General features: G+C 32.4%; 3 protein-coding genes across 3 annotated transcripts in view; 2 read left to right on the forward strand and 1 right to left on the reverse strand.

Moving 5' to 3' along the window:
• The window catches only part of LOC7487546 (nudix hydrolase 10), a 4,665-nt gene extending 3,911 nt beyond the window's left edge, over positions 1-754 (reverse strand). Inside the window, exons 1-2 of the mRNA XM_006369948.3 lie at positions 718-754; positions 345-544 (exon numbers count right to left, since the gene is read on the reverse strand). Of these exons, the coding sequence (XP_006370010.2) occupies positions 345-544; positions 718-739 (222 nt within the window). The 5' untranslated portion in view covers positions 740-754. The remainder of the gene's footprint in view (positions 1-344; positions 545-717) is intronic.
• Positions 755-30,642: 29,888 nt separating this feature from the next.
• LOC7485113 (NAD-dependent protein deacetylase SRT1) lies at positions 30,643-40,421 on the forward strand. Its single transcript, XM_024593972.2, has 14 exons — positions 30,643-30,906; positions 31,947-31,976; positions 32,211-32,303; positions 33,212-33,331; positions 33,896-33,996; positions 34,202-34,310; positions 35,117-35,196; positions 36,143-36,221; positions 37,802-37,855; positions 38,165-38,261; positions 38,699-38,781; positions 39,357-39,424; positions 39,638-39,740; positions 39,848-40,421. The coding sequence occupies exons 1-14, from the start codon at positions 30,808-30,810 to the stop codon at positions 40,124-40,126; spliced, it is 1,395 nt and encodes a 464-aa protein (XP_024449740.1). The 5' UTR covers positions 30,643-30,807; the 3' UTR covers positions 40,127-40,421.
• Positions 40,422-51,111: 10,690 nt separating this feature from the next.
• On the forward strand, positions 51,112-60,675 carry LOC7487547 (uncharacterized). Its single transcript, XM_002298835.4, has 9 exons — positions 51,112-51,528; positions 51,876-54,286; positions 54,952-56,272; positions 57,201-57,550; positions 57,637-57,816; positions 58,302-58,465; positions 58,742-58,833; positions 58,906-59,016; positions 60,133-60,675. The coding sequence occupies exons 1-8, from the start codon at positions 51,351-51,353 to the stop codon at positions 58,950-58,952; spliced, it is 4,743 nt and encodes a 1,580-aa protein (XP_002298871.4). The 5' UTR covers positions 51,112-51,350; the 3' UTR covers positions 58,953-59,016; positions 60,133-60,675.
• The last annotated feature ends 273 nt before the right edge of the window (positions 60,676-60,948 follow it).

The following is a 60,948-nucleotide window of genomic DNA, read 5'->3' on the forward strand; positions in this document are numbered from 1 at the left end:
TTAAAGTCTTGAAGAATTGCATATTACCGATCACCACTCTGTACAGACTTCAATTGTTTACTCGCAAGATTCATAATAGTAAGAGATAAATGAAAAAAAAAAAGATTTTTCAGCAACAGCTCATAGTAGTTAGTGGTTAGCAAGAACATATTCTGCTGCGTGCTTTACTCAGACCTTAGTTACTCAACGTGCATTCTTTCAACCAGATGTTAATTTCAGGAAATATACGAGCATTTCAATAGTGATTATGCACGATAGATATAATCAAATTGTGGAAAAACTTTTCCATCATTGAAATTAAAAGGCAAATCAAATTCTGAAGGAAGCTGTGTTAAAATAAACACCTGTTGCCCCCACAACGATAATGAAGCTCTGAGCTTGGCATGAAAAATATCCGGGTCCATAGGCTCCTTCATGTCCACAATGATACCACCATGATCATCATCAGATGCAGGAAGTAATTCAGCATGATGAACAGTGCCATTTGCATACAAATCAACCGGCGGTGTGGAATTCACTGAAACTGTCATGGATCCAACCATAGCTGAAATAAACAACAATAAAAAAAGCTTAATATGTACCCAACAACAGTTATTTCACATCCCAGTTCAACGAAATTACAAAAATCCTACGCAAACACAGCCAAGAAAAAAAGATGTTGAACACGACAATGATCACGAAAACCGCACCCAACCCAACATGGATTCATGTTTCCACCTTTGTGGGCGAGTACACACATAAACTAAACGGAAATTCATATAAATGAATGGTTATGGTTTCCTGTATGTTATATACATGCACACATCAGCTTTACTCACAAATCAAATGAAAATACTAATTACTTTCTTCTAATTACCAGCAAATTAAAAAACTATCTGCCTTCCTGTCTGACCAACACAACTAAAACATAAATTTAGCAGCGTAGAAGAAGGGGAATATATACAAAACAAGTTGGTTCATTTTCAACTACCCGGTATAAAACAAGAATACCTTAGACAAGAGGGCGGGGCTTGTTTGTCTTGGTGGTAGCGACAGAAACGAAAGGTCTTCAATAATAGAATGCCAGTGCTAGTGCTATATTTTTATAGTGTGAAATGATTTTTGGATTAGATGCGGGGAAAACTACTCTGCAAGACTATATGCTTGATGACGTATTTCCACTCCCTTCATTGACAAATGGGGTTCCTCTTCACGTCATGTGGTGCCCGCTTTTACTAGCCGCCCTCTTCCGTTGTTTTCGCGGTGCATTCATGATGAGGGCGGCCCGTGAGGACATCTCAAGTAAAAGAAGGGAGAGGACGACAGAGGCTTATGGCCACAGGTTTGGAATGGGAGTTGAATTTACAAAATAAAGATCATATCAACTAGTAAATTACGGAGGAGAAAATTGCTTATCACATCACATCTTTCTGGTGTCGGGTATTATTAGTTAGATCTTTTCACCATTTTTATTATATGTTTTTGTTAACCGTTAAAACCGTCCATGTTTAACAACTTCGACATTAATATGCTAACACAATACTTGTGTCACACGTCTCCAACATTAAAGAAAAAAAAAACCTAAATAAAACGAGTTTTCTTAAGTTTCGATATATTTAAGAAAGTAAGAAAAAAAACAAAACTAAGAAATAATAAGAATTTGAAAACCCGACATTAATTACCCACGTTGAAACAAACAGAAGCCACTAGTCTCCTGGTCCATCGTCACCCCTTGACAACGAATACTCTCTCCACCACTAATCCGCACATTACATAGTGACTACCACACATCTCAATGATTGTCCATTTCTACCTCATTCAACTCATCAATGACGCAAGCATAAGAACCATGATGATGAAGTTGTTAAAAAAACTCGAAAAAGAAATTGGTTTTCCTATCACTAACGTCCAGGGTTCTAGGCTTTATCGTGAGTCAACAAGTTTTTCCATGTTCAAATGGAGAATTCTCTGGTACTCAAGTCAACAAGTATATATAGAAAAGGAGTGTTCTATATTAAAATAAATAAATATGAAGATAAAGAGTCTATGGCTTTACATGGCCTAGAATGACATGAACTTGTATAGCTGACTTTAATGGCCTAGCTAGAATGAAATAGTCTTACAAGGCTGCCTTTGTACGACCTCAGATGGGATTGTGTGTGTTGTCAAGTTTTCAATGGCTAAGTCAAGCTACGTTTTTTGTGTGGCTATAGCTTGGAACCTTTGTATGGTTATCTTGTAGTCAAATATGGAATCTTGATTTTGCACGGTAATGAGGTATATTTATACACTCGAATCTTTGACTTTTTTTTATAAAGATACAGATGTATTATTGATAGAAAAGTTGATGTTATCATGGTTACATTGATTATTATATCATGTCAGGCATGTCATTTAGACTTGGCCCAAACAACCAAAAAGAAAAATTTTATAGGTATTATCATTTATCCTCCTCAAAATCTTTTAAACAATCATGTTTGGAAGAATTTAACTAATAAAAGTGAGGGAGAAAAATAATCATTGTATAAACATTACTTTTGTGGCTATATTTGTATGAAAACTGTTACATTTGTAGCTATGATCTTATGGATGTACCTTTATAAGAAACAAATGCTTGCCTTTTTATGGCTTTTGTTAACATGAGAGTTTTTACTACAAGGAAAATGAGATTTTATAAATTTTTGTAGATGACATTATTGTCTAAAAAATAAAAAATGTTTTGTGATCATAAAAAAAAAATTATGTAATGAGATGTTGTATGGAGATGTAGAAATTTGAATAGAGATCCCCGATGGAGATTTTTCATGAAGCCTGATGTAACCATATTATTCGATAGTTTCACCCACATCTACCTGATGTTTTGTCCATGTTTTATATATAAAATGTCTTGATATTCTTTGTTTTATGTTTTGAAGGTACTTTTGGATGAAAGATGTAAAAAGGAGTAAATTGGAGATAATTGGCAGATTTAACGTTCAGTCGATGTTTTGTGCAGAACGTGAGTTCTAGAGATCGAAATGAAGTGATTCCAGTGGCACTAAAAATTTAACATCCATACCTTTCTGGAAATGTAATGCAAGAAAAATAAAAAGAGAAAGATCATGGAAATCACATCCTCCAAAGTCAAATCTCGCATTCTGCCAGTGTTGACCTTTGGCCATTAAAAATTTAATATCTGGAGCTACAGAAGTCCAATTGATGCAAACTAAATTTTCTTGGATTCCTAATTCAAATACCTATCCACGCTCCAAATTTCAGCTAAAAACGATGTCCTATGAGGGAGATATGATTTTACAAAGATGACAACTGAATTCTGCCAGCAAACAGGTTTCGTGAAGAAACGAGTCCAAATTACATTCCGAAGCATCTTAACCGACATCCAAGTTTTTATATCAGCAATTTAGCTCCTCTAAGTCAGAGCTTGAAGATTTCATGCAAGGATATTTCTTCGTTTTAGGGAAAATAATTATTGAAGTACTTGAATGTAAACTGCCAACTTAAGGAAGGACTATTTTATAAAATAGAGACTAGGGTTTCTTAGCATATAAAAAGAAAGAGAGAAGAGGCAGCAACCAGCAGAAAAGAGGGAGAGCAGAAGGAGGCAGCAGCCAGCAGAGAATAAACACAAATTCTCTCCTCTACAAACCCAAAAATCATGCTCTTTTCATTCTTTAGAAGTAGTTGTTCAATAGTTATGCAAGGCTAAGCTCTTTTCTTGGTTGCAAGGACACAACAAACCTTCGGATTTCAAGAACCGTGAGATTTATTCTTCCTTTTATTTTCAGTTTATGTTATGAATGAGTATGATTGTTTTCCTATGCATATTTCCTATGATTGTTGTTGATGATTGCTAGAGCGGACTCTAAGTTATTGTTGTGAACAATCTATTGCTAAGTTTAATATCAAAACCGGAGTTGTGATATATGAACTTCTGAAGCAACTAAGCTTGATAATTGTGGCGGAACTACGTTATTGAACTTAGAGAGAACATTTGAACAAAGTGACACAAGCTGCGGACAGCTTATATGTTAATCTTGATGAAATTATCTAGTTCTTAAAGCTACCATTAAATTGAATCATTAGTGCGGACACTTTGATTGTTTGTTGGTTAGGATTAGTTATACGGCGGATCCGTTAATTAATCAACGTTAAGAAAAGATAAAATTTCAGAACATAAACTGCAATTTTCGTTTCAAGGATCGGTTCTAATTTCCGTTGGTGGATGTGTGCTTGCGACCAAGGTTTGTTTTCTTGATAAGTTTCGGTTTTAATTGATTTTGTTTGCTAGTTTAATTGCTGCCATAGTTTAGATAATCACAAACCAAATCCCCCTAATTACATAACGTACAACATAAAAATCTGACTTGAAACTTCCTCGTGGGATCAACCCCTTGCTTGCTCTATACTATCTTGTGTGTTTTAAGTTAGGGTAATTAATTTGTGCGACCGCGACATCGCAACAAATTTTGGTGCCGTTGCCGGGGAAGTAATTTTAGTTGATTCTTGTGCTTGTACTGTTATTTTTATTTGCTTTGATTCAAAAAAAAGAAGAGAGAAACAGAATTTTTGCTTGCGACGGTACTGTTCACTTGCGGCAGCGGTACTGTTCAAAAAAGAGTTTTTGGTGGAATTAGGTATCGGTCTTTTGTTTTCTGAAGGGAAACGACGTTCTAAACAGGACTAGTGATATCACTAGCCCCACCCTATTGAGGCCAAATTCCGCTGTTTGCTAGTGTTTTTAGGCAGTTTTAGTTTTCTACCGTAGGATTTTCGTACAATTTGCATTGTTTTCGATCTCTTGTGTGGTTACTTTCTTTTGAGTTTTCTTAGAAATTTATGCCTGCGACCCGTTCTACTAATCAAATTCAAGTGTAGGTTGATCTTGAAATAGAAAGCACTTTACGCAGGTTAAGAAAGGAAGCTCGCCTCAACACCATGGCTATTGCACGATAACAAACACTCAAGGAGCTTGCTGCTCCTAACGTGGAAAATCAACCATTGTGCATAAACATTGACAATAATGTAAACTTTGAGCTCAAATCTGGTTTTATACATTTGTTACCAACATTTAATGGTCTTGTAGGAGAAGATCCCATACTCATCTCAAGGAGTTCCATATGGTTTGTGTTGGCATGAAACCGAATGGAGTTGATGAAGAACAAGTTAAGTTGAAAGCTTTCCCTTTCTCTTTAAAGGGGGTAGCAAAGGCATGGCTTTTCTCTATTCTCCCAGGATCTATTGGAACTTGGAATGCTATGAAGAAGATTTTCCTTGAGAAGTATTTCCCAGCATCTCGAGTTGCCAACATAAGGAAAGAAATATGTGGGATTCGGCAATCTCATGGAGAGACACTCTCCTGAATATTGGGAAAGATTTGAGCAACTCTGCATTCAATGTCCTCATCATCAAATACCCGATCAGCTGCTCATTCAATATTTCTATGAAGGATTGATGCCTACTGACCGTAGTATCATTGATGCTGCAAGTGGAGGCGCATTGGTAGATAAGACACCCGAAGCTGCACGCCAATTGATCTCAAACATGGCAGCCAACTCAAAACAATTTGGCACTCGTGGAGACTTCTCCAACAAACGAGTAAATGAGGTAAGTATTTCTAACCTTGAAAATAAAGTTAATGATCTTACTTCTCTTGTGCGTTCTTTGGCTTGTGGAAATGTGCAGCAGGTGAAAGTTTGTAGCATATGCTCCTTACAAGGACATGCTTCGGATATGTGCCCAACAATGCAAGAAGATTACATTGAACAGGTTCATGCAGTTGATGGAGGATTCAACGGACAGCCCCAGCGTAAATATGATCCCTTTTCCAACACGTACAATCCCGGATGGAGAGATCATCCCAACTTACGCTACGGCAACCCATCCCAACACCCCCCATCCCAACAAGGCAATCAAACCCGACAGTTCCATCCCCATGGATTTCAATCCCAACAGAATTATCAAGCAAGACAACCTCCTCCATTCACAAACTCCAATGTTATGGGGTATCATCCAATGATGATCTTCGTGAGATGATGAAAACTTTGGCTTCTAATACTGTTACCTTGCAACAAAATGTCATGTCTTTTCAACAGGAAACAAGGTCAAGTATTCACAACTTGGAAAAGCAAATGGGGCAAGTAGCTTCAAGTGTAGGGAAATTGGAAGCACAAATGAATGGAAAGTTACCCTCCCAAGCATTAAATCCAAAAGAGAATGTTAGTGCAATCATGCTGCGAAGTGGGAAAGAACTTGAAGAGAAAAGGTTGAAACAAATTGAGATGGAGGAAGAAGAAGAGATAGAAACTGAATTGAGTACAAAGAAGGAACATCCTTCCTCCTCCACAAACTGAAATAAAGACCAACACTCCAAAGGTAACTCCTCACTCAATTAATTCCAGTTTTAAAACAATTCCACCCTTTCCTGTGAGTTCTTCTAGGTCAAAGAAAGAAGACAAAGAAAAAGAGATTTTAGAGGTTTTCAAGAAAGTAGAACTCAACATTCCTTTGCTTGATGCTATCAAGCAAATTCCCAAGTATGCCTAAATTATTGAAGGAGTTGTGTACTACCAAGAGAGCTTTCAAACTAAAAGGTCATGAAATGGTAAGTATGGGTGAAGTTGTATCTGCCGTTGTTCAAAAGAATCTGCCTTTGAAATAAAAAGACCCAGGTGCGTTTACTATCCCATGTGTTATTGGTAATGCTAGTTTTAAAAGAGCTTTACGCGATTTAGGTGCATCCATTAGTGTTATGCCCAAACATGTTTATGATTCTCTTAGTCTTGAGCCTTTGAATAAAACTAGCATTGTAATACAACTTGCGGATTGTAGTTTTGTTTACCCACTTGGTGTGATAGAAGATGTCCTAGTCAAGATTGATAGTTTGGTTATTCCATGTGATTTTTATATTCTTGATATGGAACATGATTCTTGTGATTCATCAACCAGCACTCCTATATTGTTTGGGAGACCATTCTTGAAAACCGCCAGCGCAAAGATTGATTGTTGTAAAGATACCTTGTCTATGGAGGTAGGAGATGAAAAAATTGAATTCAATTTTCATGATGCAATGAAATATCCTTATAGCAATGTTTATTCTATCACATGTTATGACCAAATTGATAAATGTGTGCAGCAAGTTTGTGATTTTGATTGCGAAGACTGGATTAAGCATAGCTTTGAGCTATGGCTATGATTTCACCAAGATAGAAGAGATGAAGAGGCACGTGTGTGTTCCCCAAAACATGCACGAATCAGTATTGGCCTTACAAGCTTTGCAAACTGTTCCCTATGGTAATGTCTTTGTTGATTTAGTACTCTCACATAAAAAGCTTTTGCCATCTATTTTACAGGCCCCCGAGTTAGAATTAAAACATTTGCCCGATAATTTGAAGTATATATTCATTGGCGACAACAATACACTTCCCGTTATCATAGCAAAAGGTTTGACAAGTATGCAAGAGGAAAAACTTGTGAAGTTGTTGTGTGATCACAAGACAGCCATTGGATGGACTTTAGCCGACATCAAGGGCATTAGTCCCTCATTGTGTATGCATCATATACTATTGGAGGACAACGCAAAACCAACAAGGGAAATGCAAAGGAGGTTGAACCCGCCTATGATAGAGGTAGTGAAAGCTGAAATTTTAAAACTGTTAGATGTAGGAGTCATTTACCCCATCACTGACAGTAAATGGGTCGCGCCAATCCATGTGGTGCCCAAAAAGACCGGAATCACATTGGTGAAAAACAAAAATGATGAACTCATTCCTACTCGCATCTCGAGTGGATGGAGAATGTGTGTTGATTACAGAAAGCTCAATCTTTCTACACGCAAAGATCATTTCCCATTACCATTCATGGATCAAATGCTTGAACGCCTAGCAGGTAAGTTTTTTTATTGCTTTCTTGATGGATATAGTGGATACAATCAGATTGTTATTAATCCCGAGGATCAAGAAAAGACTACATTTACATGTCCATTTGGTACATATGCATATAGGAGAATGCCTTTTGGTCTCTGTAATGCTCCTGCAACTTTTCAAAGATGCATGATGAGTATTTTTTCTGACTATGTTGAAAGAATAATCGAGGTTTTTATGGATGATTTCACGGTGTATAGTGATTCTTTTGATAAATGTCTAGAAAATTTATCTTTAATCTTGAAAAGGTGCATTGAAACTAACCTTGTCTTGAACTATGAAAAGTGTTATTTTATGGTAGAACAAGGAATAGTTCTTGGGCATGTTGTGTCTTCACGTGGATTAGAGGTTGATAAAGCTAAGATAAATGTTATTTCATCATTGTCTTACCCCTCATGCGTGAGGGAAGTTCGTTCTTTTCTAGGCCATGCAATGTTTCTATCGACGCTTTATCAAAGATTTCTCGAAGATTACAGCACCCTTGTGCAAACTATTAGCCAAAGAAGTGGATTTTATGTTTGATCAAGCATGTAAAGATGCCCATGATGAGCTTAAGAGACGTGTCACATCTGCCCCTATCATCCAACCACCAAATTGGGATGAACCTTTTGAGATAATGTGTGATGCGAGTGACTATGCGGTAGGAGCTGTGCTTGGGCAAAGAATTGGGAAGAATTTGCATGTTATCGCCTATGCTTCTCGCATGTTGGATGGAGCACAATGCAATTACCATACAACTAAAAAGGAACTTTTTGCAGTGGTGTTTGCTCTTGAAAAATTTAGGTCATATCTACTTGGTACAAAAGTCATTGTTTTTACTGACCATGCAGCTTTCAGGTATCTTTTGAAGAAGAAGGAGTCCAAACCAAGACTGATTAGGTGGATCTTGCTTTTACAAGAATTCGATCTTGAGATCAAAGACAAAAAAGGTGTTAAAAACCATATGGCTGATCACTTGAGCCGACTGAGGACCGAGGATATACAGATCGAAACAATAAGAGAGACATTCCCTGATGAGCAGTTGTATATGTTGCATTCCTCTACAAGACCATGGTATGCTGATTTGGTAAACTATTTAGTCACCAAAGAATTCCCTCCAGGTTTGTCTAAACCCCAAAAAGATAAGTTACGAGCTGATGCTAAATATTATTTTTGGGATGATCCTTACCTTTGGAAATTTTGTGCGGATCAAGTAGTTAGGAGGTGTGTACCACAAGATGAATTTCATTCCATTCTCACCTTTTGTCATTCTCATTCTTGTGGTGGGCATTTTGGAGCAAAAAGAACAGCCCACAAGGTACTTGAAAGTGGTTTCTATTGGCCTTCTATTTTTAAAGATGCATATCACTTCTGCAAATCATGTGAAAAATGCCAAAGAACAGGTAATATCACTCATAAGAATCAAATGCCTTTAACGAATATTCTTGTAAGTGAAATTTTTGATGTTTGGGGTATTGACTTTATGGGTCCATTTCCTTCTTCATTTGGCAATCTTTATATTCTTCTTGCTGTTGATTATGTGTCCAAATGGATTGAGGCGAAAGCCATACGAACTAACGATGCTAAGGTTGTTTTAGATTTTGTCAGGACTCACATATTTGACAAGTTTGGAATCCCTAAAGCTATCATTAGTGATCGTGGCACTCATTTCTGTAATCGTTCCATGGAAGCATTGCTACGCAAATATCATGTGACTCATCGAACTTCCACAGCATATCATCCTCAAACGAATGGCCAAGCTGAAATTTTAAATCGAGAAATCAAGTCCATTTTGGAGAAAACAGTGCAACCTAACCGGCGAGATTGGAGTCTACGTCTTGGAGATGCACTTTGGGCTTATCAGACTGCTTATAAATCACCTATAGGAATGTCACCTTATAGAATGATTTATGGGAAAGCATGTCATCTACCGGTGGAGCTTGAACACAAAGCTTTTTGGGCCATTAAACAATGTAACATGGATTATGATGTTGTTGGGATTGCAAGAAAACTACAACTGCTAGAGTTGGAAGAAATTCGAAATGATGCTTACGAGAATGCAAGGATTTACAAAGAAAAGACTAAGAATCTTCATGACCAAATACTTACAAGAAAGGAGTTTCATGTTGGAGACAAAGTCCTTCTTTATCATTCGCGTTTGAAACTTTTTCCTGGAAAATTGCGCTCTCGTTGGATTGGACCCTTTGTTGTTTCTAATGTTTTTTCTTATGGTGCAGTTGAAATTACAAGTTTAGAAACCAACAAAGTACTCAAGGTCAATAGGCATCGTTTAAAACCTTTCTATGAAGGTTGGACGGCAGAACTCACCGCTTCTGTAGAGTTAGCTTAACCAATCTATGAAGAATGAGCATGCCACATGTCAAGCCAATAACATAAAACAAAAGCGCTTACTGGGAGGCAACCCAGCACACAAAAAAAATCAGATTTGCTTTCTTTTTCCTTATCTTTTATTTTTTCACATTTTAATTTATTTTCTGTCATTCTCTTCTGTTCCTTTGCTTTTATTTCAACATTGAGGACAATGTTGTGTTTTAATTGTGGGGGTATTGGGAGAATGTTGGTTTTCTAATTTTGGTTTTCTTTGTTATTTTTCAAAAAAAAAATTATGTTTGATCTTTTGAACTCCCATTGGTTTTTGAGAATATGAGTATTATGTATGAGAATTAGTTGAGATAGATGAAGATATAAATCAAATGAAGGAGTATGCATGCAAATTTTAAGGTTTAATTGGTTTAGGGATTGACTTTGAGAATATGCCATGTTGACTTTATAGTGTTATACCAATGCAAGCTTTTGAGCCTTCAACATTATATTCTTTGATTGTGCATTCTTTCAATGATATGTATCTCTAGAACTTGCTTCATATCTTGTTGAGATTACATTCGCATTACATATATACATGAAGATGATAAAGGCATTAGGAATTTTAACCACTTGAGCCAAAAAGCCAACCTAAAGCATATTATCCTTAGTGAGCCCCTTTTGAGCTTGTTTATCTTTTCTTTGCTTTATCCATGTATAAGCCTTAACTTTTTATATGTTTTCCTTTTCCCTTGGCCAAGGATTAGTAGAGCATATACTTATGATATCTCATGGAATTATAGTTGGAAATTATATGAAAAGAAAGAAGAAGTGATGCTTGATGAAAAGATGGGCAAAGTTGCCAAAGGTAAAAAAAAAAAGAAAAAAAAAGAAAAAAAAAAGAACAAAGAAAAAGAAAAAAAAAAGTGTTCCTTTATGTTCTTAAGATTTTATGTTGAAAAAGCTTGAAATCAAAAGAAGCTAAGCATTGGTGATTAAAGATGGAAAATTTATGTGCTTTGATGAAATATCTTGTTTGAAATATCATTTTTCAGAATGCTCTACTTTCTTTGGTTTGAACCTTTTCTTTTACTCTCTTTTACCGCACCTTAACCTTAGCCCCATTACAACCGGAAAATAAGACCTTTTGATTCATGCATTGCTTGTAAATATGTTAGTAATGGAGATGAGATTGAAGAGTAAGCTTATGGTAGAACATATTCATTGATTGAATTTGAGAGATTTAAACACATAAGCCCTAAACACATGAGTGTTGGAGTGTATATCAATGAGAGGACCTATCACTTTGGCATGGCATAGATTTCATTTAAATCCCGACGATTAATTGAGTTTTGAAGTTTGCATGTAAATAAATTCATGAAAATTTATACCCTTTATCCTTCTTGATTGTATTCCTGTTTATAATGCATATATTCTTGGACATTGATGGGAGATTAAGAGATTGATCATAGTTATTTTCAATTTTATTTTATTTATCCTTTCTCGAGGACGAGCAAGAGCTAAGTGTGGGGGTATTTGATGTAACCATATTATTCGATAGTTTCACCCACATCTACCTAATGTTTTGTCCATGTTTTATATATAAAATGTCTTGATATTTTTTGTTTTATGTTTTGAAGGTACTTTTGGATGAAAGATGCAAAAAGGAGTAAATTGGAGGTAATTGGCAGATTTGACGTTCAGTCAATGTTTTGTGCAGAGCGTGAGTTCTAGAGATCGAAATGAAGTGATTCTAGTGGCACTAAAAATCTAACATCCATACCTTTCTGGAAATGTAATGCAAGAAAAATAAAAAGAGAAAGATCATGGAAATCACATCCTGCAAAGTCAAATCTCGCATTCTGCCAGTGTTGACCTTTGGCCATTCAAAATTTAATATCTGGAGCTGCAGAAGTCCAATTGATGCAAAATAAATTTTCTTGGATTCCTAATTCAAATACCTATCCACGCTCCAAATTTCAGCTACAAACCGATGTCCTATGAAGGAGATATGATTTTACAAAGATGACAACTGAATTCTGCCAGCAAACAGGTTTCGTGAAGAAACTGAGTCCAAATTACATTCCGAAGCATCTTAACCGACATCCAAGTTTTTATATCAGCAATTTAGCTCCTCTAAGTCAGAGCTTGAAGATTTCATGCAAGGCTATTTCTTCGTTTTAGGGAAAATAATTATTGAAGTACTTGAATGTAAACTGCCAACTTAAGGAAGGACTATTTTATAAAATAGAGACTAGGGTTTCTTAGCATATAAAAAGAAAGAGAGAAGAGGCAGCAGCCAGCAGAAAAGAGGGAGAGCAGAAGGAGGCAGCAGCCAGCAGAGAATAAACACAAATTCTCTCCTCTACAAACCCAAAAATCATGCTCTTTTCATTCTTTAGAAGTAGTTGTTCAATAGTTATGCAAGGCTAAGCTCTTTTCTTGGTTGCAAGAACACAACAAACCTTCGGATTTCAAGAACCGTGAGATTTATTCTTCCTTTTATTTTCAGTTTATGTTATGAATGAGTATGATTGTTTTCCTATGCATATTTCCTATGATTGTTGTTGATGATTGCTAGAGCGGACTCTAAGTTATTGTTGTGAACAATCTATTGCTAAGTTTAATATCAAAACCGGAGTTGTGATATATGAACTTGTGAAGCAACTAAGCTTGATAATTGTGGCGGAACTACGTTATTGAACTTAGGGAGAACATTTGAACAAAGTGACACAAGCTGCGGACAGCTTGTATGTTAATCTTGATGAAATTATCTAGTTCTTAAAGCTACCATTAAATTGAATCATTAGTGCGGACACTTTGATTGTTTGTTGGTTAGGATTAGTTATACGGCGGATACGTTAATTAATCAACGTTAAGAAAAGATAAAATTTCAGAACATAAACTGCAATTTTCGTTTCAAGGATCGGTTCTAATTTTCGTTGGTGGATGTGTGCTTGCGACCAAGGTTTGTTTTCTTGATAAGTTTCGGTTTTAATTGATTTTGTTTGCTAGTTTAATTGCTGCCATAGTTTAGATAATCACAAACCAAATCCCCCCAATTACATAACGTACAACATAAAAATCTGACTTGAAACTTCCTCGTGGGATCGACCCCTTACTTGCTCTATACTATCTTGTGTATTTTAAGTTAAGGTAATTAATTTGTGTGACCGTGACATCGCAACAAAGCCATTGATATTTCAATTGAGACATGAAGATCTTATCGTGGAGGTTTTTCATAAAGATATAGAGATTTCAATGGAGACAAGGAGATCTTGTCATGAAGATTTTTCATGGGGATACATTTAGAGATATGGAGAATGTAAAGGATATATAAAGATCTCTCCATAATGATTTTCATGGAGACTGTCGTAGCGTGCACGACATTGAATGACTGGCTTTCCTCCTGGATCGAGGGGGTTTTGGATGTGTATGATTTGAAAGGTTCAGAAGTCACCACCTAGAATTATGGTCACTAGAAAAGCTAATGGTCTGCAAGAGTCTGGGTAAAGGGACTAGTTGTGCATGAGGAAGACACATCACCCCTAGTGCATCATGTATATGGTAAACTGCATTGTTGATTGATTGTTTTTCTCCAAGTCATGTTTTTATTCGTTGGTCCATCTAATGTAAGAAAGGTCATCTTCAGTAAGGATGTCTCTATTTTATCAAGCTATAACCTAACCACTCTAAAGTCCACATTTTAATGGTGAATTTATTTCTACTTTGTATCTTTAATACCCACGAATATACTTTACAGTGTAAAATTATACCCCCAAATGTTAAAGTCTACAATTAATTCCTAACATTTTATTTTTGTTCATTCATTTAATTTAATACCTTGAATATGCATTATGTTGTAAAACTCATACTCTAAATATTAATTAAACAAATTTTTACGATGTTTTTGAAGTTTAGGCCAACTTACACCATGGACTTAATAAATTTGTTATTAAATCCATAATGCATGCAAAATTATAAAACTATGTTTTTTTTTTAATTTTTGATATTTTTAAAAAATGCTAAATCATAAAAATAATTTTTTCTTTTAAAAAATACAAATTGTGATATTTTGGAGAAAACTTCGCTATATGCAATTAAAACATTTGATTAATTATTATTTTTAGAAGAATCATTCAAACAAGCAACCAACTTAATATTAAAGAAATTGACTTTCTGCTTACAAATGAAAAAATAATAAGTTTGAGCATGTGAATGGCTTTAGGATACATCATGAAAATGGCATGCTATGTGGTTTATATATATTGAAAATAAAATCAAAGGAACTATGTCCTAAGCATATATATAAAAGAAAACCGTGACTAAACTTTGTTAAGGGCAAAAAGCATAAGTTATAGTTTTGGCATTGTAAACATTTTGACAACCCAATAGAGTTGCTTTTACGTAACCACAAACATGAATAGGTAAATCTACAGTTACTCCTACCAAGAAGAAGGACTATTCCTAAGTTAATTGATGTTGTTGGTTCTAACCATTCTGCCTTGATAGATTTAGAGCTGGCGCTACGGTTTGAAAAAGCTATTGAAGGCCTCACCCATTGTCTTATTTTTGGGTGCCCAATAACACCAGGAGAAAGGATCACCCTTTTTTCCTATGATCTCTTTACCTACCAAAGTTTCATCACCTTTCTTCTTCTTTTTTTTTTCTTTGTTGCAGTTTCCTTTTCTCTCCCTGCTCTCTTTGTTGTTCTTGATAATAATCAAAATTAACATATGGCCCTCAATGAATTTGATAACTTGCAAGCAAGATTTGATCCTAAATTTTCATTGTCTTCTTTAATTAGACCCTTCATTGTTGCAATTAGGCTCCTAACCTTGGTCACTTGGTTCAATTTGATCCTTCAACTTTCGATTAAGTCCCTTTATCCATTTTTCATTTTTTTTATTTGAATTGGTTTCTTTTAAAGAAAATGATAATTTTTAGGGAACCTAAAATTGGGTTATGGCAAAGACATAGAGATCTCACCGTGAAGATTTTGCATGGAGTCACTAAAGACATTGAGAAAGTTATTGTTTTTACTTAAAAAGTTCAAAAGAAAAAGATACAATAATAAAAATTATATGATCTCGAGTCCTGCATCATAAGAACTTTTTTCTGTTTGTTCAGGTTGCATCTTCTTCTTCATAAATTATTGAATGTATCTTATAGAGATTAAAGGTCATTGTTCATTAACCTTGGTTTCATAAATAGATGTTTAGAACCATACCTCCTAGGTTTAGGGCTAGGCTAATTGAGCCCCTACATGGGCTCATTCTAGTTATTTACTAATGTTACCTAAAAATACCGTTATTGGTTACATGTATCAATTAGGAATAACTAGTCTTTATTAAATACACTAATTCACTGTTATTTTTAGAATAAATGAACCTTTGATAGTCATTATTCTGACAACAATCAAGAATGCAAAATGACTTGGACCTTAGAATGAATAGATTTTAGTCTGACTATCAACCTTACACCTTGGGTGTAACTCATTGTAGTGGATCCATTTTTGACCATATATTTCTTTATAGATAGACCATTAGCATATTAGGCATAACGAACCCTTTAGAAATAAAAACAAAACAAATAACATTGCAACTTATCTTAGATAAAACGCTTTAGGGTGATGGTATCTTACCTTTAGCATAATCAATCTCTTACCTAGAATTATGAAAGACCAATTAAAGTTCTTAGTGACCATAATACTATATGGTGACTCATTTTAAACTAATATATGTTTCAGACCTTTTTTTCCCTCTGAAAAGAACTATTTTTAGAAAAAGAATGAACGTTGTGATGATGTATATGATAGATAACACATGCAAACTTTTTTTCATTTCCTTATTTATGATGTTATTCTCAAGTGCAATCTAAAGTAGCCTTGCCACTAAGAATGGTTAATGTGTTGTCAGACTTTTTTGGTTCATAATCTCAATAAAAAAAATACGCAAAAAAAAAACAAAAACCTTTCTTTTAAAAAATATATTTATGTTTTAAATTATATATGGCCAAATATTTCAAAAATAAAAAATCATATTTGCATAATAAAAATAAAAGAATATAGCATTATTTACCATCTTTAAAAATTCAAAAAAATTATTTTTGTTGATATTTTTGGATTTAATAACCAGTTTATTAAAGTCATGAGAATTTGACCTACATTTCAATAACACCAAAATATATTTTTTTTGTTTTATTTTAATGTATAAGATTATGAAGTTATACATAAAACATATTCTCAATAATGAATAAAAAGACACGTTCTTTTATTTATATGTTTTGACATTAGAATGGTTAAATTTTAACTTGATAAGAAAAAAACCTCCTTACCGAGGAGGACTTTTCTTAAACCTTAAACAGATCAATGATTAAAAAACACAACAATACCTTAATTTATATCAGACACAAATAATGCATTTTACCTTAGGTAAGGTGTACTAGGGTGATATGTCTTCCTATACACAATCAATCCCTTTATCTAGACTTTGAGGCTAGTTAGAGTTCTCAGTGACCAAAATACTAGGTGGTGACTCCATTTCTTTATTATTGATAAGAAACAAGAATTCCTTGTTATTCCTCTTATCACTACAAGGATCCTAACCCGGGAGGATGATCGTCATGATGCCGCATACGTGCAACACCTATAATGTTATTTCTTACAGTATTACCGATGAATAGCCTTGAACATAAATGTCTCCATTTCGAGACCCTTTTTAAGCATCCCTTAGAGGTCTAGTAACATACTTAACAAGTAATCCTTGTCCACCCACATCTATTCCAAAGATGTATAACCAATATTTTATTGGTTTCTGCTCATACGATTGACTATTGTTCAAAAACTACCCCCGGACTTATGGTCAGTATAAGAAAATTTAAATCAAGCCCCCATTCATTATATTCGATAAAAAATAATCATTTAGAGTCTCACTCATGTGGCTAAGTATATGTGTAAATACGTATCCCATATGTCTTTCTAAGGACCTCAATTCTAGCCCGACTCATGTGGCTGACTTCCATAATTATAACTCATGCCTACTTGTATCTTTAATACCTCTTTACAACTAAGCTCCTCCTTTGGGTTAGCTTCTACACAACATTTCATTCAGCATGACCATTATTAGACATCAATCACAACCCTACTCATGTGGCCGATTACCATACCGCAACGCAATTCTTATGATACATATCACAATAAGATTTTATCAATCTTTTACCAATGTGTTACCATGCAACTTGAAATTCATTATAAATATAATATTGAAAACTTAAAAGGATGAGGTGACGAACACCTATTTGTTTCTCTTATTAGTCTTGTCCTGTTTGCCTGGGGTCTAATAGTAGATGCCTCTCTTGCATCACTCAACGTCTTACATCAACTTCAGTATTTAAATATCAAGATTGTACGTCTAAATATTCCTTTAAAAATTTAAGTACTTTTTACTCATGAATACACATATTCTTATATTATCACACATTAAACTTAAAGTTTCCAACCTTTAACATTCTAATATAAACAATACTAACATGTAAGCTTGTTTCATGCATACACATTATTATGTTTTTCTTCTCCACATAATAATCACCTATATTCCTTAAATGGTAGCCAAAACGGTCTCACCTTTCTTGAATCGGTATAGCCGTATTTGCTATTGGAAAATTTCCCTCTCTTTATTTTCAAGCCAAAATCTTTACCCTTGCAAAAAATTTGAGCTTTACCTTTAAGATTAATCCTTGCATCATACAAGTTACATACATAACACACCAAAAGATGAATTTTTTTAAAAGAATAACACTCAATTACCATGAATTCTAGCATTCAAGAATTCAATAACTCATATTTCCTTATAATTTTTCAAGCATAAACTAATTTTATCACATTCTTAATGTTTATATCACCATAACCATCCATAATTTCAAATAAAGATTACACCTAAGAAATTTTCCTAATTGGTTGAACTTATCCCTCTCTCCTCCTAGAGATTTGTCTTCAATTTTAAACAAATCCTTACTTAATACTACTCCATTTCTAAGCATATTGATCAATTTTCGCATTACTTTCCATTTTCCCTAAATTCCCATTATGGACCCTAGAAATTAAAATTAGAGTTTTTCATATATGTTCAAAGGTAATGGAAATTCTTTGTCCCTACATCTTTTAGGTTGTATAAGCATTAACTATGGTAAAAGATCCTTCTTATTTTGTTGAAAGATGTTTTATACCTCAATCCCAAATGTTCAAATAATGATCATTGATGGTTCATCTATTTGGAAATAGGATCTGGAGGTATTTAAAATTAGATGTCTTTTATTGAAATACAAGTTGTATTTTTATGGTCTAAAACTAGATGTCCCTTATTTATCCTAAGGTATGTTATTGTATTAATAATCACATTTATTATTCCATTTTTTGGAATATTACCCTTAATCAATGCCTATGCATATCAATTAGTAAGGACTCATATATGCATAACCATTAACAGTAGACAATTTGTTTAAAACCAGGATGATTCTTCTTATTATTACATGATCATTAGTCAATATTATTTGAAAAGAAATAAAGATTTATAAAGGAAATGAAATGACCAATTGAATACCCCCAATTGATACTTTTTAGCGACATTAAAGATGAGGAAATATCATAATTAGTGGTTTGTTTTAGTTCCTTTTCTTAAGTTAGCCTTGAAGTAATGCTCTAACAAGGAGAATGAATAATAGTTATTGCTAAGCCTTTCCGCTCTGGATACCAACTACCAATAGACAATATCTTTTTCTGGTAATACAAAATTCATTCTTGTAAATCAGGGATCTTTCTATACTTATAGCATTTATTTGAATTCAGACAATCAGGATTATTATGAAATAGTCAAACCACATAAAATAAAAGAAACCAACTGCTCAAACAAGATGTTTAGCAACTAGAGTATCTAAAGTTCCAATTTTTTTAACTATATATGGTCACAAAATGTCCAATAACATTCACAAACATAAACACCAATACAAACTTATCTCATCCCATTTATATTGAGAACAAAAAACTAGGATATTTTATTACAAATTAGAACATATAGAAATAATGACAAAAAACAAATGACTTATACTCAAAACATCATAAAACATCCATAAGAAACAAACACCAAAGCTACACTTATAGGGACAGAACCATAAATATCACAAGCATGCATAAAAAACTATAAGGCTTATATATATAAGAAAAAAACCATAAGCATCACAAGAATGTATAATAAGAAAAGAAATAAAACATTTGAAGTGTAGCTTCATATATATATATATATATAAACTATAGCCATAATGCTTTTACATACGAGCATAAATCACACATTCAAATACATGAACAAAATAATAGGAAAAGAAATGGAGAGGGGTATACCTAAGCTGGTAAAATAAAAACCTGATTAAACTGCACTCATAGGGTTTCAAGATTAACCCCACCTTCTCTAGCTTTCTTTCTAAACCTCTTTGTCACTCTCTTTTTCAATCTAACTTGAATTTAAAAAACCTCACACTCTAATTTTAACCCTCTCAACCACTTTCTATTCTACTATTTTCTCTATGTTCTTGCCCTTTTTCTCCTTTTTTTTTTTTATGAATGATGAAACCATAACCCACCTACCTTATAGGGAAGATAAAAAGATTGAGACACAAGACACGTAGCACAACACAAACATCAGGACAAATCTACACAAACCATCCAAATGGCAAAGAAAAAAATGATAGCCAATCAAGGCTATACAAGGCATATGCATTGCTTTCATAAGAGTACAAAGCAAATTAATCATTGAACGAGAGGGTAAAATGAGATGGCGTAGGCTATGATTTTTGTCTTAGTTAAAAGACCATGAACAATGTTATAATTAAATCCATCAACACCTAAATTAGGTTTGACGATGCCAAAATTAATAGAAACAGTAATGGTTTGGTGGAATAGGAATAGAGAACAAATTATATGTTGTGAGGGTTAAGGTTTATCTCAAGTAAAGAAAACGAAAAGGAAAAAAAAAGTTTATATACCCTATGTTTAAAGCGATAATGTCTTGGGGCTAAAACATCAAAGGAGTCTCTAGAGTTTGTCGCGTTATACATTTAATCATCTTAGACTTTTGATTTATTTAATTAAAGACAAATCAAATCAAGCCATAAAATTTCTTTTCAATTTGGTCCTTATTCGAGACCAAAAGGCTCTTCCTAGTTCTCTGCTTTTTATATTATTGTACATGGATCTTTAAATTCTTTAAATTTAATTAGATTGGCTATTAAATAAGAATTTTCTTTCAATTAGGCCCTTCATTGAATTAATAGGACCTCCTAAACCATGTTAATTTAATGTTTTGGTCTTTAGTCCTTTAATTCTTGTAACTTTAACCAATTTATTTTCAATTGTACCTCTCAAAATGCATCTTAAATAATTTTGGAAATCTTGTCTTATACATCTTAAACCCCAGGCATTTATTTTTTTAAAAAAAATGATCTGAAAATAACTTTGAAATTTTTGTTTTGAAAACATTTGACTATTTTTGAAAATTATTGAGGGTAAACATTGGTTATGACACTTTCTAGGACTTGTAAGGTCATTGTTGTCCAAATTAGACTTCATGACGATACGGTCTTTAGAGAGATAAGTTTGCAATACTTTGTGATAAAGTGAAGAGTCTTACACCTGATGGGAATGTTGTTCGTTCTTATAAGGTTATACAATCACTAATCTCATCTCACATCTAGGACTTTTTCATCGGAGAGCATGTGAGCGATAGTTAAAGAAGGACTGATAGAGATAGTTATGTTTATGACTAGGATTTATAGAATATTGTTCTTCATAGCAAGAACATCTTCTTTGTAAAGTGAGAATATCATGCATACTTTACACGCCATTTTATCCTATTTCTTCATGGAATTGAAGTTGTCTTTATGCCTTTAGTGCATCTAATAGAGCTTTATGTTGTATTTTTTTTTTGTTGATTGAATAGAAAAGTTCAAAGTTGTTCTTGTATGGATTGAACAACATTGTTCAGCACTTGCACTTGATGGGAGAGTTGTTGGAGAACTCAAGGAACTGAAGTTTTTATGGTAGGGGGATTAGTTACTCTTTCATGTCCTAGAGTCTCGTTAGTTATGGAAAAGTATTATGGGTGAAAGGAAATGAACTAGTTTATTTTCAGTTTCTCATAAACAATGCCACTAATAAAGCCATTAAAAAACATTAGAAAAAAATTGAATTTTCCACGGGTACATCTAAAGTTGTTGGTATGATTAGGCTTAACCGCGAGTCCATGAACTTTCATACAAAATAAGTCTATTATTGGAACAAAAGACCCTTTAATGCTCAAGTCAACAAATATATGATGGGCATGGTGTGTGTGTGTGTGTGTGAAAAGAAATGTATGAAAAAAATATAAAGAGAAAAAGTACATGGCCTGGAGTTGACCTAGAATGGCATGACCTTGTATGGCTTACTTTGTATGACCTAGAAAGGCATGATCTTATATGGCTGGCTTTTATAGCTTATAATGGCATGGTCTTACATGAATGGATTTAAGGGGTTACTGACTTGCAAATTTAGCCAATTTTGCATTAGGATTGATTTTATTGTTGGGGAAAAATTAGGGAGCCTAGGATCGATTTTGTTGGTCAAGTTTGAAAAGAAATGTTACATAAATTATTAAAAGATCTTCATTGTTATCATTTTAGCCCTTGTTAAAAAAACTTCCAATGTTGTCCATGCCACTAAAATATTCTTTAAAGAGTTTATTATACTTCATAGACTACCAAAGACAATTGTTTTTAATCATGATATAAAATTGTTTAATGTGAAATCATTCCTCTATTAATGATTTTCTTGGATATTTTTCATGAAAATGTTTGTGCATAAACTAATATTCAACCATGGAAAAGTATGAAATAAAAATAACACTTGTTAAATTTAAAACATATAAAAATAAATAAATATTAGTACTTGTGAGAAAGAGGAGGAAAATTTTACAGAGGTAATTTTATCTTTAAGAGGATGCACATTCTTCTTATAAAAGCTTATGTTTTTCCTGTTCTTTTCTTTTTATTTTACTTCCTTTAGGCATATCTTACTACTTTTAGGATTGTCTTATAAATTTTTGTGACTCTTAAGGCTAAAAAAAATTCATGTTCTCATATTAGCTCCATGTTTGAAGAATTTTGCTTGCAAGATTCCTCTATACTATATACAGTCTTCTTGAATTTTACTCTAAATTCAGAATCAATTCTTGTTACTTTTTTATCTAAAAGAAACAAAATATTTAGGCATAACTTTTTAGTGAGTCATAAGAAATTTTGTAAGATTAAAATATGAGATAAAAGACTACACCAAACAAAATAAAGAATACAAGGAAAGAGAAAACAAAATGTTCTTCCCTTTTCATCCTTATTAAAATTGATCTTTGGTAAATAAAAAAAGAAATGGGTTAAAGTTGTTTGGCACCTTTCAATCTTTATTCTTCAACTTTCCACTTTGCTCACATAAGATAAATAAAACTTTTTAAGCTTTCATCATCAAGGTTGCACCTTTTAAAGAAATAAAATCTTCTTACATCATCTTTTTTTTTATAGGTTGATCAACTTCAAAAGCAAAGAGATGTGATTTTTATCTCTTGGTAACTTTCCTTACTCTTTTCCTTGGTTTATTTATTTATTTTCTTTAAAATCAATATAGGTTTTATTCTTGAAAACCCATATTTTATAAAGAAGACATGAAATTGGAATACAAGTGATCCTATAAAAACAATATGAGCATGTAACTACACCAAGATAAAATTAACGAAAAACCTTTATGAAATTCAAACACGATTACTAGAAAAGTGTGTGTGTGTGTGTGTGTGTTTGTAAAAGCAATGCCCCTTGATGTTCCTACTGAATAATCGGGGTTGGTTTCTGACCCTATTACTTAGGTGGCATGGTTTTTTACCATTGATGTAATGCTCATTTCCTTTGCTCTAGTTCTTTAATTATTGGCTTAGTGTGTAAGACAACTTTATCATGTTTTCGCTCTTGCTTAATATAACTTACTTATGAGTTTAGTCCTTACCTTTGCCTGTTCAGCTCATGGTTTGTTGCTTTATTCAAACTTCCTTATCATCTTTATGATGTCCTTTTCCATTTTCTTATAAATATCCTTAGAAATATGCCTTTTAATTTATTCGAGATCTAAATCAACCTTTTAAGTAAATAAAGATGGCGTTTAGATTGGAACCTTCCTCACCTTTTTTACCAAGTATTATAGAATTAGTATCTTCTTAGCAAAAAAATTCCATTACAAGGTATTATTAGGTTGTTCTAGTACAAGATTAGGCTTGATCTTGTCTATCATTAATCATCTGTGTGGTTGATCTTCGACACCATATATTAGTAATTTAGTAACTGTTTGTCATTATTAATTATTAACCAAATAATCAATATTTTATGATCATATAACATGCTCTTTTAATATGGTACATGGTCTAGATTCATCCTTCTATATTTGTGTGCTTAGACATTGCATTCTCTTAAACAAGATCTTGGTTAATCAACCTTGTCACCACTTTTTTTTTAGGTTTAGAAGATGTTGACGATCTTTAGCAAATTCATCACCCTCATTACTGAGTTTGGATGACTTCTATTGTGCCATATGTTAATACCATTTACTATTAGCAAACCTTTTAGGCTTAAAAGCCTTGAAATTTTATTATTTGATTTTTTTTAACTTTAGCCCCAAGTCTTTTACCTTTAGTAGAATTGTATGAAAAATAGGGCACCTATATACTTCATAGAGAGATTTTTTTATGATTTTCTTGTACTAATTCTTAGGTTTTACTACAATCAATATACTTCTTACTTGTGACTATATTAATGACTAACTCCGGTTTTTGTCATATTTAATAAGACTCGGTCTATTGTATTTCTCATTTGCTAAGAAATCATTTTGAATTAGAAGCAGACACTATTGTTTTACTTTAAAGAATAAGTTGTTATCCACTTTTATCTTATTTTCCAAGAAGCGAATGCAACTAGGTTCTAATGCCTTTTAGATTTGATTCATTAATATAACACAACTATTATTATTATGTCTTTATGAGTCATGTCAGTTATAATATTTCTTTCCCTTTATTTTCTTGGTAGTAGGGATTGTGTGATATTCTAGGAGTTTAAGTTATCCTCCCTACGTCAATTGGTCGAATATCTCTTTGGTTATCTTAATATTGAATGAGTATTCTTTATTTTCTTTGATTACTTTAGTCATTTTTATTTCTTTAGCAATAGGTTTATTAGCCTCTTTAGGCTTTTCTAATGTTTTGATCTCAAATGGTTTTCCTTTTTTAAGTTATACTATCAATATTAGGTTTTGCTAAACTTCTTCAAACTCCTCAATAGAATATAAATCGATTATTGAATAAACAACCATAACCTTTTTAAAGTAGCTAATTGGGTTGAGTATGTTCTCTTAAGTGACTTTTTTTTTTACTTTCTTGCCCATCTTTTCATATCGATCAACATCATGTATAAGGGTTTAGATATTTGAATACATGCCTTGGTAGTGTAGAAAACCAATTATAGTAGTCTTGGTTGTTAATGAACCAAAGAGCTTTAGTTATCAAAATTATTAGCAACATCATTACCATTATGATTAGTAAACTTTACAATGTGTTTCCTTGTTGACTAGTTATATCCCTAAAAATCTATTTGAAATTAGCTATCTTAATTCTTGTGGATACAACTTGTTAATCCATTTATGATATGGATAATTATATGCAGGCCTAACTATATGTCCAATATCTATCCCTATTTCCCTTAAATGTTAGGCTAATACAACCCTATCAATTCTTTACATTGCTAAAATATAGCCCTATATCGCATTAAACTATCCAAGTACAAGTTGAATTGGTTATAGATGCTTAGCCTAAGGTTACCTACACTCTTGTGAGGTAGGTGGTACCTCATGGATGATCATGATTGAATTGGGTTAAACTTGTTATAGTGCATTTATGTGAACATCTAATACCTATTAGAGTTATTATGAAAGTATATCTCAGGACTTACATTTAGGAAACTAGCCAAAAAAATTCTTGATCGACTTTGTTTAAGCTCATTCTAGATTTGATTGAGTTGATTGACCATAGTCTTTATGGTCTTGTTAACTACCCTAATATATTTATGGAAAGTTGTGTTAACCTTATTTTTCATTTCCAGCTAGATAGCCCTTAAATCAACATTAAATGGATTTAAATTCTAATAAAATGATGCACCTTTAGAATGAGCAATTGTTGGCTAACCGTAGCTTGGCCAAACTAGTCATGACCATTAGATCATATCATCAAGCTCCCAAAAAGAATAGCTATAAGGTTTTGGTTGAGGTATATAAATACCAACGTATCCACTATAAGTTGTTAGAGGCAATGATGTTAGGAAAGGTGACACTATTATAGACTTATAAGACATTAAGACACTATGGTTGTGTCCAAATGTAGTTGTTTTTATTGATATAGGGAATTAGATGTTGAAGAGTCATCTTATAGCACGTCTAATAAAGGTTGTTTTATTGTCCTTTATGTTGTTAAGTATTTTTTTGCTAAGACATTGAAATAAAAAAAAAAGACTTTTCGAATGAAATAAAAAAAACAAAAGAATATATATATATATATATATATATATTAAGCAGTTTAGTTTTTTAGCAATGATACTAATTTTTTTATTATATATAAACAAATTAGCTAAACAAATTACCCCCCAACGTGCCAGTGTTATGATTAATTGATGGATTCTCTAAATTGATCAATATGTTACTTTTTATTCATTCTAAGAAACTACACTTCGAAACTTAATCACGAGTGGATACAAGTAACAACCTTACATAAATAGAGTGTGGATTTCTCGAATTGATCTAACAGGTTAAACGATGAATATTTGTGATGTCAAGAAAACTACAAACTAAGTAAAAATAGTAAAGCAATAAAGATAAAAGAAAGTTGTAAATTATGATAAATAAAATAAAGTGATAAATTGTAGAAAGCTTGTAAAGAAATCTTATATATAAGGTTGACCATCGTTTTCAACTGCTAGATGACCTATTTTTAATGTTATAGACATTGAATTTCACATAACCTATAAACCCTAGTCTTATACAAACTGTCTTATAGTAGATGAGGATTTTACAATTGAATTATAGTAAGATTTGTGTTTTCTATTTGTGTGCCTCCTCCAAATAGTTATATGTGTTAATACTCTCATTATACTGTAACATTCATCACCATTAACTATTAAAGGCTTCTACTTTAAATAAGACTTAATTGTTGATCAATAACATGAACTCTTATCTTCTTGGTCTATGGTCGATTTCAATTATCTACACATTTTTGCTTAAAACGCAAAGTGAACAACCATTGCTCTTGATCAAACGACATGTGATTGTTTATATTTAGTATACACAAAAATATACTCCCTATGTCCCAATGATCATGTTTTCATTTTGGTATTCTCAAAACTACTGTAAGTTATAAAAAAATCAAAATGTTAATTTCTTCTATTATATTCACAATTATTATTCCTTTAAAAAATTTTAATCCAATTTCTCTCTCCATTATTTAAAATGGAAATACTAAAAAGTAATTTCAAAATAGATGGCATGAATTAATTACACTTTTTTAATCTATATAAAAAAAATTAAATGGGACACTAACTTTAGAATAAAAAGAGATAACTTTAATGAGATAATTACAATTATAAAATTAAATGATTGATAAAATATTAATTACATGATGCCTATCACTTAGTAAAGAGTTTTCATAAAAAATTCAGTTACTCTAACATTATCCATAAAATTTATTGTAAGAAAAAGACAACTTTAGACAAAAGTAATTCAAAAGTTTTATAATATAATAATTATCTTAATATTTTAATTTTATAATATTAAAATATAAATATTATTATATGAAATTCAATTTTCTATCGTATTTTATTTTTCTTGAAGTTTTTTCAAGAGTTCTCAATTATATACATTACTAAATATAAGTAATTAAAATTAAAAAAAATAAAAAAGTTTTAATAATCAAACTAGAGTGTATGAGGTTTTATAAATAGGCATGTGATGGAAAAACAAGGTAACCTATTTTTTTAGGAATTATATTATATTTTAGAGAGCTGAATTTATATAGAAATATATTTTGTATTGTTTTTTAATGAAAGATAAATATTTTTCTTTTATATAAATTAAATATCTTTTTAATTTTGGCATGGATAAGTTTTTTAAGATAATCCAATATATTTGATATTTACTAATAAGCCTTCTTAACACATGTGATGATTATTAATATTTAAGAGTATTTTGGTTTAATCAAATGTTTTAATATAGAGTTCACATTTTTATATATAGTTATATATATTTTTTAATTTGATGATAAAGAGTATCCTTGAGCACATCTCTTACATAAATTAGTGTATTTAAATAAATTTAATAAATTCTTATTGGTTTGAAGGTTTGAAATTATGAAGTTAAGGAAATGAGCATACCTCCTTAAGTCAAACCCTTAAAATTATTTATTTTATCATTTGTTTTACAACATGCTTTGAACTTGTATTATATTATTCAACTATAAATTTAATATTTGTTTACTAATTTTTCATATATTGTTTGGATAGTTAATAGATTAAGAAAATACCAAATATATATATATATTTAACATAAAAACTTCTAAAAAAGTCTAAATTCTTATAAAATTTTCATGTAAGCATACTTAAAAATTAAATGATATTTTATATCACTATGTTCTATGAAAGTTTCATGCCTTTTTTTCAAGACATAAATGTTAGCCCAAATATTTTTAATCACATATGGCTTATTTGTGTTGATAATAACAATAATTAATGAATTTAATATTCTTGTTCAAGAATTTAATGTTATAAGAATTTTTACATATCTTTTAGATGTTATATGGATTCCTTAGATACTTTAAGTGCACAAAATATTACATAATGAAAAACACCTCATGAAAAATTATGTCATCATATATTTTGGTATTTTCACTTAAATAAAGAGCATGATCTTTATTATATTCTCTTTAACTTTAAAATATTTTTAATGTCCACTTGTAGCTAAAATATTCTATCACATGGTTCTTACACCTACTATATGTTTTTAGCTAAGTGACAATATTGTATTTTTAAAAGAAATGCAAGAGCTATTTTTAGCTAAATGGCAATGTTGCAATTTTAAAAGAAGTACAAGAGCTATTTTCACTCGAGATGTCAAATTATATTTTTAGCATGCTTTTACAACAACTTTTTTATTCCTAAAATTATCTTTTAACCATTTCTCACACTTAGGAAAAACACTTGGAAGAAAAAAAAAATTATTCTCTTCTTTCCTCTCATTTGTAACATTTAGGAATGGGTTTTTCACTATAAATACCCAAATGATTTCATGTAAGATCTTTATCAACTTTTCATCTTTTCAATAACTTATAATCTTATATCGATGCTTTGAATTTCTTTTATTCTAAAAAACTTTCATTCATCTTTGTATCCTTTTGAAAAGCTTTTAATCCTATATTGCATCAAATCAATCTTTTGTCTTTGTGAGTTAGATTACATTCTCATCAAACTTTAGTTATTTAATCTGGGTCATTTTTTAACCAAAAAAAACCTTAATTTTTAACTTATCTTCACCTAAAAAACCTTTATAACCTTAAAACAAACCCAATACCCAATAAAAAAAACATAAAATTGATATAAAAAAAAAGGTCACAAAATCAATTTTCAGGAACAAAGACATCATTCTACCTCAATCTACTTTTTTGAGCAACATAGAACCACAAAACACTCAAATCACATTCTTCTCATCAAAAGGAATACTTTAACACTAAATTTGGTCATTTTCATCATCGGAATCCGACCAATTGACTTCTTTCTCTCTTCTTTACTATTATCTGATGACTTTCTCTCATTTCTCAAACTTAGAGACTGAAAAGTGAATAAAATGAAATTTTATACCAAAACATATAATTGTAAAATAAAAGGACCAAAAAGGGTTTTTGGATAATTTTTAAGGTTATAAGGAGCTTTAAACTATTTTTTTAAAGGGTGGCTATATTTCTTCTTTTACAATTTTGATCTCCGACTCTAAATCTCTTGCAAATAACAAAATTAATTTTTTTTTCTTCGTAAAATTGAGCACCTATCGAAAGTTATGACTTTTATTAAGATCGTGATAACCCATTATAAATGAAATAAATAAAAAATATGAAACTTAATAAAAAACACAATGTCAGAGGATTAAATTGAAAAAAAAATCAAATGATAAAAAAATTGAAGGATTGGAAAAAAAACATGTTACTAGGTGAATCCATAATAAGATGTGAAACATGGAACTCCTCTAGATTCTTTTTAATAATTAACTCGTCAAATCTACGACTTGAGTCATGGACTCTATTGGGTTTAATAATATTATTATTTTAATTTTTTTTGCTAAATATATAATAACAAAATGAAAAAAAAAAAGGAACAAGGACCAGGCCTAGCGAGCTCGGGCCTATTTATTTTTTAAAAATTTATGAGTGGCAGATGACCATTTTTTATAAATAAAATAAGATAGACGACACGTCATCTATTACAGGAGATAATGTGTCTGCCAGTCCAGAATTCAGCCATCATTATGGTAATTGAAAAATTAGGCCATAAAATATTTTCTCATAAAAACATGTTTCTCAACTTATAATCACTGAAAAATACCTACTAAACACCCTACAACATCAAAATTCCATTTATCAACCCAAACAACACCAAAAACAATTTGAAACACCAAATCAAACCAGATAAGAGTTTTCTTTCTTGATCTAGATTTATTTTTTTTCAAACAACATTGAGACTCAAAACATACATCATCAAACTTTTCTTATTGAATGGAACACGTTGGTACCAAATTCAATTTTTTTCATAACGAGAATTGGTGTCAATTATGATTTTATTTTTCTTCGGCTAGAATTTGATGACTTCCTCTGTTCTCTCTTTACTACAGTGATTGAAAAATAATAAAACTAAAATTATATATCAAAAATGAATTTTACAAATCTACAGGGACAAAAATATATTATTAAAAAATTAAGAGGACCAAAATTAACTTATTTCACAAACTTTGCAATCACCACTTATTTTCTCTACATTTTTTACTTTGGATCTCTGTTTTTTTATTTTATCATCTCTTACCAATCTTACTTAAATTGGCCTTAATTTAGTTTAGAAATGACAATAAAAAAATAAAAAGACTTGGAAAAAAATAAAAACTCTATAACCAGTGAATGCACAGTGTTTGGGAGAGGATCCACCGTGCAATTTTGCACGGTGAATCTCCTTATTGTTAATAATAATTAATGAAAATTCTTAATAAGGAAAAAGGGGGCATCAATATAATTTTTATTCAATTTTTTTTTTTTTCTTCCCCCAGAATGCTTGCTTGATATTAATATGGAGCAAGCTGTTTTGGCTTTTGGGGGGTCTCCTTAAAAGAAGCAAAAGAAACACTTTTTTATTGGTGGAATGCTTTTTCCTTGAGAACAAATAGAAAACTCTCTTCTTCTTTACAGCTCTGATCACCATGTCTCTGGGTTATGCAGAAAAGCTTTCTTACATTGAAGATGTGGGCAACGTTGGAATGTCAGAATTCTTCGACTCATCTCATGTTTTGCAAGAAAAAGTAAAGCTTTTTCTATCACATTTTGTTATTATTATTGCATGGGTTTCTTTCTTTCTTCGACTTTGTTAATTGCTTCTAGTTGTTAATTGCTTATAGTGATCATCTATCTGTAAGACTGAAACTTTAGTGTTACTTTACTCGGGTTTTTTCCATAAGCTTGGAGCGCGAGCGAGCGAGCGAGTTTTGATTGTTCTATAATAGTGGTTGTTGTTCGATGGGATCTGATTTCTGGGTACTTCATTTTGTTTCAATAGAATTTAGCTTCTGTATCACTGATTTTACTCATTTTTGGTACTTATTAATCATGCAGATGTCTTTTAATCACTAGGCATCATGGTAATGTAAATGGGCAATAATGTTTGTTTATTTGTGGGGTTGAAGGATATTAAGGGAGTTTTAAAAATAAAATAAACTGATATTTTGTTTCAGATCAAATATCGCTGCAATGCGGCTCATTTGGTTTTACGTTGAATTTTGTTATTGTCTGATTGGTTTGTAAGAGGACGGAGGAATTGGAAAATGAAAAGGAAGGATTTTAGACTCGAGCAGATGCATCATTTGCTGATAGTCATTAGATTGTTGGATTTAAAGTTTCCTTTCAACTTGACATTGTCTTTTAAGCAATCAAAAAGGGGAGGGGAGGTGGATAATCTTGAGAATCCTGGAGATAACTTTTTTGTTCTTTTAAATTAGGTTTCATTATAGTGTGGCAGTCAATAGATAGACTACCGTGTTATCAGTTCATTCAATATGAGTAGATTCATTTCAAGTTTTACTTTTTATTGGATGCTATGTGTATGCATATACAGGCTTTTACCAAGCATTTGCTGATTTGGTTATGTGATAACATTTGCATTAGTTAAGTTGCTGATTTTTTGTTACCAAGCATTTGCTGATTTGGTTATGTGATAACATTTGCATTAGTTAAGTTGCTGATTTTTTGTTTTTTTTTCTCCTTTTCAAATAACAGAGCTCTTTTCATCATTACTCACATTTGCATCCATTGCTTATTTAATTTTGATTTGCTTTTTAATTGGCAGATTGAAAGACTTGCTGAGATGATACAAAAGGTTTGGACCTACAAAATTTGTTATAAATGGTGTCTATAATTTTACGTCATCCAATTGAATTCACCACTCAAAAAATTAAAGAAAAGAAAGAAAGAAAAAGAACAAGAAAAAGAAAATACCACTCCCACGATCTTCATTGTTAAAAATATTTTTGCATTTTATGTTTCTTATACTTAATGATTTGTAGATATGTTTGTCCAATCAACCCTTTAAGTTGTTTCTTTGCACTTGCAGAGCAAGCATCTAGTTGTGTTTACAGGTGCAGGAATATCAACATCTTGTGGCATACCTGATTTTCGAGGTCCCAAGGGAATTTGGACGTTACAGGTGAAAATTCTATTACTTACTTGGGAGAAATGGAATTTAATGAATCTCCTTTTCCTTTTGAGAAGAACTCTATCTAATAGTACTTTGTCCTTTACCTGAAGAACTTTGTACAAACTTATAATTACATTTTATTTCAAGGGAGAGGTAGATGGTGGGCCTTCTTCACTATTATGACCTGTGATGGAACTTAGTACTTTTTTGTGTGTATATAAATAGTTTCCTAAACTTTAGATAAATATATGAACATAAGTTGTTTCCTTTACTCATGGAATGTCTCACAAAAGCCAATGAGGAACACATCTCGATTTCCATGCCTTGTCTGGGGTGAGAACTAATCCAACAATGTTTCACTATGTGCTAGGAAATTACTTTAGTATTGAGTTCTGACAACAGGGAGTATGAAAGAGATGGCAGGGCTCCGGTCAGCTTTTTTTTAAAAAAAAAAACAAAGAAAGGAAAAGTTTTCCCTTCAATGATGACTAAAGAAATTAGAAGAAAATCTAAGCTCTAAGCACTTTTGTGAAGCTTCAGTACCTCCAAGACTTAAAAAGGTAGTTAGAAGGCAATCTAGTTGCCGCTGGAAGGCTCGCAGTCATCCAAAGCTGCCTTAGACAAACAAGAAAGGCACTAACATGAGTTTGTGTGTGCATGAGCAAGGACCGTCATGCCATCCTGTGAGGTTCATTGTAGTATGATCAAGTTATAGGAAAATTCATAGTTTGGATGTTAAAATCTTATTGGACTTCCAGCAATCTTGTTCCTTTTCCTTTTTCTTTCATTAATGGTTTATTTATCTATTAAAAATTTCATCTTTCTGGAAGCTTAGCTCAGAAGTAAACAAGCTGAGTTTTATGATTATCTATAAGTTTTATTGGGTTATTTCTTTGATTCTCATCAACTGAATGCAGCGCGAGGGAAAACCATTACCTGAAGCATCGCTACCATTTCATCGAGCAATGCCAAGCATGACACACATGGCTTTGGTTGAGCTGGAGAAGGCTGGCATTTTAAAGTTTATTATTAGCCAGGTACGGCTTTAGTGACTCATTCTTCTTTAGCAATGTGCCATATACTTTCTACCCATGGCGAATGTGTTAGCTTCCATATAAAGCCTGCTTCTAGAATAGGATGATGCAAGTCATCAAGTGCAGTTTGTGTAGGTGCCTTGGATGTGTGTGTGTTTTATTTATTTATTATTATTTTGTTGGTGAGGGGGGGTTGCTTTTTCTGAGATGGGTGTGAGAGAGATACTATCCTTTGATTCAAGTAATTTTCTTGTTGTCGGGTCAACAAAATTAGACATTTGAGATCCACAATCACTTTTCAACAGTCCCTCAGTAACTTGGTACATTGGAAATGTAACTGTTCATACTGCTATCATTTATGCTTTCTAGATTACTCGGAACCTCAATGACACCCATGATTCCTTTTGCAATAATGCTTTCCTCAACAGAATGATGCTAAAATCTATATGTTTTTTGCATCATTTTGACATTTATCTCTCAAAGAGGCCTCTGGTTATTTTACCATATAAACTAATCTGCTTGCTTTCCAGATACTGATTTGGATCACTTATTATATTCATATGCCAGAATGTCGATGGCCTCCATCTTCGGTCTGGAATACCAAGGGAGAAACTTGCTGAATTACATGGGAATTCCTTCATGGAAGTTTGCCCTTCATGTGGTGTTGAGTAAGATTCATTCCTAAAGCCACTCCTGTTCTTTTAATATTGTAATATGTATCTCTTTTTACTTTTTTTCCTTTCAATTGTTTGCATTTCAAGTATCAACACTGATTAGTGTGGTTATATAATAGTTTTTGTTTGTACAATTATCATTTCCATTTAGAAATTGCTTTCCAAATCTAAGTTTATTGTTGTTGTCAAAACTGTGAAGGTATTTTCGGGATTTTGAGGTTGAAACTATTGGGTTGAAGGAGACATCAAGACGCTGCTCTGATGTCAAATGTGGAGCAAAGCTAAAAGATACAGTTCTTGACTGGGAGGTATATTTTGTTTATTTTCTGGGTTGCTATTAGTTAAGGCTCAAGAAAAAAAAAAAAATATATATATATATATATAGATTCTTGATATCTTATCCTCAACCTTGAGGGTTGGCCAAGTTGGAAAGTGGGTAAACTCCCCTCATCAGTCAGGGTTCAATTCTGAGTCCAGGATGTGAGAATCTGTTTTGTCATGAATCCCTTAGTCCCGGGGTAGATAGATGCCTTTTGACCTCACCTGGAAGGTAGAGTTAGTTTTGGGGTGCACAAGTTGGCCGAGGATACCACCTGACCATCAAATAAAAAAATGATATCTTACCTTCTCAAACTAATCCATTTGTTTGTAATGGCATTTTAAACAAGTTGGTTAGTGGATGGTGAAGTGTAATTCAAAAGGCACTGGATTAGATGCTCAGGTGATGTGAAATATCATGTAGAAAGTTTCTGCTGCAGTTGAAAGATTGTCTTGAATGGATGGGTTAAGGTTGACTCTAGATCAATTTGTTTGAGATGAGGCATGGCACATGCATCTTGTGAAAATTGAAAGACACTGTTCTATGGTATTCAGATAGATAGACAAGGTTACAAATCCTGCTAATTCACAAAGATGATCACTGACTTTTTGATTGAATTCAGTGCTTTAATTAGGCTTTAAATAGCCCCGGGAATAAAAGTTGGATAAATTTAATCTGATGCCTTTGTTTCCACATTTTTTTTCTACAACTTAATTTTTGAACGATAACTACAATTCAATTGAAAGCACATGCTGCTGAGAATCTGTGTGTGCATGCACCAATGTGCATGTGCAGGATGCATTGCCCACAAAGGAGATGCTTCCAGCTGAGAAACACTGCAGGATGGCTGATGTTGTATTATGTTTGGGGACAAGGTAACGAGAGATTTGCTAGTTTACAGTAATGTACCTTTGTTTCTAATTTTCATTCTATTCGTTAATGGTGTGCTATTTTCTCAACATAATAAACCACTTTAATGAATCACTGACAACAGGCCTAGCCAGCTGCTTTGGATATACACTTGAAAAAAAGAAAGAAAATGCACATTAAATTCTTTCAAAATCTAAACTAGCATACCTTGGCATATATTCTCTACCGTCATACCCATTGATAAAAAAAGAAAAAAGCAGGTAGCTTCTTCGTTGGAAATTCATGTAGATTTCTCGAATTACCAAAGCATGCTAGATTGCTTCTCAATATTACATTGATTCTGTGGAAATGCATGATTGAATTGGCTGCTCCTAAGTTACAAACAATATCCTTGCATTCCTGCAACCTCCTATCAAGCTGTTCTCTCTCTCTCTCCCCCTATCTTTCTCATCTCCCTACTCTCTATGCTGCTTCAAGATTTTAACAAAACTAAAAAATTGAGTGTAAAACATTCTAAGTAGACAAAGCCATCTACGCAAGTAAGAAGGTATTGCGTATTGCTTTGTACCCCATGAAAAAGAAATTTACTATCCTTTGTGTCCATATTACAATCTCAGCTTTCAGATGGATTTCAAGCCTTAGGTTTCTTAAAGTGTCATAAATAAAGTAAAGATACCGAAAACGACACTTTTAACAAAATAATTATAACAATCCCAATAAATGTTTAAGCACAGTCATGTATCAGAGGAAAAGGAATACATAGGATCCAGTTGACACACATGCATCTAATAACTAAGTGTTAAATTTTAATGCTGGCATGTGTGATGTGAGTAACTTATGAAACTTAAACCTACTACCAGTTGTTGCTCAGTACTTTTTCCAATTGGATTACATATTCCTGAATGTTTTTTTTTAATACATCTCATTACCAACATGATTTACCCTGTGCAGTTTGCAAATCACTCCTGCATGCAATCTGCCTTTAAAATGTCTCCGAGGTGGGGGAAAGATTATAATTGTGAATCTTCAGGTATTTTCACAGTTTCTTTCTAAGGATGTATGTGTTGAAAGATTATAATTGTGAATCTTCAGGTATTTTCACAGTTTCTTTCTAAGGATGTATGTGTTTGTAACTGCAAGTGGATTGAGATTACATAGTAAACTGATACGTGGGTGGAATCATGTATTATATCACCCGCTTATTATGGATGGATCTTTATAGGTTGCCCTAAAATATTTGTTCCCAAAGCACTAGTTTTGCTAACATGAGAGGGAACCAGATTTTTGTAATAAAATTGGAAAAGGGTTCTTACCACTTATGAGCAGTAAATTTTGATCTGTTTAAGGATGACTGGTGTCATTTCGATTTGAATCCTCTTTATTTCTAATTGTTTGCTTTCCTCTTTCCTTTCAGTTAGCAATCACTTGTGTTAAATACTCATAAATGTAGCAAAACACTAACTTATAGTAGGTGACTGAAATAAGTAGATTCTCCATTTCCTAATAATTTGTTGGTGATGCTTTGAAAATTTGGCAGTCCTAAATATTGCTCCAGCTAAAAGCCTCTGAGAGAACAGTGTGGTCAGTGTTGTACTAACAGCAGATATTTTGTTGTGCCTGAGATCTTGAGCGTTCGGGTGGCATAGGAATTGCAGTAGCTTTTCTTTTTCATATACTTTTGATAGAAAATGAAATAAAAATCTAGATATATAGGATTAGGATAGCATAAAACAGAACCACCTTTGCAAAAATCAAACTACCAAGAAGGAAAGGAAATTGTGACGAGGAAATGGTTTCTGCTTGAATTCACCAAGGCATCATTAAAAGGATTTCTCTTCAAGTAGGAATTGTGATTGCAGGACCCTGCAATCACAATTATGAAATGCAATCAAAGCAATGATTTCAGGTTTGGATTTGGAGAACTTCCACGAAAAAATCTGATTGTTGCTTTATTATTTTTATCTTGGCTTTGCGGATGGAAATCGTATTGCTGGGTCAATTGACATGTTCTATTTTGCTTGAATTATTTTTGTACTGGTTTACTCTAGTGTTAATTTTGGAATCATATTGAAATTACCATATTTCCTTGTTTCTATAGCTCTGCTCTTGAACTCCGACTCTTAAGACATGGGTTCCCTCGTGGAAATCGTATTGCTGGGTCAATTGACATGTTCTCTTTTACTTGAATTATTTTTGTGCTGATTTACTCTGGTGTTAATTTTGGAATCATATTGAAATTACCATATTTCCTTGTTTCTATAGCTCTGCTCTTGAACTCCAACTCTTAAGACACAGGTTCCCTCGTGGGTATGAACATCTTTACGGTAGATGATGAATTCATGAGGGAATTAACTGTACTTTGTGATGAAAAGATAGTATCTCTTTCTTTAATCAGAAAACGCAGACACAAAGTCATAAACACGCATAGAATATTTTACTTTATCAAAGATTTATGAAAAGCATGCATAATTCATTGAGGGGACTATCACTATTGGGTTGACATGACCACAATGTCAAAGAATAACAGTAAAACAAAACTGTAATTTATTATAGTAAGGTTTGCATGTTATATATATGACTTCACATACTTTTTTCTTACCCGCTATACAGAAAACTCCGAAGGATAAGAAGGCAAGTTTGGTGATCCATGGATTTGTAGACAAGGTACCGATATTTCTGCTTACAAGTACAAAAGTGATCCTTCCTGTGATTTGCCCCCCCCCCCTTTTTTTTTCTTTTGAGATTAACTTTACATGGACCAGTTGTTGTTGTACAAGCTGGCATATAGAGGGTAATGGGTATCTACTTTCCTATTCTTTCTTTTTTTCTGTTATGTAATTTTTAAAATTTATTAGCCTTTAACACGTGTGCATAAAGTATGTGTAGATTGTAGATCAGAATTTCTCATTGTCATATAGATCCTGAAAAACTGTGTTATTTGCTATTCCAATTTAATGATTTGATCCAGAACAGGTTATTGCAGGGGTCATGAACTTGCTCAATTTGAGGATTGCTCCATATGTCAGGATTGATCTTCTTCAAGTTATCATAACTCAGTCATTGAGTTTAGGTAATCTTCTGCTGATGCACAGAGAACTACATTTAAATGTCATGTCATGCCTGTGAAACATGCATTTAATGTACTGCTATCATCCATCTATTGGACTATCCTAAATGTTAGCAATCCTTCAAGCAACAAACCCTGATGTTTTGGGCCTGGCAATCTTATTCTTTCCATAGGCTCTAGAATAAATTTTTGCTTCCATATAGTCTGGGCTTGATATCTTTTCTAAAAGACTAAATTTAGGTTTTCTATTTCTCTTTTTTAATTTCTGTTGAATGTGTTTACTACATGAGAATGAAGTTTGTCTCACTATTGTTTTGAAAGACATCAGTCTTATCGCTAGTGGCCTCATATGAGACATCTACTGGAAATTCATTTGTAGCATTTGGCAACTATTTGACGCTATGGTTTATAGATTTCTTATGTGGTGTGGCATTTGATAGATGAAAGATATGTGAACTGGAACCTCCGGGTGGCAAGTATACATGCACTGAAAGCACCGTTGCCATTCATCGAGTCCATTGAGGTGAATTTTTTTCAGAGAGCCATTCTGCTTGATGCCTTTAATCATGCTTTGCTTTTGTATGTTGCAGTGTTCTTTTTCCAAAAGTTGGGCTGCGATGGCCTTGGATAGCTGATTGTTTAAGGTTACTGTGTTAAAGTGGCAGACGCAATGCATGTTGGAGAGAACTTTTAGTTACCAAAAAAAAAACACAAAGAAGGAAGGAAAGAAAAAAAGAAAGCAAGAAACTTCAGCACTTTTCACTTAAAAATATAAAATTTATATGATGCAATGATCAGGATTTAATTAGTCTCCTTTAGTTGTTCCTGCTTTTATTAAAAGTTAACAGGGGCATTTTGTTTTCAAGAAGTCCCACTATTTTATTTATAGTTGTGGTATCCATTCCATGACCAGGGTTTGTCTGCTAGTTGCTAGCAAACTGACTAACTTTGATTTAATTTACATTACATTATTACATAGTTACTTCTTGTGCCAAGTTACACTACTTTGGTCTGATCCATCTTTGGACGAGGCAATTTCTTATTTTGTTACCAAACTACTATGCTGCTTCTAATCCTCCTGTTTTACTTGCATTTTAGGTGTCCTTCACAGATGCTCAAAAATACAAAGCGGCTGTGCTACATGACCAGCCATTTAACCTAAAAAGGTTGGTCTAATCCCATCCTGTATGTAAAGTATACTGCTCAAAAAATTGAGAACTTATCGTGAGAACATTTTGTTGAGCTGTATACTTTATTTTCTGCAAAGATGCAATTTGTTGGCCATGCTTCTGTTGCATATAAATAGGTTGAATTGTTGGCCCACAAGTGTTACTCAACCTTCTTGCCCTCACAATTCTTCTGGTTTATATATACATCAGGAGGACTGCACCAGCAGAAGCATTTGAAATCCTCTTGAAACTCAACTTCAGTGATGGATGTGGTTGTCCCTCCATCCAAATTAATGTCCCTGTCAATTTTAAGGTAAGAAGCTTAATGAAGTATGTGAGAGCTGTTTATTGGAAGTTTATACCACTCTTGCTTTGCAAATGAACAGGGGTGTAAGGAAATTCTGTCCCCTCTCTGTGCAGGTTTCAAGTGACTGCTTTAACCTTGACAAGGAGTCGGCCATACAAAATCTGAAGGAGAGGGCAATTCAAGATTTGTGCTGTGGTCAGAATGCACTGATCGAAAGAAAGGTCATTTTAGAGCCAAAAACCGAGGTTGCAAACCATGCTTTAGTAACCAACATTAAAGCTTTCAATTCTGATTCTTGGAGTAATGGTGATGTGAAACATCCAAGAGGGGTTAATGGGACCAAAACATCTCGGAAGCGATCGTTTGGTCGCAAGCGTAAATCGAGATTTTAGAGAGCAAGGCTTGTGGTCTGGATGTATAAATGTGCTTGATTACTTATAGAAAGTAGTATGATATGTAGGGACTGGGTGAATTTTGTTAGATGCGACACTCGGTCTTCCCAGCTACGAATAGGAAGGTAGCGAAACCAGTTAGATTTGACCTAGTCATGTAACCTTTTCATATCCTATACTGCTCCACAGTAGGTTTCTCAATGGCAGCTAAATATTCTCGTCTTGCAGTAGCTGGTGAAAAACTAGTTTGTAATTGCCAATCGTTTCTCTAGTTGATTCATGGTTTTCAAATGCCTATTCGGTCTAATAGCTTGTTTGGTTTTTTCGATTATTTTTTTCTGGTTTTCTTGATTTAATTGATTTTTTTGTAATTGCCAATCGTTTCTCTAGTTGATTCATGGTTTTCAAATGCCTATTCGGTCTAATAGCTTGTTTGGTATTTTTGGTTATTTTTTTCTGGTTTTCTTGATTTAATTGATTTTTTAATTTTTTCTGTTAAAAACATGATGATTTAGGATAAAAAATTAAATGAATTTTAAATCAATCAAATTTAAATTCATAGTTATTTGGATTATTGAAGATATAAAATCTAGTAATTAAATATGAGATTATTAAAAATAAAAGAAAACAATTAAGAGAAGAGAGGGATTGCAGCATGTATAGTTTTTATTAGCTACAACCCAAAAATATGAATATTTTAAGGAGAGGTTGTTTAGAGGAGAGAGAGGAGGGCTAAGAAGTATTGATTTTGAGAATCTTAAAAGTGTTATTTTAATATTTTTATTGTGTAGTATTTATTTAAAACCCAATTAATTATACATTAAAATAAATCAAATAATTTAAAGCTATTAATTATGAAAACATAAGATAAGAAAATAAAGAGTTAAATTTCTTAAATATAGTTGTTATGTCTAAGAAATGTACGGTACAAAAAAGAAAATCTCAAATAATAGGAGAGGAAAAATAAAAGGAGAAGGAAAGGTTAATTTTTTGATAACCTAAGCCCCTTGAGTTGTTGGTTTTGGGTTCAATTCACTGTGGTGGAACAATTGGCTTTTACTTCATGGGTTATGTAAAGAAATGTTTATATAGAAACAAGAACACATTGATCAATCAAGCTAGCCAAGACTGGCCATCAATCAAGGAGATTAAGAATTACTTAATCAATCAAGTTCTATATAGAACAAAAGTTTTTAGTAGATTAATCGATGGATGTTGCAGTGTATCAAGAACACTTATAATTATTTAGAACGAAACTTGTAAATAAGAACTATAAGTTATACCAGAATTCATATAAATGGTTTGTATAGGATTATGATTTTAAGTTTATATGCAATTTTATTCATGTAACAATATAAATAAACAATCCAGTGGTTGAGAATGATGCAATTTATTGCTTTCTTTTCTTTCATTAGAAGGTACATCATTTTTCACATCTTTCCTTAATAGGCTTTTATCTATCTTTATTGCTTTTTTTTCTTTATTATTTTCACTTATTTTATAGTTTCTTGGCATTATTTTTTTTCCTCTCCAGGCCTATTAAATAAGTTAAGAATTTCACATTTTGCTTGATTTGCAAGGTTGTCATCTCCTTTAGCTAGGGATTAAATTCCTAACTATATTTTCTCCTAGTTAAAACAAAAATATGAATAATATATAACATATTGATCGAAGAATCAGTGATTAATCAATATATTGACAACCATCTGTTAACGGATTAACAATTGACTAACCAATAGATTGATACATGCCTAGTAAGACTAATTGTTTAAACAATATTAGATTAGTTACATGAAAAAAAAAAAAACTAAACTAGAAAAAACATGGTTATAATGAATGATGACCAATTACTCCACGCAACTAATAGAGGTCATTCCCTAGGCTAAGAAAAATATGAAAACAATCCATAGATAAAAAAAAGCCAATGGAGCAACCTCTATCAGATATGTCACATGATGGTTCTTTATCACTTTAGTTTCTCTTATCAACAAAGAATTACACTCGGATAGAATTATGATGTTCTCATAATACTTCCACCTTTCCTAACATCATTACCTCTACCAACTTTTAGTGTGTATGTTACCATTTCTATGCTTCTAATTCAACCTCTTAGTCATCCCTTTTTGGGGCTTGATTTCATTTTCAAAAATTCAAAACAAGTTTGTTTATACTCTAATTAGATATTAGTGGATCTTTATGAAGATATGTTGTTTTATCAAAATTTAAACATATTTAATGTTGATTTAAAGCTATTTATCTAGAGATGGGAAATACAATCAACATGACTTATTATAATAATATTATGGTAGTCAATAAAACTATATAAGTTATGGTTGGTTAGCTCAATCAAATTTAAAACAAACTTAAGTAGAGTCAATCGAACATTCCTTTTATCTAGATGCATAGGAGACAAGTTCTAAGATTTAATCATTTTATTTTGTTTCATCTTTTACATTATCTTTGACAAGGTTGATGGAGGTTGAAATCTATGATAAAATATGCAAACCTCTTTGAATGGTCTAACTACAAAATAGTAGTAGTCCCTAAACAATTCTTAGAATTGAATTAGGTCATTCTCTTAACTAAACTTAGGTTTTCCTTTAACTGGTAGTAATAAAAAATTAATAAATTATTTAAGTTAATTCTATGTTAACTTAAAAAAAAAACCTTTTAAATCTATTGTCAATGGTTAATTTTGATTAAAAAAATCCAATTATAATGTTTGTCATTGTAATTCCCAAGTACCTAAGAGAAATGATGAATTAGGTGATTGATTATAAATATTTTTTTCCTTTTAGTTTGAAACCCTAAACTACTTTAATGGCCAATGCAAATAACCACTTAATAAACCATACATATCACAAATATAAATTAAAATAAAGAAATAAGTAATAGAAATAAAAACATCTTGATTTATAGTGGTTCCACTCTAACATGCACTCCATTCCTCAATTCATAGACTTAGATATTCTATTTAACCATGATAGCCTTCTTTAAGAATGAGACCTCATCTTTTTACATATAGCAATTCTTTTCACTAGTTGAAGATAATAACTCTTATGCTCACAAGCTCTCAAAATCCCACTTCCTAAATCTCAAATGGTTGAAGCCTTGATCACATTTTCACAATTTATTCACTTAAAGTTTATCTCATAAACTCACTAAATAAGTAGATTTATAAATGAAAGGCACAAGCTTTTGTGATGTACGGATTTGGCTTTAAATATTCTCAATGAATGGTGTAAGAAAAAAAAAACAAAAGAATAAGAACATTGAAAGAAAGAAAAAATCTAAACCTTTAAAGCTCGCTCAAAACATTGATCTCTTAATGAAAGTTTAGTTTCTCCATAAAAGAATGATTGAGTTATAAATAATTGAGAAAATAAGAATAATCAAGATTATTTGTGAAGAATGAATGAATTGTTACATAAAAAAAACAAGGAGCACACATGAATAAGGAAAAAGCCTCAAAAACTAAATGTTTCGATCTTTTTGTATATCTTTATCAAGACTTCTAACTAGTTAACCAAATAGACAAAAAAGAAAAAAAAGCTAGTTTATGAAACTAACTATTAGAAAGAAATAACAAGAACCTAAAAATTGATTAGCATAAAATCAACAACTTATAAGAGAAAGATTGAAAATATAGAAAAGAAATGCTTGCATATGTGCCCACCAAAGACGTTAGTCATTGTCTCGTAAATTAAGAAATTTTGTAATATATAAAGCATAAGTGAGACACTAGACAAAAAACTATAATTTTTTTTCTAAAAAAAACATTGATAGTTATAAAAAATATTCAATTATAGATTTGAAGTGATTGATTAAGCAAAATAGAACATGTGTTTAAGCAAGGGATAATGACCACTTTTCAACTAAACTTATAAACATTATTCTACTTATTGCTAACTAAATGATATATAATATGCACGTGTACTATGTTTGATGCAACTATTTAAAGCTAAATTTTAAATATTTAATAAAAAGTTTAAACAAGATATCAAAATAGCATACCTAAGTTGTTTTATCTTGAAGACTTGGTTTCCATTATCATCATCCACTTTAAGTTCTTTTGTATTCTCAATAAATATATACAAATCATTAAACTTCAAAGACTCTTTAAATATTTGAACTTGAATATGTATCTTTCAATAAAACTCTTCAAGTTCTTTTTTGTATCTTGGATAAAAATGTCTTCAAATGAATGCTCAATTCATTCTTTTTTTCTTCTTAATATATCTATAAAACATAAATACTAGAGCACAAATTAGTACCATTAATATTTGTTATCTTCAACACCATAACCATAATAATTATGAACCCATAGGGCTAATAAGTCCACTTGTTAGGAAAATATTTACATTAAGGAGTCACTTAGACCATTACATACAATGGATTACATATATAAATGAGCATTATACTTAATTCAAAAGTCTAGACTCTTGGTTATGGATCCATTCTTATGTATAAGCGTGCATTTTCCTTATTCTTAAACAATGTGCAATAGTTTTCATAACATATGCATGTATTTCAACAATCTTCCCTTCTCATATAAGTTTCATCCTTTTTTAACACTCTTTCTCCAACAAAAACATCTTTAATGTTCCAAGTTTGACAGTCACAATACAAATACCGTAATAATATTGAGAGCTCTCTATTCTTCTTAAAGCTTGGTTTATAAAGAGATCACACCTTTTACATTATGCTCCTAACTTTGAAGCGGCGTCTTATTACTATACAAATTATTTGTAGCTCTTTATCTAAGAATCCAACTAGCTTTTTATTCTATTATGAGGGATGGGGGCAACAAGCATAAGAGTCAATCTATATTATCTTTATACTTGCTCTAACCAATACTAGGCCACTGACTTCGTAAACACTTATCGTACCATTGGCTCCACTATCACTTGATAGAGAGATTGACATTCGAAAGTCACTTAGGAGTGAACATGGACTTGTATATATAAGGGTTCATATACATGAATGTACATCACATTTAACCTAAATGCTTGTACTATTATGTTATGGATCAATTTTTATATATTAGCCACTCATTTTTTTCAACCAATATATCTTAACAACCATGTATCAACCATAATTATTAAAGAGTTGATACAAGATAATTACATTATCAATACATCAACTTTATATATTTTTTTCTCAATCAAGGGTATGAACTTTAATTTTTCTCGACTTGAGAACATTATTTTTTAAAAAACTTTTAATCAAGTACCTTAATCTAATTTATGTTAATTGCTTTATTTTCTCAACTGTTCTTTTTTATAATTAATTAGGGAAAATTACAATATTGGTACACCAAGTTTTTTTTTTCAATATAGTGGAAGATTTTAACTTTTTTTTGTTTTGTTTTGGTACACAAACTTTTTCAATTTTTCCAAGCAAGTACTTCCATTAAAAAAATCCATTAATATTTTAATTTATTTTATTATCACATGCTATCCATTTATTTGGTTAAAATAAATAATATTTTAATTATATTAATAATTTATTTTAGTTTTAATTAATTGTAAAATAACTTTTAGCCTCTATTTAGATAATTTGCCATTAATTAAAAGAGTTTTTTTATATATTAAATAACTTATTTTAATTTAAAATATTTTTTTATTAAATATAATATTGTTTTAAAGGGTACTTTTACTCAAAAAAAGAGAAAAAAAACTAACATTAGAAAATAAAAATTGATGGAAGTGTTTAGTTGAAACAATAAAAAAACGTTATGTATCAAAATGAGAAAAATCAAAATCCACTCACTCAATTAAGATAGAAGTGAAAGTTGGTGTACTAACAACAAGTTAAAGTCAAAGGCCACGTCATTAAAAAATTGAGCAATTAATATAAATTAAATTTTTTTTTTGTAAAAGTAATTATATTAAAGGGAAAATTGTATAAAAGTATGATGAGCATACCCCCAAGAAGTAAAAAGGTTTGTTACTTAGGTCAAACTTACTAAAAGCAACAGGAAAAGAAAGCAAAACTTTCCATTCCTGGAGAGCCACTTATTTCTCCAAAACAAGAGATCAAAGTTATTTTTTTTCCAAGAAGTGTTATAAAAAGCTCAAAGGTACGAAAACAGACTACCTATACAAATAGTTGGTTAACTGGTTTTTGGAAAACCCATAACCGGTCGACCAATGGTTAAAATAGAAACCCAGGAAATCAAAAACCTAGAAACCAATCCACTGGTTCTTAAAAATCATAGAACCAGATGATCTACTCTGTAGAATAGTATAGGAGGTAAGAAGAACCCGGAAAGCAGCAAGAGTAATGATGCCTCATGACTCTGAGATTCGTTAGATGGACCTAAGAGCAACTAAAATCTGATACCTTGGTTTAAACTCAACTAATCGGGACCAGATAAGCTAAAAATTATCATTGCAAACATCCTTATAAGATTGGTAAAACTAGTGAAAGACTCGGTTATTCCTCTCATACCAGATGAACTAAATCATGACTAAAAAAACTAACCGAGCAAGTAAATGCATGGACTTTTTTTCAAGTGTGTGTATGCTCACTGATGCAGATGTCGCCATGTCATAGAAAGCTAGCCTAATAGGGTCCTGCTCGTGATATCACCCCAAACTGCAGCAAAAAAAGGGTACTAAAAGAACAAATGGTCATGTGTCTTAACCTGCGACCCATGAAGGATGCACATCAAAGATGGAATGATATGAAAAAAGCATGCAGTCTGTCCATAGTTTGAAGATAACCCATATAAGTATGTTAAAGGATAAATGAATGCCTCATAATAAATCTTGAGAATCAGAGTAGATGGTGCATAGAGTATATGGGTCTAGAATTTCTAAGAATCTCTCATGCTAAGTCAATGGAGAATCTCCCTGAAGAATGACATTTCCATACATAATGGTCTGGTAAGGCACTCTTGGGGTGAAAATAAATTGAGTCCCAAGTAGGTTGATGCTTCGGATTACCAGATGGAAAGGCCCAATTACCCTCCTTAATGATGCTGAGAACATGGCATCCCAGGATAGCCCAGTAGAGGTTAGCATCTTAAAAGGAAAGAGGTCGTAGAACTGTTGCCCATCTGGTAACCAATGGTTTAACCGCAAATTAATAGTTTTTTCATCACCAATACAAGAGACAAACTTTCCTCTACACCAATCTTTGCTGAGAAGAATCTTCTTTCATGACCAAGAAGACACTGAAGGAAGCCTGACATGCAAGAAAGATCTACCTCTAAACAGAATATTGTGGACCCATCCCAACAAAACTGATGATCTCTCTGAATGGAGTCTCCAAACGTACTTGAGAATCTGCTCTATTCCAAGTCCGAACACTCTTAATTCCCAGGTCATTCTCTTTCAAGGGATAACAAATAGAAGCCCATTTGACCTTAGCCCTCAAGTGGAAGAGAGAACATTCTTTTCAAAGAAAGACATCCAAAATACCCTCAATCCTTTTAATAAAAAAAGCAAAAAAGAATACACATGGAGGACCAATAAACATAAAGTTTTAAAAAATCAACGCACTTGAAAAAATATATATTAAATTAATGTTAGAAATAATATAATTATCCTATGTTAACACTACACACATGCACACTACACACATGTGCATGTCACATGTTTTGAGTATGGAAATCTTAGTTTAACTAATAAAAAGATCTTATTAAATCTCCAATTTTATTTAGAGAGGGAGTACTAACATCAAATAATTTATAGAAAGACTTATTTATGCTTTGACCACTAGTTAAAAGAGATTTATACAATCTATCCTAATGTGAAATTTAAATTTGATTTACTTGGAAATATGAATTTTTGATGGTACAATTCCTAAATTAGTGTTTTTAGATGAAGGATAAAATTCATCTTTCATTCAATGCTTTTGTTAGTATTTTTTATTAATCATTATTCTCATGTCCAATTAATATCAATAATTCTTTTAATTTATTTACCAATACATTAAAAGTAACAATGATTTTCACTGTTATATATTGTTCGCAGAGACACAAAACACTAATCATTTAGTGGTTTTTTTTGTTATTTCTATGACTATCATGCTTGTTTGCCACAATTTTTTTATTTTTTATCCTAAAATTTATTTTAGTTATGTGTTTTGGTCCCTGACACAATTGGTATAAAGAGGGGGATAGAAATTGAAAAGAGAAGAGGTAGGAGTGAGAAGTCAGTAAAGTGACATTATCAACCACATTTGTAGAGAAAAAAAAATGATGTCTAAGAGGTCGCCTCGATAAGGTAAAGTTGTTTGGCATCCATAAAAACACTTTCATGGTAAGAAGATGAAGTTCAAAACCAAGATCTACTTTCATTTTAAGATTTTGATTTCATTTTTGAGCCATTTAAGGTGGATTGCGATAGGTTTGAGAGTTGAAAACATGTTTATAAGTATTATGGAGATGAGTATGAAGTATTTTTTGATGCAAATAGTGAAAAAAAGTGTTTTGAAAACATTTAAGTGATTGCCCTTGATTTCACGAGAACAATCCAATAGTTGAAGAAAACACAGGGGAGTGACACGTCTTTCATTGTTTTTTTTTTAATGAGCATTTAGGTCTATATATGTGTTTAATAATGCGGTGCATAATGTTTTTTAATTGAAAACATATTAAAATGATACTTTTTTATATTTTTTATATAAACATATCAAAACAATTGAAAAACATCTAAAAAATATTAATTTAATATTTTTCAAGCATAAAACAATTTGAAAAATAACTCCATTTATAAAAACAAACACTCCTTGAGCTTAGCCTAGGCGCATCCAGTTAGAGACACTAGGTTAGATTTTCTTTCTTTTCAATATATTTAGTTTTTAATTATTTTTTCTAAAAGCTTCTTTTTCTTAATGACTAAAGTTTTTGCAAGATTCTATAATTAATTGATACGCGTTATTTTTCTTATATAAATTTATGACATTATTTTTGGTGTGTTCGTAATTATGTTGATTTTTCACACATCTCAAAATATATTATCAAATATACATATGATAGTTTTTTTTTATTATTATTATTGAAGAGTGTTAAAGACATGTAAAAAATAATAAAATTATAGATGGATGATAACAATGATTTTTTTTTAATTTTTAAAATTTATCAATTTATGATGTATGATTTTAAAAATCTTTATATAATAGATCATTGGAATTTAAATATGTACTAAAATTTATTTTCAAAAATATTTTCTTTGCTACAAATAGTCTAAATTTACATTGATTTTTTAATAGTATTTTATTTTTTGATTATTTGTCAATTATATATGTTTGAAATTTATTTTGTTCTTCTTAAAAATTACATATGAAAATTTAAAATAAATTATTTTTTTAATTTACTATTTATTTACTCTTTTACATGTATCAATATTTTTCAAAATTAATTTTAATTGAACTTATTTAAGAAATTTAAACATTTGTTTTGGTCCACAACAAGTTTTATCCTTGAATTAGTAAATATCTTAAGAAATTAATGTTTGCATTAAAAAAATCTACTATTACTATATTGGTTTTATTGTTCAAAGAATAATATTATTATATTTTAAAAATTAATGAAAAGCAAAACCTTATTATTATTTTTGCAAAAAATACGTTATGGTCCTTAAATCTTTTGAAAATCTCATTTGACCTTTTTTTAGGTGTTTCCATCCTTATATTTTTTGAAAATCATAGTTTTTATCCCTATAATTTTAAATGTTTACATTTCAATCCTAAGCTTTATTTTTTTTTTATGTTTCAGTCCCTGTTAGTTGACATAAAAGTGAGAAAATCATTGAAAAATAGGAGAGAAAAGCTTTGGATTTTCCACATTTCAAACATAAAAAATTACTAATCTTGGTGTTAGTGAATTTATTTTGGAGAGAGGGAGTTTGATGTAGGTAGTATGATATTTATCCATGCTAAAAAAGTACATCATAATCTAATTTTTTTTTATTTGATTTGCTTGTTTTATTTTCAAACCGATTAGAGGGTGTTTTGAAATTAGAAATAAGATTATTAATGTTTATACTTTATATAATGACTTTTTAAGGTTAAAATAGGTTGAAAATTAGTTTTTAAGAGTTTCAAAACTTGAACTTTGACATCTTAATCATTTGAGATGATATGAATTTTTTTTTCTAATAGATACGCATTGTCCATTCAATATTTTTAAAAAAACTTCAACAAATAATAACAAAACCTAGGCATGTGGGTTTGTCCTTCTAGTCTTAGGCCCATCTGTTTTTTTTAAATGACCAATCCATTTTTTTTATTTTTTTATTTTAGAATACAATTATTTTAAATATAATTTTTAAATATTTTTTTTATTTTTTTTATCTATTTATATCATAGTTTTTCAAATAAGATTAGAAGTCTTGATGATAATATTAATAATTATTTTATGAATAATTATATATGAACTGATTTTTTTTATTTGATTATAAATACTTAATAAGATTAAAAGTTGTATTTTATTATTTTTTAATTATTTAATTTTATAAAATTAAATACTTTTTTTTATAAATTTGCTTAAAAATCATGAAGTCGTTATTTGTTTTATTTTTCTTATTAAAATAGTTTTTGAAATCATGATATGTTTTTATTTTTTAAAAAAGTTCTTATAATAAAAAAATTGTTTTCATTAAAATAATAATAAAACATAAATTAAGAAAGAGAATTTTGATTAACAATTATATTTTTTTATCTTTAATTAAAATTATTAAATTTTTTTATGAATATTTATTTTAATCATCTTTAGTTTTTAATTAAAAACCTATACTACTAATTAAAATATATGTTTTATTAAAGTTAAAAAAAGTAAGAAAATAAAAATTTGGGGTAAAAAGGTACATTTTTCTTGGGTTTTTTTTATAAATATTTATTTTAATTATGATAAAATTAAATAAAAATAAATTTCAAAAAATATTCCAGGGCATAAATACACAGACCAGTAATATCTATTCATGTAATAACTTATCCTCATTTTTTAACCTCATCCCTTTAAAATAAATGCAACACAACAGTCACCAAAAAAAACAAAATCTAAAAATTTGAAATCCAAATCCGCGCTCATTGCAATCAAATCTTCACCGTCAATAATCAAATCCCATCTCTCTCCCTCCGGCTTCCTCACAGAACAGAATGTTCGCAGTCTTCTCTTAATTTTTATAACTCATCAGTGAATTTATTGATTATTAATTAATGGCGTCGATTCATTAAGGAGGAGGAGGAGAAGAAGAAGAAGGAGAAGGAGAAAATGACGACTACGATAGAGAAGCTGTTTCTTCAGATCTTTGAAAGGAAGTTATCGATTTTCGAACAAGTCAAGCACCAAGCCGATCTCTTCGATCACCGCCTCGCCTCTAAATGTGTTCTTGATGGAACTACCCCTCCTCCCTGGCTCCTCTCCCCGTCTCTCTCCTCCCTTCCAAATGGTAATTTCACTCTCACGGAATACTAGGGTTTAAATTTCTGTTTTAATTCCAATTTTTATGAATGTTTTCCATATTAGGGTTTTCGGGTTTTGCAATTATAGTGGAGATAGTTCTGTGGCTGTTAATTAAAGTCAAATTAATTTATGGACAACTTTTGGTTTACACATGATAGTTGGATTAGAGTTTTCATAGAGTAATCTTTTTTTTCTATGGACAAATGGAATGGAATGGTGCCTAGGTTATAGATATATATTTTTTAAGATGTTTTTTCCTTGTAAATTTCATAAATGAGTTGCTTGTGGTTTGTGTCGTTTCTCAATTATCTGCAAACTGCTATGTTATTACAGAAAATAAAGAGGATCTCATATCAGGACTCTTGCTGCCGCGTCCTCACCCTGCAAACCCTTATTCCACTAGTGCCTACTCAGTACAGCCTGTTATTACTACCAATATCAGTGACCTGCCAAGTGGTTTACACACAGAACTTGGCCTTGTCAACAAAAGATTCGATTCAGGTTATAGACTGTCTGTTTTGTCACAGTTACCTGTTACTGATGGCGTTCAATGTAACTTAAATGGAGTTCCTGAGCTGGAATTTAATGATGCGTCTCCACAAGATTGTAGAGATGCAAGAATGCCAGACATTGTACCTGATCACAGCCAATCACTGGCGAGGATTCATAGATCCAAATCAAGGCAAAAGGCTCTGGAGCTTCGCAATAGTGTGAAAACGGGTAAAACCTGTCCACGTGCTGAAAATAATGTTGGTTCTTGTACTAGTCGATTTAGAGGGTCTGGGGTTACTTCTCTACAGTTTGACCATGTTGATCAGTCAGAGTCGCTCAAACTTGTCAAGGCAAGTAATAAAAGTTGCGTCGGAGAAGAGGTGAAAGCAGGTGAATGCATGGTAAAGGAAAACTCTAGTGATGTTTACCATGGCAGAAGTACAAGATCTAGAAGTTCTAGACTCAAAGCCAGCTATGTAAGTTCTAGACTTAAAGCCAGCTATGTGAATGAGTCCGGGAATGTGTGCACCTCTACTTGCCTTGCCAAAGAAGATGAACCTAGAGAGTCTATTTCAAAACGACAGCCTAACCAAGTTGATTTGACAGAACTTGTTTCTGTTGTTGGTCATGCAAGTTCTGAAGCACAAATGGAAAATGAAGACAATCACAGGGGCAATGAAATGGCTAGCATCATGTACTCTGTTGGAGTTCCAAGATATACGAGTTCAAGCCCTCAACCCAACTCTACAAGGAAGCCTCTGGACATGAATAATTCTTCCTATATCGACAACAAAGACAGTAGGATTAGAGAGTCTATTGATGATCCATCACTGCAGCCCAATTGTATCAATGAGATATCAGAAATGGCCAAACCTTCATGTGTTATCTCCAATGACAGTTATGGAAGGGTGAAAGCAAAAGTAAGTGATAACTGGAGCAAGGAAAAGGGAAGCGGCCTTTATTTTGGGAGAATAACAAGATCTAGAAGTTCCAGCCAACGAGCTGACTTTGTGAATGAATCTTTGAAGCTGGACGGCTCTTGCGGTAATGCTGAGGAAGAACCAAGGCAGCTTTCCAACCCTGTTGATGACTTTAGGGAATTGGTTAAACCTTTCAACATCACTGATGAAAGTTGTGGAGTGAATGAAAAAATGTTGAACTACCAGAACAGTGAAGAGAGAACTGATTCTTATTATGGAAAAATAACAAGATCCAGAAATTCCAATCAGCAACTTGGAGTTGATGGGCTTCCAATACTGGATACTTCATCTAATATAGCAAAGGATAATGATGGTTCACTCTCACAGTCCTTCGGCAGATCATCACAACCTCATCAACCATTGAATCAGGTTAGAGAAGAAGGTGTTGACCTCCAGGAAGTGTTGGGTACTCAAGCAAATGCCCTGCCCTGTATTGAAAGAAAGGACATGGTTGACCTGGGTATATGTGACGCAGTTGTTGCAGAAACTGATATAGATTCTGATGGGATAGTTGAAGCTTGTTCTGTTTCTTCCAGGTCTAACTCAGATGGTCCCAGTCATGGAATGGAAGTTCCAGTCTCAAGGCCAGCCACTGACTGTGTTATGCTAGTGAAGCCCAAGCAACTTGATTTTGATGATGTGGAAGACTGCGGTTGGAATGAAATTGGTGATCCTGCATCAGAGAACAAACAACAGTCTCTATCATCAGAGAGACGGGCTTCTACCTTGTTGCATTCAACAGTTAAATTGGATAAAGTATCTGTTAACTCCCAAGAAAGGCCCATCTTGTCCGTTGAGATGCCATTGCTTGAGGACCAGGCAGTTTTTAGTAAAGAAGATAAACCTTCGAATGATTCATCTGAAGCTTTTGTTAATGAGACTGCTCTTTTTGTTGATGAAAATACCAACTCTGTGCATAAGAAAATTAATTCAGCCATTTCTGAAAACCAAAATGGAGATTGCTACGTCATGGGTTCATGGCCTCAGCATAAGAGGAGAAAGATAGCGGGTCAACTGACTAGTTCCTTTTATGCTTCCTCATGTTTGATGAGAAAGCCGTTTCAGCCTATTGTTACGGATCATGTAAATGGAAATATTAATACTATGGAAGATTCAGATACTGTCCAAATATCAAAAGGGTTTTATATGTCTCATATGGGGGATGACATGCAACCAAATGCTATCAAGAGCTCAGTTGAAGATATTCATCAGAACTCAGGGCTCCATATGGCATGGCCTGAATTCTCATCACCAAAGCTGCAAGTTGAAAAGGTATTCCTTTTGATGCACTGCGGAGCTTTTTAATTTGTCTTCGATGAAATCTGGAATATGATTTCCCCTCTTTCATGAAAATTTTTCTTATTAAAAAATGGATAATGAACCGCTAGTCTGCTGTTTCATTTTCAGTCTAGATGATAAGTAAAGTTACAAGTAGATGACTTAATATCTATCCACATGCCGTGGAATGTGATTATATTGGCATATCTGTCCACTAATTTTCAGCTTGTGCAGTTGCTGGCAACATATTAGCCTATGCATATGTTCAAATAATTCAACTGCAAACAAAACCAATTAATGGTCCACAGATGCCAGATCAAATTTAATAAAAAGCTTGTAATGTCAACATCCTCCACAATAGTGCTGCCAGATACTTGGATGCATTTGCCCTCTCCCTCTTCACACAAACCCTGTACTTTCTCTCAACAAATCAGTGGAATAGTTCTGGGTGACCATTAACCCTTTATTTGACCAACAAAGCGTGACATTTTAGAGGAACTGAATCGAAATACTTAGTAATATTGCTGCTGAGAGATTGTGCAAAAATTGATACATATAATAGGTTTTAAGCTTGAATGGAATTTGATTGTGGTGGATTTGTTTTTCTGGTTGTGTTAAGGACTCTGATGCAGAGCATATGGTTAATTGTTGTCTGACAGGTTGAACCTGGCTTGGAAGGAAGGAGCGGAAGTGCAAATAAATGTGGAGCACGCTCACCATCAGGTTTGACAAAATTATCCACTGGAGTTTCTCAAGCTAGTTCATTGGAAAAAGTTCCAGTGGAAAACCCTACTATTGTGATCATCGATGAAACAAGGCAGCACACTGCAGAAAAGAACCAGGTTTCACTGCAACTTGAAGATAGATTTGAACTGGGAAGTTCTGAACTTTTGACTTGTACTGAAACAGCCATGCAGGAAAATAGATTTCATGTAGGAAGGAATGGGAAATCACTGTCTAATTCAGTTAGTTCTCCACATAGTCAATCAATGGATTTGATTGGTACCGATCAAAGTATGCCTGTATATGAGTGGTTTGGTATGGAAACTGAGGGAATTGACTTTGAGAAATTGGATCTTTCAGATAATGCACTAGAAAGTGCAATTGCTGTGGAGCGGCTTTGCAAATCTGTTTGCCTTGAAACACCTTTGTCCCATTTTGCTACTGCATATAACAAACATAAAACACTAAATTTATATCAATCTGTCCCAAATGGAGTTTTAGAAGCGATGGAGCTGAGCACCACCGTTAACACAAACAGTAACACTGGCAAGGAGCTTGAGGCCAGTTTGAAGTGTTTCAATGACAAAGTCAACGACACCTTGCATGGGAGGCTGCATTCTGACTCCCCAGCTTTTTCTAATGCTCCATCCACGTGGGAAATCAGAAAACCTTTAATGTCTCCAGTTGGGAAGCTCTGGGAAGGAATCACATCGAGGTCTGGTAGTTCAGAGAAGAGAGTGAGCTCAATTCCAGATCTTCCCTGCATCAGTGAAGAAAATGAGAACATCATTGAGGTACCTGAAACATTTAAGGATGTTGTTGGTTCAGAACAGATGATCAGCTCAGTCAAAAGAGGGTTGCTTGCTGATATTACAAATAATCCTGATCCTCCAATATCAGTTTATGATTCTGAAATAGTCAGTGATAGATACAGTCTTGCTTCTGAGAACACAGAGTGTAGCTACACTGGCACTTGTAGAAGGGACAAATTGAACCAAGGAAACCAGAAGGGCAACAGAAGAAAATATAACATTAAGGCAAAGGAGAATCAGAACCTAGTGGGTGTAAATGGTGTCAAAAGAGCCAGCGAATCTCACCATAACAGATTGAGTAAGCCAATCTTATCTGGAAAAACCAGTTTGAGAAAAGGAGGTCTGAGTCTTGCGGAGACCAAGTCTAACCTTAACAATATTGTGTCAAACATTACTTCTTTTATTCCACTTGTGCAACAAAAACAAGCAGCCGCAGTTGTTACAGGTATCATCTAAATCTTTTTTTTCTTTTGTCCTGTCAGTTCCCATTAATTGATTATTTATTAAAAAGACTACTTTTTTCCCCTTCCTTCCATAAATGCCTACCATAAAAGATAAATTCATCATTTTGTGAATCTTTGAATATGCTTTGGTATTACCATATGCTTAAAGCACAGTGTCGCATTACAAGGTTTAGACCCACAGTTTGATTTTTTCATGGTTATGAAAAGATTACTTAATGCGCAATTGGCAGTGTGGCCCTATAAGAACAATCCTTCACCATTCTGAAGTCTCAGTTTTCAGCTCAAAATCCTTCAATGGGATGAGTACATTTGATCATTTTGCTTTCATTATGTAGTTGAATCTGAAGAATTGGTCAAGGCATGTTCAATTATAAGTTTGCTGAGCCTTGAATCCAATATGGCTGTATTTTTCTCCTGACACACACATGGATTGCTGTTTCAGACTTCAGCTTGCTTTTGTTGTTGCTCTGTAACTATTTAACATGTTATTGGTTCAGATTGCGCATACTGAAATATTACTGGCAATATGGATCAAGCTATAAACTATGATTATTAACACCTGTTGTCATGGTTTATAAAAAATGAAAATGCTTGATGAGCTGCCTCATTTTATGTAGCTGATTTTATATACTTGGTCATTTTAGGTTAAGTTCTTGCATTTGATTGTAATATCACAGCAATCCCGTGCTATTATTTGGAAATGGTTTCCCCTTTCTTCAGTGGTTCCATTTCTCTGTAAAACTTCAGTGTCTATTCAGTTTTCTTAGGATGGTAAACATGCCTAATAAGAGGCATACTACGATCATGTTACTTATTCATTGAACAAATAGTGTATGTTTATTACAGCATTCCAACATCTCCTCTGTTTCAGTCCATAATTGATTTTCAAATACCGGTGCTTCCTTATAGGGAAAAGAGATGTTAAAGTGAAGGCCCTGGAGGCTGCTGAGGTTGCAAAGCGTCTTGCAGAAAAGAAAGAAAATGAAAGAAAGATGAGGAAGGAAGCCTTGAAACTTGAGCGAGCAAAGATGGAGGAACAAAACTTGAGGCAGTGGGAGCTAGAGAAGGAAAAGAAAGACCAAGAACATAAGAGAAAAGAGGCAGATATGGCAGCAAAGAAAAGACAGAGGGAAGAAGAAGAAAAAAAGGAGAGGGAAAGGAAAAGAAAGCGTGTTGAGGAAGCAAGGAGGCAGCAGCTAGTGCATGAGGAAAAGTTACGTGCTGAGAAAGAAGAGAGAGAAAAAAAACACCGAGCTGCAGTATGATTTCTTATGCTTTAATGCAATTCACAATTTCTGTTAGCTGCCAGTATTATGAATGTTATTAATTTTGAAAATGAATTTAGGATGAAAGAGCATTCGAGAACAAGAAATCTAAGGACAAATCAGGAAAGCATGTTAAGATGGAAAAAGAAAAGGGAGACAACAATCTTCAGAAGGTGCCTGAGAGTAAACCTGTGACTTCTATGGTTTCAACAATTGATGATGGAAAATCAGAGTTGGGTGATTGTGGCGATAATTCAAAAGTACGTGTTCTTAACATCATTTTTACTTAAATTTTAGCCATAATGCCTTGAAGTTCATGTTTTCAAAAATAAAGTCAAAGTTGCATATAATTCCTAGTGGAACATAGGCAACAAGCAAATCGTTGTCCCTTTCTCACCAGAAGGAAGAAGTTTTCTGTTTTCTAATTTCAATTAATGGCGAGTGCTTTTGTTCTCATATTTATTGTTTTCTGCCTTGTTGAAGTTGGTGGTATCAAGAAGGATTCTTAAAATTGATGGTTTCACTGAACATCACGTGCATAGAACGTTCCTTGCAAATGGAGCATTGGCATGACTACTGTTGCCATTTTTATAATGGATCATTGCATGGGAGATTGGATGAAACAACAATAAAAGACTCTTTTCCTCACTACTAGCCAACTTGTAGAAAGTTATCTCATAAAAAATAGTTCTGTTTATGTTCTTCATGTGGTGTACTCCTGCTCAGACTTCCTGTGTTGTTGTAGGAAATGACTGTCTTTTCCAAGCCAGCTGAGAATGGCAACTTAATGTCTAACATAAGCCAAGAACAGGCATATGAGATTTCTCCATACAAAGGTTCGGATGATGAAGATGAAGATGAAGAGGATGATGAGACAGAGAATAATAAATTTATTCCGTCATGGGCCAGGTATGCAACTCAATTTTGTTATCTTGATAGAAATCCCTTTAATGAAATTAGGCTTTTAATTCACATAGAACACTATATGCTTGCACATGCAGCAGTGCTGTTTCTTGCCTATCGGTCTTTCTGCTCTGGGAACCACTGCAATAGATGAGATGACAATAGCCATTGTCTTTTGATATTATACTTATTGTTAAATTATATCCAATTTTGTCTTTTGAGACTTCAATGTCTATCTATGCGTTAACGAAACATTCACAAGCTTATTCTTGCTTTCTGCAGTAAAAATCATTTAGCTTTGATTGCTTCTTCCCAGCAAAGCATAGACCCACGAACCATTTTCACCCTAGACAGCTTTCCCGATAAATCTGAAGGTATATTCGGATAGTATGGTATCTTCAACTCTGATATTTGTTTCTGAACTAAACTGTATTGCTACTTTGTAGTTCTTTTGCCCAGAAAACTTCAGCAAAAACAGCGGGCACACCAATGAAGTTTGACAGCATTGTATTTCTTAGGTCCTTCGGCAATAACTTCAAACCCTTGTCCAGTAAAAGGTTTGCTTTCTTTTTTCCCTCTGGAAGATAGAAAGACTGTATTTGCTTTGATGCGTTGGCATTGCATATTGCTGTGAACATCCCCAGGCATATCTTATGACAGTGACCTTCAATCCTTCATTGTGGCAGTTTACTGTAACAATTCACCACCCTTTGTTTAGCTTTCCACCTCAACTGCTCAATCTCAAACATTTTTAGAAAAAGAAAAAGTCCCAGTCTCAAACTTGGCTGGCTCAATTATTTGGATCCATCTTCAGTATTATGTTGCCTTAATAATATTGAAACATTCTTAGTTGTTGTGACTACATAAAAACTTTTAGTCTACTTCCGTTTCTTTTCTTGCATTACTTGTATCCAATCCTTCCCCATTAGTGCATCTATAGGGCCCATGTTAAATATGGCAAACCGAGAACCATCTACTTCCCTTTATTTTCCTTAATGGTTGTCATTCCACCTTCAAATAGATGCACTTATTTCTCATCTAATCCTTGTGTTTTCAAAAAGTTCAGTTTTCGGATCCACTTAAACAAACGTGTATATTTTTATAATAACATTCTCATCTAATCCTTATGTTTTCAAAGTCTTCAGTCTTCGCATCCACTTAAACAGACATGTATGTTTTTATACGTAACATTCTCATCTTAGTCACTTCATAGACGTAATTCTTCACTCGGCACTTATTATCAACAATAAATTTGATCTAATTCCAACAAGGATTTAACAGTCACATCACTTTAGTAAGACTTCTTAATTTCAACTTTGGTACTAAAAGTAATGCTGTTAATCTCCTGTTTGAAAATAGTAGTAAGGGAACTAGAGAACATTGCTGAGCATGCCCAATTGCACTAAAGACAAATGCAGAGTGCACCTTTGATGGAATTTGTCATACCAGAGATCATTTATCAGAAGCCATCCTCCCTCCAAAAAAAAAAAAAGAGCAAAATTTATTGTAATGAGATTTACATTGCATAATTCTTGACCTTGCCTAAAATTTTGGTCACAAAAATCAAATTTACGTAATCTAAACTTTGGTGGGTAATGTAATGTGTTTTACCATTTATTTTTAATTATCATGAAAAACTGAAAAGTAATTTCGTTTCTGCTCTTCTGTGTCAGGTTTTGATGAAGACTTCATTCGTAATTCATGGGTAGGTGAATTCGTAGCACACATAAGTAGCTTAGAATCTTAGGTTTGCTATCATGTGAACACTTTTATCATGTCTCGATTAGCAAAGCGAGCACGCATAACAAACTATCTCGTTGTGTTGATGGACCTCTGGTTGTCCAGTAAGCCGTCAAAGCGGAAAAAAGCTTCATGTTCATCAACATGAAGTTGCAAAAACAGGGCATGATTGTTAAGTTTTCATTTTCTAACCGAGGATTTAGAGGAGTCTTAAACTGTTCAACGTCCTGCCGCTGTCATTTCCAGGTGCAAGCGGAAGGTTAAGTGATAAAACCTAGACTAGACCAAGAACCTATTGGAATGCTGTCTTTCAACTGAGAACAAGTGTAGCTCTAATATTGTTACCTTTAATTTCAATCTTCTTAAAATCCTGTATGTTTCACAGTATTGTCTAGTGTGTTTAATTTGTCCTCAGTGGACTATATTGAGGCCATGCTTACTTAAGTAATAGAGTAAAAACATGATTTCTTTATTAATACTCCATGTTTTCGTAGACCATCTTTTGTTCTTACTGCAGTCTCTGTAAAGTATTCAACCCAGAAAGTTTAACTTCGCAAGGCAAAATTTCTTGAGTAGTTTAAAGAAAGAAACTAGTTGTTCATTGATTTCTATATCGTTCCCTATCATCCACGATTTGCTTTTTATCCATATGATGATCTCTTTTGTTGCTTTTGCTCTTGCTTTGAAACCCAACGGCTAGCTTGTGATTAACCTTGACCAATGGTTGCGCTTAGTGCTGTCATTTCCCA

Source organism: Populus trichocarpa, chromosome 1, assembly GCF_000002775.5.
Source record: "Populus trichocarpa isolate Nisqually-1 chromosome 1, P.trichocarpa_v4.1, whole genome shotgun sequence".
Taxonomy (NCBI): Eukaryota; Viridiplantae; Streptophyta; class Magnoliopsida; order Malpighiales; family Salicaceae; genus Populus; species Populus trichocarpa.

Excerpts from the sequence above, each read along its gene's own strand:
- LOC7487547 (XM_002298835.4), top strand. The coding sequence starts at position 51,351 with ATGACGACTACGATAGAGAAGCTGTTTCTTCAGATCTTTGAAAGGAAG. Across the intron at positions 54,287-54,951 it reads CAAAGCTGCAAGTTGAAAAG|GTTGAACCTGGCTTGGAAGG; the intron begins GTATTCCTTTTG and ends GTTGTCTGACAG. Across the intron at positions 57,817-58,301 it reads ATTGTGGCGATAATTCAAAA|GAAATGACTGTCTTTTCCAA; the intron begins GTACGTGTTCTT and ends GTGTTGTTGTAG.
- LOC7485113 (XM_024593972.2), top strand. The coding sequence starts at position 30,808 with ATGTCTCTGGGTTATGCAGAAAAGCTTTCTTACATTGAAGATGTGGGC. Across the intron at positions 30,907-31,946 it reads CTCATGTTTTGCAAGAAAAA|ATTGAAAGACTTGCTGAGAT; the intron begins GTAAAGCTTTTT and ends TTTAATTGGCAG. Across the intron at positions 39,741-39,847 it reads ATGTCCCTGTCAATTTTAAG|GTTTCAAGTGACTGCTTTAA; the intron begins GTAAGAAGCTTA and ends CTCTCTGTGCAG.